The 72089-nt window shown below is 35.8% G+C and overlaps 3 protein-coding genes and 1 pseudogene across 3 annotated transcripts; all 4 read left to right on the top strand.

Annotated features, from left to right (window-relative positions):
- Nucleotides 1-2171: 2171 nt before the first annotated feature.
- Nucleotides 2172-5175, top strand: LOC128226038 (pancreatic secretory granule membrane major glycoprotein GP2-like; annotated as a pseudogene).
- Nucleotides 5176-10943: 5768 nt separating this feature from the next.
- Nucleotides 10944-36709, top strand: LOC128227745 (deleted in malignant brain tumors 1 protein-like). The gene is made up of 25 exons (XM_052938554.1): nt 10944-11050; nt 12047-12206; nt 14350-14507; nt 14763-14901; nt 16299-16444; nt 17289-17436; nt 17794-17939; nt 18281-18440; nt 19263-19399; nt 19689-19727; nt 20231-20384; nt 21290-21450; nt 23068-23133; nt 24345-24495; nt 25034-25206; nt 25905-25961; nt 29027-29249; nt 30283-30434; nt 30883-31030; nt 31985-32151; nt 32414-32503; nt 34127-34329; nt 34749-34884; nt 35154-35421; nt 35751-36709. The coding sequence occupies exons 1-25, from the start codon at nt 10990-10992 to the stop codon at nt 36247-36249; spliced, it is 3942 nt and encodes a 1313-aa protein (XP_052794514.1). The 5' UTR covers nt 10944-10989; the 3' UTR covers nt 36250-36709.
- A 3580-nt stretch (nt 36710-40289) lies between these two features.
- On the top strand, nt 40290-42575 carry LOC128227747 (uncharacterized). The gene is made up of 3 exons (XM_052938556.1): nt 40290-40685; nt 41000-41267; nt 42163-42575. The coding sequence occupies exons 2-3, from the start codon at nt 41101-41103 to the stop codon at nt 42320-42322; spliced, it is 327 nt and encodes a 108-aa protein (XP_052794516.1). The 5' UTR covers nt 40290-40685; nt 41000-41100; the 3' UTR covers nt 42323-42575.
- Nucleotides 42576-50819: 8244 nt separating this feature from the next.
- Nucleotides 50820-70489, top strand: LOC128226037 (deleted in malignant brain tumors 1 protein-like). The gene is made up of 22 exons (XM_052935936.1): nt 50820-50827; nt 51158-51318; nt 51584-51722; nt 52179-52324; nt 52980-53127; nt 53490-53635; nt 54460-54619; nt 55721-55857; nt 56640-56793; nt 57543-57703; nt 59011-59158; nt 59626-59798; nt 60501-60557; nt 63033-63255; nt 63923-64074; nt 64523-64670; nt 65609-65775; nt 66038-66127; nt 67834-68036; nt 68463-68598; nt 68869-69136; nt 69462-70489. The coding sequence occupies exons 1-22, from the start codon at nt 50820-50822 to the stop codon at nt 69994-69996; spliced, it is 3660 nt and encodes a 1219-aa protein (XP_052791896.1). The 3' UTR covers nt 69997-70489.
- The last annotated feature ends 1600 nt before the right edge of the window (nt 70490-72089 follow it).

The following is a 72089-nucleotide window of genomic DNA, read 5'->3' as shown; positions in this document are numbered from 1 at the left end:
GTGTTAATTGCCAGTCAAACAATTTCTGCTTTTAATGAACGATAATCAAATATTGATGCTCTGGTGACATCAAACTGGTCCTGTCTTGAGTCAACTATCCCGCTGTTCTAGTGACTGGTCATGTTCAAAATGCCTGCAATTGCTTCAATATGAAAACGCGAAAGATCCATATACTGCGGACCATGAATACGTTACCGCGACCTTTTGGACAAGCAACTTAATGTTACAAAATCAACAGATAAACATGAACTCCTTCTTTGAATGATGAAGTTCTATTTACGACACAAATGCGTGATCTGGCGGTAATTTAAGACGTTTTATAATATGAAAAGACCAGCATGTGGTCGTCCATCTGTCGAGTTAATAAATTCACGTAGGCACAACCTAAATTAAAATGTTAGAGTTTAATCTAGTGGTATGAACTATTTGACTCCGGGACTACTGCTTCTATCTTCAAACTTAAGATATCGCCCATATACATGTCTGTTATCATAACATATCACAACGAAATAATGTTTGCTTCTGTATTCTAAAGTCTTGTCTCATCTGAACCTTTTGTCATACAATGGGCCGATTGTTCAGAACGTTGTTAAAGTTAACAACGTTGTTAACGTCATCTTTGTTAACTTTCAAATCCATATTGCTCTGTAAGTTTCATAGATACAGTTCTGATCTGCAGTATTCCTTATATGACTTAAGACAACTGTTTCAGCTGTACTTGTTTTGTTTAAGTATATGGACATTGAACAGATCGAGAATTATTGCACCTTTAAACGTAATTTACTTTTTTTTTGACCAAGTGTAAATAAATGCATACACTCACATTACTTTTTGCGCCAAATGTTTGAATCCTCTTCCAAAAGGCAATCATATTTAAAAACGCCATATTTAGATAAATAAAAACTCTCACTTTATTTGTGAAATGGTGAATCTGATTCAAATACATCAAAGAGTGCGTCACACTGAAAAGTTGTTATATTGAGAAAAGTTATTACATGGATGTTTGTGACAAGGTGACGATATATAAACAATATACGCCATGACCTCGGATATTCTATGACCATGAGTTTGCTGCAATTGTAACATTTCTATTTTAGTTTGGCTGCTGTAAAATGTATTGTTTTCCCTTTAAAATGACAACTTCTGACCCTGTCACTCTGTGCAATTAAGTTTGATAACAACGGCGCTTACTTTCCAGCCCACTTATATGAAACTACGACATATTATCCTTCAATGACACATCATCGGATATCTTATCCTTGGTGGCTGCAGACCTCAGAGTACACAACCTACCAGCACTGGTGGATGACAACCTCAGGTAAACTCTCGCTTCCAAACGTGTATAATGCAAATACAATCGCAGTTTACCTGTTTTGTTATAAGAATCTCCGGTTATATACAGTATAACAGAATCTTAAAGTGACACTCTTATTCAAATTCAAAGCATACACATGTATTTGAAACAGAATTTTTTCACTGATAAAACTTCTTACTAAGTAATTCATTTATGGAAAATAAAAATTAACAATAACAAGATTGTAACCGTGTATTTAATAGTTGAGAACGCAATAATTAAATGATTGGTGAATGCTAAATCTTAATCTTGTTTGGGAGTAGAAGTGCATCTTTAATGAAACAAAATCTTTAAATCCATGCAGCATTTCTTGAAACCTTACCAAAACCATGGATTTGGCGAAACATTTCCGATTATTAAGCTGGTAATTACTTGTTCCCCCAACTGCCTTATGTCAAGAATGGACCAATGATTATCTCCCTTATAACACCGCCGAGCGTCTGGCAAGGCGTGCTACCGGTACCGTTTAATTGATTTATTGTGACGCGGTCCTTGGTTGAATACAACTTCCTGCTACCGAAAAGGACGTTCTGTTACTAGGCCCATTTTGAAGCACCATAAAACCACAATTGATATGCTCTAGTGACCTAATGGCGGCCGTTAATTTATTTAATAACGATTATCCGTAATTGACTTTATTAAGATTCATGGTTAGAAATAAATGGAAATTTTAAGGTACACTCAATTTGAGTCATTAAATGGTAATGTAATAAATAAAAACAAAAGAGACATAATTATTGCCTCAAACTTTCGGTCGATACCCACGGTTCTCCTATCTTGCACACAATAACTGAAACAAAGTTTATATTCGTTTAAAATGGCAATTGTTTCAGGCTACACTGTGTACGATGCGATCCGGGTGAACTGTAATGAACAGGGCTGGGACATCCAGGTGGACATGAATCGTCTCCGGATGGCCTCGTCCGGCGCCCTCGCCTCCGACATCTACCTTGGGGATAACTCGTGCACGGGCACAGAGGAGTGGGGCGTCATGCACTTCCGACAGGGCTTACAGCAATGTCTAACATCCGAGACGGTCTGTACACTAACATTGGTTTTCTTGTTTCACGTTCAACCAAATGCTACTTTCCTTTTTCATTAAGACATGATTATTATTATGTTTTTTTTACTTAGAACGTACTTTGTTTTTCTACTCTTACACCGTTAATATTTTAATGAGGGGTTTCTGGTAAATTCTCGTGTTACCTTAAATGTTTGATACCGTGTTCTAAATTTCAAAAGAAAATACATATTGATTTATTGCATACAGAGATGGCCGATAATTGGATCACTTTGGTAATTTTATCACTATGTTTTTGTTGCTTTGTTTTTTGTGTTGTTTGTGGAGTTTTGTGCTGTTGTTCCATGTTTCTTGTTTGTAATTTGTTTTGTGTTCTATGTCTTTGGCGTTTACCCTGTGCCATTAAACGGGGTTTATGTTTAAGTTTTGGCCACTGAGCTCGTTTTTGTAGTTTTTCACATAAGTTGTTTATCTAAAACAAACAATATTCTTAAAATAAATCACAATCTTGTTCTGATTAGATTGTGTCAGAACATACAGATCCACCCACACCCCTTTCATAAGGCAGAAGGGGAATCACCGCTCATGTATCACCCCCCTCGCCCGCTTATACTGGTTTAGCCTCAATGCTTCCCTAGGCCTCCCTATGTTTACTATGATAATATTGAACACTATCACACAGATGAGTAACAATACGTTGGTTTACTCAAACGAGCTGGTGTACGCCGAGCACGACCCCGTCTACAGTTTCATCATCCGCAGTTACAACTAAACGGTCGGGGTGGAGTGTGACATTCAAGGAAACGATACTTCTTCAGGTATTGTGTGTTCAAGCTGGGTCAGATCGACAGCTTATCAGATTTCATTCAGTCTGTTGTACATTTGTTGTTTTGTGAGTTTTGCATTATTTATATACAGGGTTATTCCATGAGAGTGAACTTCCGAAGGTTGTTTAATAAAAGTAACACCATTGTATGTAATAGATCGTTTACAGAATTAAGGTTTCAAAATACTAAATGTAATGTATCAATAATCTGTTTGTCTTAAAATGATATTTACATGCACTTAGGCCTGGAATTAAGTGCATAACTTCTTATTATTTGTACAAACGTATAGTATCCTATTACACTCTCCTCAAGGGCACATCCATCACAACAACGACCAACATACGGTGGTTCCGGTGGAGGACGCCAGGCAGTACGACGTCAACGTGACATTCTATCGCGATGCCAACTTCCAGATGCCGCTGCCCGGAAACACGCTGCACGTGCCCGTCGGCACGTACGTCTTTGTGAAGATGTACACGACGACGAGCGACTGGACCGTGACGATGCGCGTAGATTCATGCTACACGCGCCCCGCCAACAGCTACTTGAACAACCTTCGGTATTTTCTCATTAAAAACGGGTAACGTTGCTCAAATGATCAAGCTGGTCTTCAACTTTAAAATTACAGATGCCATGAGTTGCGTCATTTTTAGCTCACCAGAGCACGAAGTGCTCAAGGTGGGCTATTGTGATCGGTCTTTGTCCGTCGTCCGTTCGACGGTCCGTCCGTCCATCCGTCCCTCCGTCAACAATTGCTTAGAAAACTTCTTCTCCGAAATTACCTGGCCAAATTCAATGAAACTTCACAGGAAGCTTCCTTGGGTGTCCCTCTACAAAAATAAAACAAGGGGTCACGATGTATTAACAACAACAACAACAAAATGGCGGACTTCCTGTTTTGCTTTAAGAAGCTTTACAGGTAGCTTCATTGCATGACCCGTTACAAATATAAAACAAGGCTTCGTCATTAGTAAAGATATGTTTAAATTGCATCATTTTTATTAATGCTTTATCACTGAGTTGTTGCTTAGGTGAGCGTTTTAGGGCCATGATGGCCCTCTTGTTAAACTTTCGTCATCTATTTTATCTTATGTTGACAATGAACGCGGAATATGGTAGTATGGTAATATATGCGTTAATATCGACTTTTACGGAATAGATTACTTTTACTCCTTCAAGTGTGCTTTGATTGATTGAAAATTAAAAGATTGCCTGTTGGCATTTTTGTTGATGCCAAAGTAGTTTCATTTTTCGTTTCATAAGTTTCGGTGGTTTGGAAACCTGTTTCGAAAGTTTTGCTTGAAGTAAGAAACGCATGGTTTTGTGTACAGTTTCAAAAACGCGGTGGACCTATTTTAAACCAAACTAGCTTATTACTAACAAAAACGCCATATATGAATATTTGTATTAGAAATATTAGATATAGCATGTATATACACGTACATTATTAACAAACTAAATTCGTTTCCACAGGTTTGCAATGGATTCAAACACTCATCTGATTTCGCAGTCGGCACACGAGACTCGCTTTGTCTTCAAAGACTTTGATTACACGAACAGCCACGAGGGTATTGACGTCACGTGTGACGCCACGTTCTGCAGTGCCAGTGACGTCTCCCGCCAATGCACATAGACGTGTAACCCGGTAGTCAGGCGGGCGGGACACATGTACCTCCCAAAAGCAACAGCAGAAAGCAATGTCAATACTGACGAGGTCGTCACGACTCAGATTTGTAAATGATGTCACCGCCGAAAGTCACGTCAGCCCTGTCAATGATGTCATCACCGACAGTCACCAAAGCTCGCATGAAAGTTAAATATAAACTGATAATAAGATATCTATCGAAATATAATACTTAGTCTGCATGTGTTCAATTTTGTAAGTTACTTAGTACACGTAATTTTCATGTTCATCAAGCCATATAAATTAAAGATGTAAAACAGCGTTCATATTTTCAATCTCTTTGTTATTAAACAACCCGAATTTTGAACTATATAGCAGCATCAACGGCGCACACTGTAGATAGATGCAATACATGTTCACACCAATGTATGTTTTTATAACTAGTAAATATATATTCATGCAGTCAGATTGAAGCACTTACTGATCTATCGTTTTATGGGCCGAGGCTTGTAGCGACACAGGACGCCGACAATGGTCCGAGGGCGGAAATGAAGAGAATGCATAAAAGGCTTTCCCCTGGCCTCTTTGTGTTCTTATGGCATCTTAAGTCATTTCTTTACTTAAGTCAAACTCTGAAAATTTTCATAGTCAAATAAAAAGAAATAAGTTAGTGTTTTTTTAATAAGGTCAATGTTTATAATGTATTGAGGTAATTCTTGATACATGTATAAACACTTTTCAGTTACTAAAGAAATACTAAAATTAGGAAAGTGACTTACGTAAGAAAATTATTTAAGAAGTTTTTATGAATACCGACCCATTGAAAGCCAAGCACACAAGGCTGGCAATCAGCAGAAACACCGGAAGTACCAGTGGCTGCTGGAAAAGCATGTAGGAAAGGTTGACGTTGTTGGTATTTTTATGGAGGGTGGCAATGATGAAAAAGAGGGCTGCGTAGAGTAGACCTACAATGTGTTGCATAATCACAACAATAAAACAAAGTAAGGCTTGTGTACATTAACATTTCCAGCACGGCTGAATTTACCGGAAAAGCCTATCCGGTGTTGCTAGAATGGATTGTGTGTCGGAATCGATAGCCCTTATTCCACTCCAATGCAATACGGCCATATTCAACTCTTGTGACGTCACGTCATAACAAATATCGTTGCCAGCTTGCGCCTCGTGAAATCCGAATCTGCAAAAATCCACTCGAGTCGAATACGACCTCCCGGATCAAAACGCAGTACTAATAACCCTATTTTATCCCTAAGTGGTATGTCATATTTCTTTAATACATGTATACAATATATGTAGAAAAACGACACTAGATGACGTAAAAGCTTTGATAACAATGAGGAGAAGGATGTGTGAAAGAAATCTAAGGTATCAATACGCCGACTATGACAACAACACAAAACATGATGCATGAAATCAAGACACATGTTTTTACAAAAGGAAGTAATTCTTAGTATACGGACATACCTCTAGGCATAAAATTGTCTGACTGTTTAAACGGATTGCACCCAGTGCAAACGTGTGTTTGACTGATCAACACACTCATATATCCAAAAGTCATGGTCAAATACGCAATATGGAATAGCGCAATTCGTGTCCCCCTTTACCTAGATTGGGCGAGGTCAGCTGTTTGTAGTGGATGTAGATCAGGCCCGCGTTAACGCACGTAAATGCGATGGATAATCCGAACTCCATCAACTTAATCAGGTAGAAAATCTCCTCGAAACTATCAGAGTGTGTTTACCACGTGATAAACTGCGTCATATATGCTCGGAAGTCAACATTTTGCTTAAAAAATAACTTTTCTTTTACAACTCCATTTTAAATGAAACAAAGGGCATTCGATGCCGCTTAAGGAGCCCCGCCTTCTTTTCATTACCGAAGTTTGATAAGGTGACTAGTTTCATCAAAGAATTTGACAAACCGGTTTCCAAAATAATGTTTTGACAGTGCTAAGTCAGACGGCCGTAATGTGAAAAGGTTTGTCGAAGTGTTTTAAGAAACTAAACTCTCAATCAAACTCTGGTAAAGAATCGAAGGCAGGGCTTCGTAGGCGGCGTAGACTGCGCTTTGTTTTCTTTAAAATGGTGAAGAAATAGTGAAGTTATCTTTTTGTAAAGTATTTTATCAATTCAAAATATTGCCTTCCGGCGTAGCATTTATGACGCAATTTATCACGTGGTATACACACACTGACTATGCAATGTCAGAGCCGTTAACATGATATAGACACATTTCACGCCTCCAACATTAATGACGCAACGCGATCGGCCCCGGACTCTATAAACGTTTGTATTTGGTCATGATTCAAAGATATATTAATGTGGTTTTCTTTACATGATGTTCGACATTTTATCCTTATTCTTTTCAACCGATGTCATAAGCGTTAACAAACCTTGTATCCAATAGCTTCTTAATTTGCGCCAATTGTTTTAATCAAGGACATCTAATCATATATTGCATGTACATGTAGGTTATTATTAAAAAAAACTACTGTACGGATTAAAAAGTGTTACTGAAATGGATCACAAAATCATGCAATACTATTATGTCTGTCTTTCGTGCATAGGCCGCCATCATGGTATCAGTAGAGTTGTGATATACTTGTTCAATCTTCACATTAACTCTATAGTCTTCCAGACATTGGTTCATCTGTGTACCGAAATTACACAGCCAAGGTAACTCAAACATCTCCGCAGTTGGCGTGAGACGACAGTTGTCTGTAATATATGTTTCATATTGACACTTACCTGGCTTTCCACTTTAAAACAGCCCCAATTGAAAAACAAGCAAGTGGCTGATGTAGTACAATCACAGACACAAGATTTTACCACAAGAAAACATTACGTTGACCACTTCAGCGTCTCACAGAATTGAGTAAAAATACATGTCCCTGAGGTGAATACGGAATAAGGCTACACACAACCATTTAACAGAGATCCACAGGCAATGATTTTTCGACTATTTACAGTGGAATTTATATTGCAAAACAGTGTCAAATTATGTTCAGTTCTATGCAAAAAGAGCAGAAGCTTCTTCTCTTTCATTCAACTTAAATATTATATTGAAACTTGTACACTCTTTTTTCTGTATAAAAATGCTGATCTTGGTCATCGGGGGTGGGGGGGGGGGATGGCAGATGTGTGTAGTCTTGGGTCATTTTCTGTCTAAACAAACGTGATATATATATATATATATATTAGGAATTTGACACATAAATATTGGAAATGTGGATGCCTTGTGACCGAATGTTATTTTGATAACATGTAGGATATGCAGACAGTATACATAAAACATAAAACAACTTTTGTCAGAACTATCCAGATAGATAAAAAGGCCATTCACCTCTTATTTTAGTCAGTAAGATAAGACACTACACTAAATTTATTTTAAATGTAATTATGGTCATTTATTTCGCATACTTGATAACCATGAAGTAATTAATGTCTTTTAAAAGATACTAAAATCATAATCAGTGAACAAGATTGTATTTTGGAGATTTTTAATACAAATACGAAAGGATATGCATTTTTAATTTAGTTAAAAGTACAGTACACACAATTGTACAGGTATAAATTTAAGTACAGAAACCCGTCTTTCTCTAAGTTTTATCATCTGAGCGGATAGAAAGTGTATTACATGAACAAAGATTCGCTGTAAATTGGATTTTAAATAAACAAAATACCACCACTCAGCAATACTAGTATCATATTGTCGTTTATGTTTTTACCATTTTTATTTCTGAAAGTAAACATATAAGAGATAATTTGGTCAGGTATTTAATGAGAGAAGGCCTGATTTGTAGTATTTTAATCTTAAACAAAATACAAATAAAACTCTTGATCACCAAAGTGTTATCGAAATGTTTCAGTGCTGCTCGTCTTGATACGGAAAACCATGATCGCTACATTTTTTTCAATAACGATGCCAATGTATGAACGATAGAATTGCTGTACAATACCATTAAGAAAACAAAGATCTTATCAAAGTCACAAGGATCAGGCCAAACAAACACTTTCCAAGCGAGATACAAACAAAACGAACATAACAAAAATATTAGAACTAAAATGATAAAACAGACAATGTTTAGCTAATCTGATTTTCTAAAGAAATATCGAGGGGATGTCATAGTCTTGTTAGCTTGGTCGTCATTGTCATCGTTGGGCAAATTGTTTAGCATTGGTCATACTTTTTAAGATGGGCAAATAAAACTGTTAACGTATTGAATACGATAAAAGATATAGTATGCGACAAAGGCCCATAACCCTGACGTAAAAATCAATACTGTAATGTTCCTTGTTTGTCGTAAAAACGAAATAGTTCAAATAGTGTACATTGCAAGAGAAATACTCTCAATTTGGTGATAATTTTATCTATATTATGAAGCAGCCAGAACATTCAGATAAATCATCATAAACGAGCAAAATACATTACTTAAAACTAACCTGCTTTTTTTTGCGATGAAGGACTGTTCATTATTTAAAATCCACAGAGCTAGAAATATTCAATTTCCATAGTCCCAACATCTGACATGATTTCAAATGTTATGTTATGAATGCACGGTTATGGCACAATTATCATTCGGAAAGATTTTTGTTAAAGTCCAAAACAGGACACATTTCTGCACGGTCTTGGAAACATTAGTCAATTTGAAGACATTTAACATCAAGAGTGCGTTTTTTGTCGTTCCTTTGCTCCCTAGTTCCCTACGGGATATGTTTTCCTAAGAAAGATAATTAAATGCATGTGTTGCTTTTTTCTTGAAAAGAAACAACCATAACACAAACGAAAAAAACAACAGTAACTAAGCTTAGTTTTTATATCAACCGATATGTTATATGACAAAAACAAATCCTGTAATTTTGAAAAAGGATAAAATATGTGTTTAGAATTTAACTATATACTTGAATTAGTATGTTATATTATTTTTCTATTGAGAATTATTCATAACTCAACACTTGACAATGTTGTTGGTCAAAGCTCAAGCAACTAGTTACAGAGAGTATGGAAAGCATTCCCTTATTGGATTATTTTTTTCTTATTCTAGTCCTTATCTTCAATATTGGGGATAACAAAGCATTGGAGAAATTGTATTGAATTAAGCTGCCGTCGTCATATCATTCGCATGATGTGAGTAACTGTTTCTTCCCAAAGCAGCTTTTTTAGCATTTGGTCTTCCATGTGTCGAGTTAATACATGCACGTAGTCACAACCTAAATTAAAATGTACGAGTATAATCTAGTGGTATGAGCTATTTGCTTCCGGGACTACTGCTTCTATCATCAAACTTAAGATATCGCCCATATACATGTTTGTTATCATAACATATCATAACGAAATAAGGTTTGCTTCTATATTCTAAAGTCTTGTATCGATGATTTATCCATGTAAATAAGATACACTATCATGACATGATACGACACTGTAAATTCCTGATGATATTTATGACGTACATACATAAACCAAACGGTCATATCTTCGTTCATCCGAGTGAATAGTAAAATAATATTTAATTCCTTTATGTTCCGTATTATAACAAAACCATATGTATTATGTTTTAAAAATGTATTTTCTGTTAACAACTAACCAAACCATTTTAGGAAAGTTATTTTGTGTGTATAGAAATCTTTCTACTTTCAAATACCCATTATTTTTTAGTCTGAACCTAAGACTAAAAACGTAAGGGTTTGTGGGTTTGAGTTCAAGACTGTCTTTAAGATTTCTGCCAGTTTACTGTCATGTAAGGTTGTGAAAGTAGTCGAAGTCTAGTTGAAATAAAAAAAATGGTAACAGACGGAATAGATCCGATGGTTTAACCTTTTTTTATTTTAGTTTCCTTTGTAATGTGTGAAAACTATAGATAAAACTGTATATTCTCTCTCTCATCATATGTTCTAAACATATATTTAAGGATATATATATACAGAACAGACTGAAATCGTATACAAGTGAAATTGAATCAGTGAAAATAGATTAGGTATGGGTATATTTCTCCTTTATTTGCTTGTCCATATCATATGTGAAGTATATTTCCAACTGATAAATCTAACCATATTAAGATACCAGCATATATATTGATAATAGCGTTACATTAATAACATATATAATTATAATTGAATGTGCGTTGAGTACAGTGACTTCGACCACCATGAAAGTTTTGGCTTCATTAATACTTGTGTTTTTGCTTGACTTCTCGCCGTCATATGGGGGTAAGTTATATTTAGATAAATAAATAATAATAATAATAATAATGCAATATTTACTACTCCACTTCCATTCCTTAAATGAACTGCCTTTCGGCAATTGCGGTAATCGCCCGGCTCTGATTTCTCTAAACCTCTTAAGCTTAACAGCCTTAAGTCGCTTATTTCAAATAAACAAAACACATACTTAATTGTGATTTAGGTAAATTAAATATGCTTTATTGTGATGACCGTAGAAGTAATTCCTATTTTAGGTCTTATAACTCCTAATGAAGCTAAAATAACGCGAATAAAATACAAAGAGGAATTGTGAGATTAGCGAAATCCTGTCATAAGGGACTTAAGAAGTTTCGTAAAATTGGGGCCCGTTGAATGCAACATCTTCGGATATGTTCGGATCGCAATTCATCGCATAACGATTAACATGAAAATTGTTCATCTTGTTATCGTTTGTATCGTGTCAGCAGGTGCCGTAAAATATAAATCAACATTTTTGAAAGTGTTATTTTTTATGATTTGTTTAATGTTTTTTTTTGCTTTAAGTGTTTCAATTTTACGTTTAAAAGTGATTTCAAGTGATTGATCTTTTCCCGCGTTATTATGACGTCATTTGATAGAATGTTTCCGGTTACAGTCGGGTTGTTCTATTAAAAAAATGGGTTGGAACGGATTACTGAAAGGCTTTCTAAATGAAAGGAAGTCTTTTTTAAAAATTCTTGAATGAAATAATGAACTTTTGGTGTAAATATAAGTAATGAATTGCAGGATTGATGTCATTATCGGGGATATGAACGCAATTGGGCTGTTCAAAGTACGCATGGAGTCCTTCATGCCTGTAAATAACAATAATAATAATAATAATGATAAATGATGATGGTGATAAAGATGATAAAAGATGATGATGATGATGATGATGATGATGATGATGATGATGATGATGATGATGATGATGGTTTTTGATAATAGTATTTCAATTATATATTCGACAATTCCATGACCCAGAAACAAAGGTGCGTTTGGCGGGAGGAAAAAGTTTCTCCGAGGGCACACTGCAGGTCGATATCAGAGGGGAATGGTTGACAGTTTGCTCTGGGGCATACTACAGCCAACAACCAACTGCCCAGGTTGTGTGCGGGATGCTCAATGCTTCTGCAACCGCTTTGTAAGTGACTATGTGTTTTCGTTGAATGATTTCAGTATATTACTGCTTTTGTTATTCTGAACTTTCAAGAGAATAACAAAGAACAAACTTGTTTTATTATATAAAGTTTTCAGTAATGTATACATCTTTCTCCATGCGTTTATGTTGGAATATCTTACATAGAGCGAATCTCCTGATACCTATATCGGATCACGCTAGACTATTACTTTATCTCCCGAGATTGCCGGAGATGGACGAGTTATTACGATTGCGTAATCAATTCACGTATTTCTTCATTTTAATATTCAAACCTCTCTCCCTCTTACCTTCTTCAAAGTTATTTATCCTAAAATGTTTATTTTTTTATTTTTTGTCGATAACGTCCTTTTCACGATATTTTATGGTTTTGAATTCATAGTTCTTTGTGTTGGAGAAGCTAAAAAATGCGTTGAGTTGTTGATATTGTGTATATGTGAAACTCTGACACCTTGGGCTATTTTTGTGCGAATGTATAGATTAAAATAGCTGCAAAATAAATTGAAATGGATACAAATAAAAACATACAACAGTGAAAAAATAAAAAGAACGGAACAACCAATAGAAACATAAATACATGTATTGTGACATAAAAAATATTAATATTATTTTCAAAATGATATGCTCGGAATCGAATTCACATAAATCTTGACAACTGAATAAGTAAAAACATTGCGATTATCTTTAGCAGTTTGTCCGACGTTGGTTTCAGAACTTTATGAATGAGCTAGATAAAGGCAGATGTTTATTTATTCTTATATCTGCTTTTCTCAGTATCGTGCTACTTCAAATTGATTCCATGTTAAGCGTTATCTAGCTGGTAAGATTTGTGTCTTCGAAACCCAAACAACTACAAAAAAAATAATACAAAAACAACAACAACAACAACAACAACAACAACAACAATAACAGTTTAAAAAAAAATACAAAGAAAACGGCATTTTGATGATAATTTAATAATGGAAACGGGTAAAAAGTATAATATTAGCCACAACAAAGAGTAAACTTTAGTATTCTATCAACTTGAAAGCGTTCTATGTTGTCGTTAAGTATGACATTGCCGGAAAACATTTCTATTCATTATTAGCTTTATTAATATAATTGTTTTTGGTTTTGGTTTTTCTGTCTTAATTTAAACAAATCTTGTCAGGAAGTGAATTTTTAAACTACTAAAAAAGATTGAAACTTTGTAAATGCAAATTTGTGCACATTAATTATAACTTTTGGCAGTTTTTATTTTTGTTCATTTTAAAAGCATATATTTAACCATGGCATTACTCAAGAATTATTCTGAATCAAATCTTTTTCTAAAAACATTTCTACATGACTGTATGAAATCATGCACTGCGCAAAATTATTACACTTGGTCCCATTGTTACAGAAATATCTGTCCTTGATCTTTATATTTATTTAAATAATATGTCCATATCATAACCAAAAAACTAATTAAAGATATTGAATGGAACTTTGAGAATTCATTAATAGATTGGTACACTAATGTACATCGCATTACACCGTACGACGCTTACGGGGCCCCGCCTTCGGTCTTAAACCAGGGTTTGACTGATAGTTCAGTTTCTTAAAACCCTTCGACAAACCTTTCGCAAATCGGCCTTTTTTCGGAGTACTGACAAAACATTAATTTGACACAGGTTTGTCGAAGTGTTTGATGAAACTAATCACCTTTTCAAACTTCGGTAAAAAAACGAATGCGCGGCTCTTTAAGCGGCATAGACTGCATTTTTGTATCATTTAAAATGGTGCAGTAAAAGAAAAGTTATCTTTGTTTTAAGTCTTCATTTTAAGCAAAATGTTGCCTTCCGATGTAGCATATATGACGTAATTTACCACGTGGTATCCACACAGAACTACAACTGTAAAGAAGGAACTTAATGGATGTTTGTATCTCGTTTTTCTTTACTTTCATTCAGCGCTTCGTTTTAATTTGTTTTTAGTTTCTTTTGTAATGTTTTAATATAGCAGTTAGATATATTAGCAGATTAACGTGTAAGAGCTGTACGATTAATGTCGCAGAAACAAAAAAAACATTATCATTTCATAAATAAATAATGTCAAAACATTTAGGTATTATTGTTAAAAAAGTTTATGACTATATTTGTTAATAAAGCAACGGCTCAGCAAGGTCGGAAACCTTAAATGCTCCAAATGAGGGGGTCTGGATAAATAACCTTCACTGTGACGGCTCGGAGGAAGACCTCTTGTTCTGCAAGTCTAACCGTTGGCTAGGACATGAATGCTATGGATACACTTTTCGTATTGAATGCAGTAAGTGCCGCGATACAGAAAAGAAATAAGAACTTATATCATAGTGGTGATTTTCTTTTCAAATTAGTTATAATTTACTTGTATTCAGCAAAAGGATATATTCATGTTATATACTATTATTTAAGCTGTAAACTACTATATCAGTTATCGGCACATATCAGTTTTTATGGTATACCCATTTCAAACGAGGGTTTATTGTACATAAGTCATAATTATCTTATAAATACATGAACATGTTTAACGTAATTTGTACAGACACTCCTGTTGACTTTTACAACACAAGGATAGGAAATTACGCTGTCGGAGGTACTGGGACCTACGAGTACATGTGTGACCAAGGGTTTGGTCCTGAGGAGGCTAAAGTATATTGCAGAACAGCATATCGTCCAACATGGTAAATATTATTGTACAAGTAACATTTTATTATTTAAAATTATTGTGATAACCTTATTTTTGAAAGAAAACACATAACGGTACATCAATATCTTGTTTACAATGTGGTCTTTTACTACAACAAAATATTAATCCTTCAATGTATAAAAAATATAATAATAAATCATAAACACATAAACACAGAATGGAATATAATTTCGTAAATGCAAAGTAAGAAAACGATATATTACTAGTGTTCGTTTGATGAAAGATATTTGATATATTGAGCCAATGCACAAACCGATAGATGATAACACCGAGGGAGGTAGAAGATGTTTAAGTATAAATATATTGTAGTTTTATATTTATATTTTATGTGAATATTTATGTGGATGATTAAGTGGTTTGTGGTTTTATGCATCTGTTCCATATTGTACAACAAAGGTTCAGCGTACATAAAACATAAACGTTTTAAACTAACTTCCTCATGTCATAGTTTAAAAGATAGAATTTAGTTTACCACAGACCGAGAATTGTCGCGAATTGTCGCGAGAGTAACATTGACTATATGCATAACATTTATACTTGTTTAGTCATATGTTTTATTTTCAATATAAATACTTAATGTTAGTATTGTATACAACTAAAATTGTTAAAGATTGTGTATGCAACTCTTATAAAGGTTTATTCACTTCATGTACTATATTTTCACATGTTAAATATTTACTATACGGCATTGCTCCGCTAAAGTTTACATAATGGATTAGAACCGCCGGTGTGTTGTAACGGTGCCTTTGCTCTGCCGGAGACTGCTCCGTTGAAACGGGATATCATGCAACTCGGAATTCTCGTGCATTTCAAGCTCTTGTACTAAGTATATAAAGCCGTGCGATTTATATTCGCCAGAGATAAATTAACGTTGGATCATTCTGGACTTACATTATATAAGTTTATTTGGGACATGTGTGAACCATCTTTATTTAATATAAAACGAAATTGGATTATTGCTTACTTTTTGGATTTGTGAATAAATTAAAATCATACATTTGTGGTAACTTTGTGTTAATAAAAGAAATATATAAAAGTTTGAAGAAAAGTATGTCTTTGTATCTCTCAACTCCAGTGTGGCAAGTTTGGGGCCAAATGAATAACTAAAAAGAAACTTCGCCACAAGAATCGTATGGCTAGTGACTTATTTGAGCATGGTATAATTTATTAAAAATAGTTCTCAGTGAGCTAACAACCGCTCGTTGATCAGTGGGACTTTTATTTAGTTTCAATATAGTCACAGATAAATTAAGATTTCAGAATTATATTGTATCTGATAATTTTGTGATAAAATAAAACATTTTGCATTCTTATCAAAGTGTAAAGAGGACGGCGTTTTCATTGTGACTTTACTTAACGAAATTCTTACAGGAATGCATTAATACTGCATGGCCACTACACCGGATACTCTCAACAGATTCACGCGAACTGCAATGGATATGAAACTGACATATCAGAGTGTAATCTCTACAAGTCATACTGTAGTCAATACAGAAGTGCCAGAGTGGAATGTTTAGGTAACAAGTAGTTTTTTGTTTGTTTCTGTTTTAGGGGGTGTTGTTAGAAACATATTCGATCTACTAGAATATAATATGTGGTGAAATTGTTTCCTACACGATGGAAAACTTTATTTATTCTCACATTATAGACATCTTAGTCTTATCTTTGTGATTTAACAAACAATAACCACAGTAAGATTTGAAATTTTTGGTTGTGTACTGCCCCAGCTTCTATCAAAATAAAGACATGTCAAAGCAACAACCATTAATGGCTGATAGCTAATTTACGATTAATCGTACGGCGAATTTGAAAATACTGCTCAATTCTTCATATTGCTCAAACTTTTATTTCGAAATAAAAATTATTAGTATAATACTGGTCGTCGTAATTAAGTATTTTTAAATTTAGCTAATTCAGTATAAAATTATATTAATAACGAATATGATTAAAATACATGTGTAGCGAGACGTACATAAAAGTTCAGAGCGTTTCTAAACCAATTAAGACAAACAGCTTCAAAGAATTTGGTATTGAATGCTTCCATTGAAATAAAATCCATGGCAAGCAAAACATAATAATCATTACATGATAATGCCTGAACAAGCAATAATGTAAATATGACTTATTTCCAAATGCTAAGTTTCTGTTAGTTCCCAAGTTTTGTGCCTCGAGACAAGCAGGGTCTTGGTTTAAATGTATGATAACTTGCAGCTTAGACCAAGCGGTCACACAATTACTTACCCCTACGTTAAACAAGTACAACAGTTAACATACAATCATCATCTGAGATAGCATGAACATTTATCCTTCAGTATTGTCTATTATTGCCTACAGTTGTATCAATCTGTTTTCACCACACAGAAACAGACATTGAGCTGATGGGAGGCCATAACAATCTGACCGGAACTGTCTTTGTGAATGTGACTGATACATGGCGATACATCTGCGCTGATGACTTTGGGCCCAATGAGGCTAGGGTCGTGTGCAAAACTCTTAATGGAACTGACGTGTAAGAATATAACCAGAAGCGAGACAAAGCATGAAGCTTCAAGGCTTCTCAATTCTGTCTTCAATATTGTTTGCATAATTTACATGTTTTCTTTCAATGCAAAACATATTTGTTTTTGTATATATTCATTATACGCAAAATTTGTCGAACTGATTTAAACATAAATGGTTTATAGAAGTAGATAGTGTTTAAACCAATAAAATCATTGTAAGATTAACACTTTTATAAATTTGATATTGGTTTGTAAATGCTTCTGTTTGGATATTTTGTCCATGACCAATCAGGATGACGATATGTTTGTATGATTGGCCTTGTTTGTATTATACATAATTACTGTGTTACATTCCTTTTTATAAGCCCTGGCCAGATATCCCGCGAATATGTTGGCCATTACGGACTGGTGTCTGACTTACAATGTACGGGCAGCGAGGATGACGTGTCTTTGTGTACCTCAAACATTGGAGAATACTGTAGTAGTGGATACGCTGCCGCTGTGGACTGTAGTACGTAACTCTTGATATAGGTCATTATAATTGTAAAGGTACAATGAATCGATTATAAATGTGAGGTAACATTATGTTTTCGGATATTTAGACATAACTATCTTTGGATTTGTCAAAAACATATGTGTGAATAAATAATATATCAATGTTGGCCTCTTAAACTCAGAAATAAAGTCGTAAGTTTACATGTAACAATACATGCTTTAGTGGAGATACAAAGTTAGAAAGGAAGTTCTATTTCCCATCTAGATATGGTATAGTAATACAAAAACATGTTATAACTCTTACAGACTAATACTCGAAATTATAGACTCATACAGTCATCAATGGTTATTTTTTAGACACGGTTCGTCTTGTTGGTGGATCTCATTATGATAACGGTCGTGTAGAAGTATATGACAGTTTCAACAAGACTTGGGAGAACGTATGTTACGATTATTTCAGCTACAACGACGCACAAGTTATTTGCAGACAACTGGAATTATATAATGGAACACTTTGGTATTATATATAGGTTATTGTTTGTTTGTTTTTTTACTGACAATGCACGTCCAATTAGATCGAACTTGTACGTTTAAGAAACCGAAATAAAATAAACAGAAGCCGAAATAAATTGTCAATGGAATATTTTGGATTAAGTATTACTCTACTGCATTTACTTTAATAGAAAAATGAGTGTTTGCATTTAATTAAGTGTTATCAAAGTATGCACAATCATTGTAGGACAATAACTCGCGTACTTCTTTAATAATTATTATAGAATAAATAAATTATGACGCTTTCGTTACAAAATAAGCAGACAAACCACTTTGTTTCAACGGCATATAAACGGCACGTTAAACGTCGATCAATATGAAATTTAACAATATGTAAGTAATATACTTTGACAAACACACAATGACATTTCATTCGTTGAAAATGAATTAAGACATTCTTTGGATTTAATATAGTATTGTCTTGTTTCTCCACGTACGTGTTTAACTTAAAGGAACACTTTCATGTATTTTAAATTCAAACAACGGAACAATATGCACAAAATGCTTGTAACAATGATTAAAAACCGTCAAAAGTTTAAATGAACAACTCTTTTGTTAATAATGATCTAAAATTATGAATATTCTGTTCAAATGAGTTCGGCCTGTTGCAGTTTGGACTTTGTTTATAAAGGTAAGTAAAATACCGAATCTGAACAAATAAAAGATATATTGCCCCACATCAATTCTGTGAAAGAGATCCTTTAAAGTACAAAAAGCATTCAATACGATATTTGGATCATTTTGCATTAGCATATGTCGACTGTGTACGTTCATTTTACATTAATAGGTACTCATCGTTTGGGTACAATTTAAGACCATCAATATACAGTTTGAATTGTCATGGCTATGAGGATGACATATCACAGTGTGCAATCGACAGAGAAAACGGTCACTGTAGTGTTCATGCTGAAGTGGATTGCAACGGTATGTCACCTTATTGGCTTTTTAAAAAGCTTAAAGACTATGCACATCTGAAAACTATTTGTCCGGGAACAACATTTGGGAGTTTTTCATATAGTTACGAACTGAGTATTTATTGTTTAGTTATTGCAACCTAAAAATGTATATGAAACAATACCCTTTGTCGAAAGTTTAAACAAAAACCCATTTCAATGGCACAGGGTCAACGCCAATGACACAGAATACAAGTCAGCCATTTTCTATATTTGTTATTTACTATTCTGCAGTAAAATCTTAAATTCAAATGTTATAGGTCAAGATGGTCTAACACCTCCTCCAACCGCGTCGTATTGTAAGTATTTTGTTTTCTTACAACTTGATTTTGCTGATGTACTTTAGTGTCATTATTCTTTTTTTTCTGATTTTAACTAATAGTTTGATTTCATTCTTTGAAAATTATTAATGGTGAAAATGATATTATTTTTGTACTTAATTTCAACATGTTTTTGTTCAGTTAACTTACTGATTTTACATCAATTGTGAGACAAGTTATTTCAACACAATGTTACGCGTTGTGTTTTGAGCGAAACCGCAGTACTCGAAGGAAACCCACTTATCCGGCTTAGTGACCACAAACCAAACTAACATGCGCACAGGCCGGGAATCGATCCTGGGTCGCCTGTTCACTACCCCTGAGCTAATTCGACAACTGGACATAGTTCGATAAGAGAAATGAATTCCTCGTGCGTAATACGTGCGAGATTCCGAATGTTCGTTATGTTTGGACTAACCAACACTATGATAAGCTTACTTATTGGCCTCAGATTCATATTTGTATATGACATTGAAATAAAGTTGTGCAAGCGCGCCTGGTTGACGGTGACCACTACCATTCTGGGCGGGTGGAAGTTTATTACGAGAACCAGTGGGGGACTGTATGTCGACAAAACTTCGACCATATAGATCTGATAGTTTTATGCAGGACATTGGGCTACTATCGTGGCTCAGGGTATTATATTTTATTTTATTTTAATATATGTTCGTAAGAAACAAGACCGTTTTAATATTAACAATATAATGGCATTTATTGTATACACTTACGTGTTCACTAATACAAATTGAATAGCATTCTAATTTCCCCTATTAATATTCAATGTAATGCTCACTTGGTGGCAATGCTAGTAGAACACAGTCTCGATGCTTCTAAACATTACAGAGCTTTTTTTGGTATTTTGCTAAAATATAAACGAATCCATATAAAATAATCGTCTTGCGACAGATACATTTAAACATTCTCTTTGGTCCGAAAACAATTGCACTGACTTAATATGATAGAGTGCATATATATATATATAGCTAACGTTTAAACATATCTCGTGCCTGTACCAGTATTTGATTATTGATATTTCTACAATCGGGTGCTACATCCACTGCAAAACGGTAGACAACTATTTCCTTTGGGTTTATTCTCAGAATTTGTGATTGTCAACATTTCCTCAACACAACATGTTTGATAGGTTGATTTTAGGTTTTTTTAATAAATCGGCGCTTTCCGCTATGAGAAGGCTATTAAGAAGCGTTTAAGAGGCCTTATGCAACCAGCAATATATTTATTTATTCGTAAATGTCGACTCATATACAAGGACCAAAGCAAAGAGTGGGCCTTAGATACTTAAATGCTGTACTGTTTTTATTATAAAAAGAAATTGAACTCGAGCATGTGTTTGATCCATGATTGTATGGTTCCTTTTCTAGTCCCCGTTTGTTTAGTCTACATGTATGTTTCATGGCTTCTGAAGAGGACTTCTTCGAGCATCAATATACTTATTAAATACATGTGATCATTTATATTGAGAAAAGTGCGACCGTTCCATTTGAGATGTATTGTAAACCTTGATCTTTTGTTTCTCTCAGATATGGAAAGATATACGAAGGGGTATCAGCTTCCGGAGGAAACGTGGTTATTGAAGACTTACAATGTTACGGAGGTGAATCGAACGTCAAACAGTGTGCATCCAAGGTCTGGCTGTCAAATACTTGTGACCACTCTCAGGATGTCAGTATTGACTGTTATTGTAAGTTTGTTTCGCTGGATACCTTTACAAAACTTACTTATAATTATTATCGATAGCTTGGTAAAAATCACGTTCCTGACCACATCAGAAGTAATTTAATTTTTTGAGTTCCTAAGAAATGTATAATCAATCAAGCAGAACGAACAATGAAGCAATTTAATTTGTTCGTAACAAAACATTGCGTGGTCTTGTAAGCGGATAATTTCGCATTTATGTTTTATCGCAACACTTTTATACAGTTTGTTAATCATAACCAAGAAATAAATCATTTGCAAAAAACTCCATTAAGTATGTCGAGAGTATACACTCATTTAAAGAAGTGAATAATAAGCAAATTGATATCCATTTAATATGTTCTTATATTTAGTGTGCATGTTTCTTTTAAGTATGCTGAAAAGTAACACATTTGATTCAAGAAGAGAATTAAATAAGTTCAAATATATCACAACATTTATGTGAAAAGCTACAGGAACAAGCTCAGTAGCAAAAAGTTTAAACATAAACCCGTTTTAATGGCACTGGGTAAACACCAAAGACAAATAACATAAGAGCACAAACAAGAAACATAGAAGAACAGCACAAAACTCCACTAGCAGCACAGTGCATACATACTATATATAAAAAAACTAGGTATGTTTATTAAGGATTGTTAGGTACCGCCTTGGAAGGTGAGTAAAATGTTAATTTACTGGGGGATTAAACCAGTTTGTGTGTACAACCTCACTCTTATCCCAACAATCCTGAATAAAGTAAAAACGTAAAAGGTAAATCTGATCAAAATTGGCATAAACTTGAGGAAACATAAAATCCGTGTAATTGCACATGGTAAACGCCAAAGACAAAGAACACTATAGCAAGTTATCACAAACCCGAAACATTGACCAACAGCACACAACTGCACAAACAACTCAGTAGATATATACTCGGGGTGTTTATCAAGGATTGTTAGGTACCACCTTGGAACGGTCAGTAAAATGTAAATTTACTGGGGGCTTAAACCAGTCTAAGTGCACAAACCTCACTCTTATCCCAACAATCATAAATAAAGATAAAACGCAAAAGGTTAATCTTATCAAAGTATGCATTAACTTGAGGAAACTTAACAATGAAACAAATAATAATAAACTTATAGGTAAACCCCAAGTTCTTCTATGATTAGAGATCGCAACTCTACCTGCAGACGAATGAATACAATTCAGAACACCTAATGCAAAAACTTTTCAAAGAAACGATGCAGTCATTGTTTGAAACTATGAACATCACATACAGTCTGCCTGTAAAATAAAATGTTTAAAACTTTGTGATCATATAGTTTCATAATAAAAAGCATCATTGTACTAAAACTGGGAACAAATAAAGAAAACATTATTAAAAATAAAAGCGACAACTCCATTTTTCATATAACGAAGGTTGTAACAATCGGATATGTTATTCTTTGTCTAAAATTAATAAAAGAAATCCGGTTTTTCGACCTACCCCTATTTGGCACCTGACCCCAATTGTGCTAATGCCAGCAGACAAAAGTGTTTAAACTGTTATTTATTTCTCCTTTCTACCACTTGTAAGACGCGTACATGCGTGAAATCGTACAGTAACATTGTACACGTACATTTGCAGCCTATGGAGAAACATCAACATCAATGCCATATGGATCGGTTCATAATTACACTGGCAGGCCTGAAGGTGAGTTAATGCGCAGATAGATGGATGAATGAATGGATGGATGGATGGATGGATGGATGGATGGATGGATGGATGGATGGATGGATGGATGGATGGATGGATGGATGGATGGATGGATGGATGGATGGATGGATGGATGGATGGATGGATTGGACGGATGGATGATTGGATGATTGGATGGATGGATGGATGGATGGATGGATGGATGGATGGATGGATGGATGGATGGATGGATGGATGGATGGATGGATGGATGGATGGATGGATGGATGGATGGATGGATGGATGGATGGATGGATGGATGGATGGATGGATGGATAAATGGATGGATAAATGGATGGATGGATGGATGGATGGATGGATGGATGGATGGATGGATGGATGGATGGATGGATGGATGGATGGATGGATGGATGGATGGATGGATGGATGGATGGATGGATGGATGGATGGATGGATGGATGGATGGATGGACGGACGGATGATTGGATGGATGGATGGATGGATGGATGGATGGATGGATGGATGGATGGATGGATGGATGGATGGATGGATGGATGGATGGATGGATGGATGGATGGATGGATGGATGGATGGATGGATGGATGGATGGAAGGTCGGACTGACGAAGATAACAGGCACTCATTCAGACTTAAGAAATACGTCGTATCATCACATATAAATTTACTTATTTATGTCACGTATATGTATATAATAATTGCGAGATATAGCTCAAACTTTGTAAATTAACAAAACAATATTACCATTTAGAGTGAATGAAATATTTTACATTGTTTATTGCGGTGTTTTAACAAAACCTACAAATATAACATTGAGGGATACTGTCAATTTAGGAAGTCCGATCAACAATTATTTAGCTTGTTATTTTATAGATCTATTGGTTTGAATGATAAATTTTAATGCCCGACTGGTGAGGCCATATAATTTTGGTATCATATCATCTGAAAGGACCTTGGTTGTTGATCACTGCACCTCAGTTATTTATGAAGTCATTGCAGTTTCTATTTCTTTTCAACTATAATGAACTTTTTAGCAATCTTTAAAGGCCAACATTTTGGTTAAAAGTTTGAGTTTTATTTTGTACAAACAAAAGTTGGACTCACAAGGCATTCAAATTTTGCATTATTGTACATCGGTTCTTAGTATTACATAATGTGGGTATAATTGGTTTGGGTAATTTATACCATCAGATGGAGACATTCGACTTGTTGGTGGTGGTGGCTATGGCAGTGCTAGTGGGCGACTCGAGGTCTTTTACAGCGGACAGTGGGGAACTGTTTGTAGTAGAAGTTTTGACATCCGGGATGCACAGACAGTGTGTTATATCCTCGGTTACTATGGGTAAGAATTAGTTACGGCTAATACTAGAAGTGGAGTTAATGCGCTACTACCCCATTCTCCGCATTTAATATAAAAATGAGCATATTCATTGTGAGCTCTGAAGTGTTTGAGTTTCCGGGACGAACTTAAGAAACGTTCATAAAGTTCTTGATAAGTATCAATGAGTACATTCCTGACTTTTACACGTTTCTGTCAGACTGTTTTAGGTACCCATTGTGACAACATTTCAGAACACAATTCCCGTACACCACTCAGACCTGTTGTACATGAGTATAGAATACCATACTGAATCCGTATGCAACTTGTTCTATTCTTCTTGCTGGTATTCAAATGGTCTTGATTCAGAAAAAAATCACTTTTGATCAGAGAAACGAAGATTATTTATCTATCATATATTTGTTATCTATGTTGGGGCAGGTAAAGACAGAACAAAAACCATCTCGTTCTGATCAATTTTAATGTGACTAAATTTATAAAAAAAAAAACGATACTTTCTTATCAAGAGTTCATAAAGTGTGCGCGTTTCATCCCCACATAGGTCACCGACCTATTACCGCTCGTATTATATTGAGGGACAAGGCTATGGGGCAATCATGATAGAGGACCTCCAGTGTCGAGGTGGAGAGTGGAGTCTAGCTCAGTGTGATTCCGGGCCTTGGTTGTCGAATAATTACTGTAGTCATTACGATGATGTTGGCGTGGATTGTTCAGGTAAGTTTCAATAATATACATTTTGTTTCATTCTTTTGTATTTTAAGCCGTCATAAGTGTATGAAGGAATAAATGATGGAATATCCATGAAAGAAATATGAACGTACTGTCATATTACATCCAACATACGAATGATATTTTAAGTGATAGAAACCTATTAAAGGGACTATTTCATGGATTGTAACATGCACTTTTACGGAATTGTTTTTCGCTACGAAATTCTTTTTGTTAAATCACCAGAAGTGTTTAAAATCAAACAAAACTAACAGCTGAATGCTTTCAATTACTTTTGATATATGCTCAAATATTGTCTCTGAAGTCCACGATTTTAGCACCGTTAGTAACACGATTCGGCAAAAGGCTTAAGCTTTATTTGCATTATCACGTGATGTTTTTAATGTGTTCAACAATGGTTAAAATATCCATCTCGTTATGTATGAGTCTTTGTGGCCGAGTGGATATCATTTTATTTTTTTCGTGATGGTATCAGCCTGGGCTCGCTTCTCACTAAACCAGATTTTCTTTTTAAACTTGAAGTATTTGTTTTCGGCCATTTTACTATCTAACATTAAACTTATTTTTTTTTATAAACTAAGTGTTTGCAGGTGCATTATCGAGCAAACTATTTTTTGTTCTAAAACAAGAGCAAATCGATTCAATGACAAACAAGGTTTTTTATATATCGATTTTGAATTTAGGGCAAATATCGGCAATGACAACAGAAGCTCCTTCGACTTGGTCTCCAGATACTTCTTGTAAGTATTAAATAAGAAAATATAAATAATAAAACAACATGACCGCCCCGGTAACTCAGTGGTAGAGCGTAAGCTTCGGATGTGCAAGGTCGTTGGCTCATACCCCAGCCGCGTCAAACCGAAAGGCGTTTAAATATGACACCAGTAGCTTCCTTGCCTAGCGCTCGGCATTTAAAGGGTAGAACTGAGGAAATGGTGTACTCAGTACTGGTTCAACCAAAGAAAGTTAGTCCATTCATTTAACCATGCTGGAAATTCTTATCTTGCCCACGGGCGAAGATAAAATGCCCGGATGGAACTTCTTTTAATGGTCACCACAGTGTAATTACCTCCCTTGTTGAAGACTGTCGTCTGTAGCGCATCACGGAAACCTTGTCTAGTGGCAATATTTAGAACGCTAGTTAATTATTTCTCGCTTCAAATGTCACCAGAAAACAGTTTTCACCCACCTTTCAAGAAATAATGCTTCACCCTTCTTAGAACTATTTAAAGACCGATCAGACCATTTACATACTCTGAATCACTGCGCGAATATCAATGACAACCACGAATTATCGCATATCCGTACGCAATTATTTTCACTAAGCACAAAAGAGTTCCAGCCAAAAAAAAATACATTTTCACTTAATTCTGTTTAACTGAGATGGGAGAAAAAGCATTTACCATAGCCGCTCGAGTAAGATATGTTCATCCCGACCCTCGCGTAGGTAAACCTCGTTTCCGCAAATCACCCTACGCTCGGGTCGGAATGAACCTATCTTACACTCTCGGCCATGAAAGATACTTATAATCTCGAGCACGTTGAAGAGCCAAGAGGTGATTTCGCAAAGAGCTAGGGTATCGCTCTCGGATCTCTTGTATCTCACTCTGTTTCTTCAAGTTTTGCAATTTCAGGATTTGACTGCGATTGCAGTCACTTCTATTTCATGCCACTAATGACATTTAAAACACAATTTAAGTCGTGATGGCGTCACGGCGGGGTCAAGCAATATAATGCAGTCAATGGTCGCGGGCACATCTTGATAAACTCATATAAACAACAACACATCACCAAAACGTATCATATTATATTTTGTATCATATTCACTTCACAATTCCACCTGCTTTTACCGAATACTGTTTCACGTTATTGTGTTCATAATGGTTGTTTTGAGCCGTCGGTCTTTATCAAATAAGAAATCTAATTTTCAAGTGTTCATTTCAAAGTATCAATTCTCATCTAGTTTGTTCTAAGCTAACACATACATTATACTTCATATTTATCTAATAACTAGAGTTGTGCTTTTACTTGTCCTTGATAGCTATTAATGTCATAGGATCAACTTATTTTAATTTATCTAATTATACTCTTTATCCTACAATCGTATCTCGGAAGCAATAGATGTTTATTAGTATCGCTGTGAGTGCAAAGGTCTGAAGAATGTGTAATTAGGTGTACATTTTGTGTCGTGTTTGTCTACATGAGTCTTTGAGCTACAGCCATGAACATTTATAAGAACGTTAATCAGCACTTCGGGTTCTGTTTGTTGTTAAGCCCAGAAAAAAAACTTTATCTTGGGGCTTTACTTAGTCAAAATTATTATAAAGAGGAGTCGATTTTGTGTTGCACATATATTAATGAATAACAATAAATTGTGTATTCAGATAAAATAAATTTAATTATGCCTATTGAATAATATTTGTGACTCTATTTGAATTACAACAAAACTGTGCGTGTCAGAGTAATTACATCACAGGCGAACTTACGGACGAACGGACAAGAGCAAATATATATGTCCCGATAAGTAGTGGCATGAAAATATGACGAGGTTGTCTTAGGTGTTCTTAAGAGGGTGCATTTGACGTAAAAATCGACAACGGTATTCTTTTTATAAAATGTTTTGCAAATTATCAACGAAATACCGCATTTAGATTTGTATATTGCGAATGTATGTACATCCAAACTCAACGATATGCTAGAAAAAATAATCTCCCACCTCAGATTAGTAGAATAAAAAGTTTGGCCGTGCTGGAAATTCTTATCTTGCCCACGGGCAAAGATAAAACAAGTACCCGTATGTAACTCATCACACAGTTACCTCCCTTGTTTAAGACCGTCGTCTGTAGCATCATGGAAACCTTTTCTTGTGGCAATATTTAAGATCCAAATTAATTAATTCTCGCTTCAAATGGCATCATAAAAAAATTCGCGCATCATTCAGGAAATAATGCTGCCCTCTGTTCAGAATTATTTGAAGAACGATTTGCTCATTTACATAATATGAATAACTGCGAGCATATTCTTGACAACCACAAATTATCACTTATCTATCGCACATTATTTTCACTACGCACAAAAGAGTTCCAGCGAAAAAAAGACATTTTTTTTTAATTTATTTTATTTTGTGGGAGAAAAAGCATCTACAATAGCCGCTCGTGTAAGATAGGTTCATCCCAACCCTCGCGTAGAGTGTTCTGCGTAAACTCGAAACTTCGTTTTCACAAAACACCCTATGCTTGGGTTCGGATGAACCTATCGTACATTCACGGCCACGAAAGATACTTGTAGTCCACGTTATGAACGTGTTTATATTTGTTTACAGCCAAGTTAATATTGAATATCAGTTTCATTGTGTGTGTTATAAGGAAGAAGTACATAAAACGTTTTTATGATGTACGCCCCTCTGTATTTAAAAACTACCAACTATTGAACTCGGTTAATTAATGTGAGTTTATTAAGCTCTGCAACTATGCTAAAAACCACTATGTAATTATTCGAAACACGGTTTGTGCTTTGTAACTATACTGCTTCTAATACTGCAATGTTATTGTGTCATAAACGTACAAATATTTGATGTATCAAGCAACACAACTGTAATTTATATCTTGCTGATGTAACACAAAATGTATGCTTAATATCTCAATCATCATGTGTCAATACTATGTACTAACGGATGAGTCTTAATAAACGTCTGTTCAGTTCTGTTCCGTTCTGTTCTGATTGAGCTTGGGACGCTTCTAACGACTTGTTGATCAATTGTTAAACTCGAGATAAACAGTAACATGATTAACTGCCAACATTTCAGCAAATTCACCCAATTGTGGAGGGTATTTCAACGGTTGGTCGGGCTATATAGCCTCACCAAACTATCCTTACCAATACGACAACAACTTACGGTGTACGTACCACATAAGCGTTCCAAGCGGTCACGTGGTGTGTCTCTATATTAAGGACATGTTCATTGAGAGCTGCTGTGACCATCTTCTGCTTTATGATGGCCCTTATTCGTCGTATCAATTAATAAGCAGGTATTAACATGCATTTTTCCTTAAAGCTGCACTCTCACAGATTGAAAGTTTTGACATTTTTTTTTTTGTTGTCTTGGAACGAGCCAATTTTTGCGAAAATCCATGGAAACCAGTTATATAAGACTGCTAACAAAAAATTGGATCGCAGATGATGTTTTATGCAATTTTCCATAAAACATTAATTTTCGAACGGAAAAATGAAAATCTACGATCTGATTTTTTGTCAGCAATCTTATATCATTGGTTTGCAGATATTTAAGCAAAAAATTGCTCTTTCCAAGAAAAAAGTTGTAAAATTGGTATATCTGTGAGAGTGCAACTTTAAAGTATTTGTGAGATATTGAATCATAATAATGGTATCTTGACAGAGACATGTTGATGTACGTTACTTACATCTCGTTATTGTTAACATTGTGTGCCGTATTCAAAAAGTAAAAGGGACACCACACAACCATAATAATAATAATAATAATAATAATAATAATAATAATAATAATAATAATAATAATGAAAATAATAATAAAAAAAGTAAACAAAATTAATAATAATAATTATAATAAAGCAGGTATATATCGTATACATTTGTGACTTCCTTATGTTACGTTTAATTTTTTAACAAAAGTAACTAATTTTATTTCTTGTTTTATAATAATATCGTCATTGGTGGTCCGAAATTTGATACATATAAATTGTACTGACCAAAATACACGTATAAAGACTTTTATAACTCTATTTTCTTTAGGTACATAATGTTATTGTGATCGATTGAAATCTGATCACACTGTATAAAGTACAAAGCAACGAAACAAACTCGCATTAAAGGAGTAATCATGAGGTTGTTCACTGCTTCATTGCATAGAAATATAGGTGTATCTCAATTTCCTAGAATTATGTCATTCTTTGTACAACCTTTGTGATAATGCGGGTTACCTTGTTGTTTTGAATTTGAACTGCAGAACATCTTTTTTGGGTAGGTTTATCACTATAGTTTCATTTGAATTAGATCCATTTGATTATTATTTTTTCTTTAAAGCGTAACTTCAACAGCTGCTCCTGGAATAAGCTGGAACGATACGGAGATTTGCTCTACCGGGCCCACAATGACTGCAGTGTTAACCACGGACGGGTCTGTCGCATCGGCAGGGTTTAACGCTACTTATTCTGCCTTTCCTCCAAATTTAAAAGGTAGATTTAGAAAGTATTTCCATTTAAAAAAGGAAACACGGTTTTAAAGCCAAAATCAGTGATGCTTATTCTAAAACTTTCAAAAAAGATATAAGCATAAAATATTTGAGCTGATATTAACATCGCTTCGAAGTCATGAACGAAATCTACCATAACTTCATTTCACAGAAAATATGACTTTTCTATTATCCCGGGAAAAGATAAAAATATTTGGAAAGGCCGCACACTCAAACTTGCTGTTTCTCATGGCAACCGATATTTGGAGGTCTATCACAATTGCTAGTAGAGCGGTCTGTGATATCACTTGAATAATATGGTACTATCCCCGACAGGTATCAGTCTTATGAACGGTCACTGCTCATACTTTGGTTGGGTGTATATCTACAATAACGGCCGTTTAGGCAAGGCATGTAATCAAACTTACAACATTATGATTTATCCTCGCTAGGTATCCGCCTTGTCAACGGTCCCAACTATTACTCCGGTCGGGTGGAGATCTACCACAACGGGCGGTGGGGCACGGTATGTGACGACAGCTTTGATCATAGAGACGTCATGGTCATCTGTAGGATGCTTGGATATTACCAGGGGGAACAGTAATTATAACATTCGATGATTTTACTTAAACTCTTGAACTGTTAAAGTGTATTTGGTTGATTTGGGCAAGGACGCAGACCGGATACATTTTGGCTGGTACCGGGATACATTCATAGTACCCAATTCCCGACTGATACAGTACTTTCATCCTATGTTTGGTGCTTTTTATGTGTTTTGCTTGTCGCTTGCTATATGTCAAAGGTACTTTCCATAGAAATTCCCCCATCTTGGTGACTGAGCTCACACGAACAGAGAAATAGTTTCGCCCTTTCATTTGACAAACAATAAAACAAACTTTAAAACTTAAGTTGAGTTTGTTTCATACTTCAATGTTACGTCGCGGTGGTGCTTAGGATTAGGATATAACCGTTGTATAAGCGTGTCTATGTCATGTATATTCTGTGATGAAAATGTAAATACTGGTACCCGGGTTATTGACATCATTTGGATCGCAGTGCTCTGTTAATGTCCCCTTAGAACTAGTAAAGTCGGAATGGCCACATCATCAATATATGTGATATATGATTCCATTTTCCATTGAAACGTTTTATCACTTAATGATTATTCTATATTACAAATTTCATGGATCTGCATATATGTGTTTTTTTTCCATTAACATATAAAACATTTGTTTAGTTCCGTAGCGATATATACATTTATGATGTATTTTGATGTTTTATTTATAAATGCACTTATCCTTAAAAGACAACCACATTAGTATATTGAACTGCTTTCTACAGAAGAAGATGATCTTTATAAGCTTTTAGCTTTCGATCAAAAACTTAAATATTTAGAATGTAATATATGTTGTCACTTGTATATGTTCATGAAATAAGTAAGTTTAAACCAAACGTTTAAAAATGTGTAGCACTATAACAATATTATAACGATGCATATGCTAGAAGGTTGTATTTCATAAAAGCATGTTCCTACCTTTTTCATGTGATTCTTAGATACGGTCGCCCATACGGAAGTGCCCACTTTGGAAGTGGATCGGGAACTATTTGGCTTGACAATCTCGGTTGCAACGGGTACGAGTCCGATGTCCGGGACTGTTATCATCCGGGTTGGGGCCGCCATGACTGTAGTAGGAGCGAGGATGCCGGTGTCGACTGTTATGGTACTGTGTTCATTGTATACGAATGTACCAAGTTATAGTGCATGTAGGGAATTATTTAACATGGAATGATATACATGTATGACAAATCGGTATTCTTGAATTATTTACATATGTTGTAGATACTTGCATGTAAATATGACCTACAGGTTTAGTTATCGATACTTTTCTGATTTGTGTGTTTTTCTTGTACTTTTCACTGACATTATGACAACGCCTGTTCTTTTCAATTCCTTGATAATGTGCGAGAACAATTATATTCCAGCCTACAACCCGGAATACACGACCTCTGATCCTTGGTGGTATCATACCTCAGAGTACACAACCTATCAGCCCTGGTGGATGACAACCTCAGGTAAACTCTCACCTATATTCACATATGAAGGGTCTTTCCTTTCTAAGTTAATGCTGCAATTTCCGTAACAAAATCAGCCATGTTGGCGATAATATGTTCCCAAATAGTCATCAAATATCCCATAAAAATGCAAATGTATACTGTCATGTTTCTAGTACATGATAAAGAATCCTTATTACTTGGAATACAAATAACAGACAATAATAGCTGTATTGTATGACAATCATGGTATCCACAAACGGATACCCGTATTCCTTATCACCAAATATTACTAATTGGAAAATGCCGAGCGCCCGGCAGACGGTAATCGATATCATTTTAACCTCTTGAGGGGTAAAGCGCAGCCTGTGATGGATCCCGCGACCCCCCATCTACGGAGCAGGACCCTTGCCACAAAGCTTTATTCAAGACTCATTTGTATCAAACCTATTACCAAAATGGATATTCTCTTTTGAGTCAATGGTCGTAAAATCTCAACTTTAAAGCGATGGCCAGTATTTCAGTTTACAAAATACGTTGGATTCTAAGTAACAAAGTTGCAAATAAATAAAAAAGTATATGGCCCATTACATGATTTATGTGATAAATATATATATACACAAAAGGGACTTGTGATATCTCAATTTCGGTATATTCCCACGATTCTTATTCAAGTAATACTACATGTCATCCTTGGCACTCTAGCGTATCATAACCATATGATACCCTGGGAAATTGGCTAGGGAAACTTCGTAAATCTTGAATATTCATAAGCATTTTCCGACCGATGAAATAGCCGATAACAAAAAGGAAAAAAATCTACTTTCTGAAACATATTCAACAATATCCTGCCCAAAACGATTTTTAAGCCGTGATCTCATTGGATTATTTCGAATCGAGATTACATCAAAAACTTCTCGGCCTTTACCGCACCGCATGAGGTGTGTCTCATGCGACCATTCAAGCGGCTGGATTTCACCTTATTAATTATTCATGAGTACGAGATTTGTACAGCTGATTTGCCCAGGGTATAGGTTATGATACGCTGAGGTGCCGAGGATGACTACATGTAAGCATTGACGCTAGGCGTTAACAATTCGCTTATGATTGTACACGCATTTACCATCACTACACCAGTCAAGTGAGCAGCGAGGAAAACAATACGACAATGTTGTGGTTTGCTAAATTTAGGTTTAGTAGGTCTCCCTTTACTGTCAATGATTAACCGTCATTACATCCATGTCGTGAGGAATGGTAGAGGGCAAATAAACGACAATGTAGGGGTCGCTGAATATAGGGTAAGTTGGTCTCTCTTTACTGTCAATGATTAACCGTCATTACACTAATGTCGTGAGGAATGGTAGAGGGAAAGTAAACGACAATGTAGGAGTCTCTGAATATAGGGTAAGTTGGTCTCTGTTTACTATCAATGATTTACCGTCAATATACCAATGTCGTCAGCAATGGTAGAGGGCAAATAAACGAAAATGTAGGGGTCGCTGAATATAGGGTCAGTTGGTCTCTGTTTACTATCAATGATATACCGTCATTATACCAATGTCGTCAGCAATGGTAGAGGGCAAATAAACGAAAATGTAATGGTCGCAGGATTTAGATTAAGTGTGTCATTGTTCACTTTTACAGGCTACACTGTGTACGATGCGATTCGTGTGAGCTGTAACGAGCAGGGCTGGGACATCCAGGTGGACATGAATCGCCTACGGTTGGCTGCCCCCGGTGCCCTCGCCTCCGACATTTACCTGGGAGAGAACTCGTGCACAGGCACAGAGGAATGGGGCATCCTGCACTTCCGCCAGGGACTCCGTCAATGCCTTACTTCGGAGACGGTCTTTACACTCTTTTGGACTTTTATTTGTTCCCATTGTAAAAAATAGTACCCTCCTACGTTTCATTCATGTTAATGTTTGTTTTTCACGCATGAACGTGAAAGCACGTAATTATTTTTTTATTGAACTAATATTGTTTGTGGCATGAATAATGTTTACCGGTTCACATTGGCAATGGCTCACGCAGGCTTAAATGATTGGTTTGATTCTTTGTTTTCAATTTGAAACATGGGTGGGCGATAATTTGATAAGTAAGTTGTTGTTTTTGTTAAGTTCATTTTTTAAAAAAACACAGAGGTTATTCTTGAAATAAATCACAATGGACTTCCTCCATCATCAACCTTCAATACTGGTTGCGCCTCAATATATTTTCTACGAAAGACCTGAAAACTACATTGTTACTAATCTCTTTAACACAGCAACGTTACAACGCGTTGGTTTACACCAACGAGCTAGTGTACGCCGAGCACGACCCCGTCTACAGTTTCATCATCCGCAATTACAACTGGACGGTTGGGGTGGAGTGTGACGTCCAAAGAAACGAGACTTCTTCGGGTATTGCTTGTTTTAGCATTATATATAGCACTTTTCTATAAATGATAAAATAAAAGTCCTTATTAAAGTAGCATTACTATCATATTAAATAGTTCTCTTTTACAGTCAACGTTTCAATGTACTGCTTTTGTTGTTTCAATATTCTGTATGTCTTTAAATAAGATTTATATGTATTTAGAACTACTACTTAAACCAAAATGTACAGAATAATTTTGCCTCTCTTCTTGATATTTTTAAAACCAATAATTCCCCATTTTTCCCTCCAAAAGGGCACATCCATCACGACAACAACCAACATACGGTGGTTCCGGTCACGGGCGCAAGTCACTACGGCGTCAACATGACATTCTATCGCGACGCCAACTTCCGGATGCCGCTCCCCGGAAATCCGCTGCACGTGCCTGTCGGCACGGACGTGTATGTAAAGGTGTTCACCACGACGAGCGACTGGACCGTGAAGATGCGCGTGCACTCCTGCTTCACGCGCCCCGCCAACAGCGCCTCAAACAACCTTGAGTACTTCCTCATTAAAAATGGGTACTGTTGTTATAATGTTTTAGCTGGTAATTACAATTTGAATAATAGGAGCCATGAGCTGCTCCATTTTTAAACTATCGTTAACACGAAAGACGGTGATATAAATATGATAAATTACGCATGACGTTGACGGTTAACCGTATAACGTTAATTCCGATGATTACACAAACGTAAATCTCCTCACTCAAGTGTGTTTGATTGATGTATTTCAAAGAAAAAATGATGACATGTTTATATTTGCACCAGAAATATATTTATAATCAGTTATTAGATATAGCGTACATGTACACTTTCACTGTTAACCAACACGTCTTAAATCATTTTCACAGGTGTGAGATGGATTCAAATACTCATCTTATCTCGCAGTCAGCACACGAGACTCGCTTCGTCTTCAAAGACTTTGAGTACACGAGCAGCCACGAGGGTATTGACGTTGAGTGTGACACCACGTTCTGCAGTTCCCATGACTACTCCCGCCAATGCACACAAACATGTAACCCAGTGATAAGGCGGTCGGGGCACGTGCATATTCAAAATGCAACAACAGATAGTGACTATGACGTCACAACTGATGGTCATGTCAGCATTGTAAATGATGTCACTGTCGATAGTCACGTCAGTCCTGTCAATGATATCACAACAGATAGTCACGTCAGCCTTGTGAATGACGTTACAAATGAGATTAGCGTTAAGCTAGTGAGTGATGTCATAGCTGATACTGGTGAAAGTCATGTCAGCTTTATGAATGACGTCACAACAGATAGCCATGTTAGCCCCATTGCGGATGTCCTGATGACCACTTCCGTTGAGTCGTCTGATGAAAATTAACCAGCAGTTGTTGTTGTTTTTTCCAGTGATTGCTATAAATGCTATTTCGAATAGTACTATAGTCGAGATATTGCAATTGTTTATATACAAACAAACATGAATAATATATCCGATAAGTTAAATTTGTTACTAGATTTTTGTTCATAAATCAGCAGAGAGTTTGTAGGACGTACATACAAATCATACATGTTGCAGGTTTTCTGTACACGAACCTAAAATAAAAATTCATGAGTTAATGTTACCTTTCGAATTCAATAATTGGTCTGCAAATATTCACTTTTCAAAGTTACTTAGTACTACTAATGCTTTACGTTCATGCAGCCATACAAGAAAGATTATGAAAAAGCAGCGAATATTTTGTTTTATCCTTTGGGTATTAAACAAACGGCATAAACTGTATCTTTATAACAGTATTAAACATATTTTTAATATTGAAAAATGCAGCACTATATGGAGAAATCTGAAATATCAATTCATGTTATTACCAATGCATGTCTTTATAACTAATAAAAATATAATCATACAATCAGTTGGTGGCTCTAACTGGTCCATCGCGTTATGGGCATGGGTTTGTTGCACAAAATGACACCACGACTTACGATGGTCGTCGGATGGCAATGAGGAGTTATGATAACAATCTTTCCCCTGACTTCTAGTACACTGTTCGGGCCAGTATCAAGGCTGGCAACCAGCAGGAACACCGGAAGCACCAGTGGAAGCTGGAAAACATGTAGTAAAGGACTGACGCTGTTGTAGGCATTTTAATAATGACTGAAATAATGAAACAAACAAGATTGTCGAGGTTAGAACCATACCGCATGTCTATTATTAATCAGTCAAAGAACGAGGCATAACGACAACGATAAAAGACGACGTGTAGGATTAAACGGTCCTAAGCCCGAAGAGCGTTGGAATAAGTCAGCTCTGAGATAAGTGCTGTTTCAGCAGTAGTATGCTGTTTAGCTCCTGAGTGAATATTTTCCTGACAAACTCAAGTATCGGGTTTGGCGCAGCTATGGCTCATTTTGTAAGTTTCCTGAATGTGTCCATCAGGAAGCGAGTAAGGGCATCACAAATATTATTGAGAGTCTCAGGTACATGGCTAGCTTTAACGATTGTGTTTAAATGTCGAGGGGTGAACGCGAAAAGGTTCTATCTTCTTCTTTATTTAATGTCACTTAGAACCTATTTGCATTCATCCCTAGATATGAGTGTAAGTTCTCGTACTAGTCCAATCAGTTTGACAGACTTAGAAGTGAGTTTATTTTAGATATGAACCACAGCAAAATAGTCACAATTGAATCGATTATCTGATTGGCTAGACAAGTCACCCAAAACAAGTGCTATTACAATGGGAAAACGTTCGATGACAATGATGTCAGACAATATGCCAAGTGTTGCCATGTGAAATCAGCATCTCGTGACCCAATAGGTTTACTCAAAACCCAATTTTTCCAACCATGCACTGTCTTTGAACTATAAGACGCGGTCGTTGGAACCCAAAACGATTAGTAAATTCCTATATATCATTTTGACATTTAAGATCTGTTATATCCAATCAAAATCTCTTGTACCTTACATGTAAGTCTGCAATGTCGATAGGGTTTTGACAAGACGCATGTTTTGTCAATTAAGCGCCTTCAGAACGGCCTATACATTGGTATCGCGCGGCAACAAATTTTCAGGGAGCAGATTTAGGATTGCATGTCCATAAGAGTAATTATGTCTTTCAACAGCGTGGTTTGAATTTGTCCCAACTCTGTTAAAGTTTTGCTAAAGGTAAACGACCTCTCGACTTATGGCTGTCAAGCTAGAGGCCTGAGAAGACTTAAACCTCCGAAGTGCCTGCATTTATTTCATATGCTATATGAACACCGAGTTCTGGTGATACGCCTCTACAATCCTGCATGTTTTAACACATGCTGTGGTACTTGCAGTTGCCCCCAGGTTATCATCTCAATATTAAATACGGTTAAAGGATATGAAATGCTATTTGACAAAAAAAGGATAAAATTTAAAATACGTTCCAATATGGAGCAGCTTATGGATGCCCCGAAGACTAAAGCGTTATCAAAATAATACTTGTTTACTGTACTACCCTACATACCCTACAATAGAAGTCTGAAGAATTAACCTGAATGATTCGAAATACCTATTTAAAGTAAATCTGAAACAATTTTGGTCATTTTATTATCATGGCAATAGCCTCATCAAAATGTGTGTATTGTACAGATTATATTGGTGGGTTTCTGAAACCATTAACCGACCCTCCTTCTAAATATGAGAGGAAGTGTATCAGCATGAATTCCCGTGGGGTTTGTTAAACCAAGAGGGGACACTAGGTAAGTAAATGGTTTATCACTGAAATGGCAAGTTACTCTGTCTGTCTATCCATCAATTTCTGAATAAACCGGACTTTATATTTGCACTCATTTGGCTGGCATTTAATGGAGCCATACGCAGCCCCTGCAAATGTCATATAGTTCGATGGCCAACCTAATCATGTCTATAGTAGAGGCAACTCGCATTGAAAAATGTTTTGCAAGGTATGTGTTGGGTAATGTTTTCAAAATCAGTTACGACCTTCTGATATTTTGGGTGCCTGTGGTTCTGAAGCATGGATTGCCTCTAAAATGTCTAGTGTGGCTTTACGTTTCCTCCCACATGTGACTGAAAAATTTACAGATTAGATGGTAGTTTTTGCGGGTTTTTTATTTGTTTGGTACTAATGTTTTAAGAAGGCGCCAGAAGGTGAGATCCGATATGGACGGGTTAATCGTCAATGTCGCTAAAGAAAGATTTGATATTATGAGAACCAGTCCGATGTCAAATAAAACGAAGAAGATCATATCAAATACACTAATACCAATTTGTATGTGTATTTGGGGTGATAATGTAGTTTCCCGTTGAGAAGGCAATTAACTTATCCAGGATAATTGCTTCATATACCCGCACGTGCTTTAGATACAAAATAATCTCATTTGATACCTTTGTCCTTAACATAAACAAGAAATAAACATGCAATACGTTTTAATTATGTATTACTTAAAGTTGACGAGCTTTTAACAAAACATCATTCAAAAGTTTCTTTGTAGAAACTAAGCGTATTAAATGTTGCACTCTCTGAATGATTGTCAAATCATCTTAAAGTGACACTCTTATTTAAAATCAATACATATACATGTATAACAAACATAACATTTAAGTGATAACTTAAACCTTTCACTACTTACTTAAAAATGCATTAAGAGTGACCTTGTTCTTATTAGCTGAAACGCACAAACATTAAATGTGGCGAGTGCTAACAGATTTAAAGTGGTCAATTATTGTCTCATAAGACGGCATATGTCATAAGAACCATTGTTTGTGATATTTATTCACCCTTTTCAGTAAAATTAAATTATATTAATTCTATATTCGTTTAAAATGGCAATTGTTTCAGGCTACACTGTGTACGATGCGATCCGGGTGAACTGTAATGAACAGGGCTGGGACATCCAGGTGGACATGAATCGTCTCCGGATGGCCTCGTCCGGCGCCCTCGCCTCCGACATCTACCTTGGGGATAACTCGTGTACGGGCACAGAGGAGTGGGGCGTCCTGCACTTCCGACAGGGCTTACAGCAATGTCTAACATCCGAGACGGTCTGTACACTAACATTGGTTTTCTTGTTTCACGTTCAACCAAATGCTACTTTCCTTTGTTTCATTAAGACATGATTATTATTATATTTTTTTTTACTTAGAACGTACTTCGTTTTTCTTCTCTTACACCGTTAATATTGTAATGAGGGTTACCTTAAATGTTTGATACCGTGTTCTAAATTTCAAAAGAGAATACATATTGATTTATTGCATACAGAGATGGCCGATAATTGGATCACGTTGGTAATTTTATCACTATGTTTTTGTTGCTTTGTTTTTTGTGTTGTTTGTGGAGTTTTGTGCTGTTAATCCATGTTTCTTGTTTGTAATTTGTTTTGTATTCTATGTCTTTGGCGTTAACCCTGTGCCATTAAACGGGGTTTATGTTTAAGTTTTGGCCACTGAGCTCGTTTCTGTAGTTTTTCACATAAGTTGTTTATCTAAAACAAACAATATTCTTGAAATAAATCACAATCTTGTTCTGATTAGATCGTGTCAGAACATACAGATCCACCCACACCCCTTTCATAAGGCAGAAAGGGAATCACCGCTCATGTATCACCCCCCCCCCCTCGCCCGCTTATACTGGTTAAGCCTCAATGCTTCCCTAGGCCTCCCTTTGTTTACTATGATAATATTGAGCACTATCACGCAGATGAGAAACAATACGTTGGTTTACTCTAACGAGCTGGTGTACGCCGAGCACGACCCCGTCTACAGTTTCATCATCCGCAGTTACAACTAAACGGTCGGGGTGGAGTGTGACATTCAAGGAAACGATACTTCTTCAGGTATTGTGTGTTCAAGCTGGGTCAGATCGACAGCTTATCAGATTTCATTCAGTCTGTTGTATATTAGTTGTTTTGTGAGTTTTGCATTATTTATATACAGGGTTATTCCATGAGAGTGAACTTCCGAAGGTTGTTTAATAAAAGTAACACCATTTTATGTAATAGATCGTTTACAGAATTAAGGTTTCAAAATGTAATGTATCAATAATCTGTTTGTCTTAAAATGATATTTACATGCACTTAGGCCTGGAATTAAGTGCATAACTTCTTATTATTTGTACAAACGTATAGTATCCTATTACACTCTCCTCAAGGGCACATCCATCACAACAACGACCAACATACGGTGGTTCCGGTGGAGGACGCCAGGCAGTACGACGTCAACGTGACATTCTATCGCGATGCCAACTTCCAGATGCCGCTGCCCGGAAACCAGCTGCACGTGCCCGTCGGCACGTACGTGTTTGTGAAGATGTACACGACGACGAGCGACTGGACCGTGACGATACGCCTAGATTCATGCTACACGCGCCTCGCCAACAGCTCCTTGAACAACCTTCAGTATTTTCTCATTAAAAACGGGTAACGTTTCTCAAATGATCTAGCTGGTCTTCAACTTTAAAATTACAGATGCCATGAGTTGCGTCATTTTTAGCTCACCAGAGCACGAAGTGCTCAAGGTGGGCTATTGTGATCGGTCTTTGTCCGTCGTCCGTTCGACGGTCCGTCCGTCCATCCGTCCCTCCGTCAACAATTGCTTAGAAAACTTCTCCTCCGAAATTACCTGGCCAAATTCAATGAAACTTCACAGGAAGCTTCCTTGGGTGTCCCTCTACAAAAATAAAACAAGGGGTCACGATGTATTAACAACAACAACAACAACAAAATGGCGGACTTCCTGTTTTGCTTTAAAAAGCTTTACAGGTAGCTTCATTGTATGACCCGTTACAAATATAAAACAAGGCTTCGTCATTAGTAAAGATATGTTTAAATTGCATCATTTTTATTAATGCTTTATCACTGAGTTGTTGCTTAGATGAGCGTTTTAGGGCCATGATGGCCCTCTTGTTAAACTTTCGTCATCTATTTTATCTTATGTTGACAAGGAACGCTGAATATGGTAGTATGGTGATATATGCGTTAATATCGACTTTTTACGGAATAGATTACTTTAACTCCTTCAAGTGTGCTTTGATTGATTGAAAATTAAAGATTGCCTGTTGGCATTTTTGTTGATGCCAAAGTAGTTTCATTTTTCGTTTCATAAGTTTCGGTGGTTTGGAAACCTGTTTCGAAAGTTTTGCTTGAAGTAAGAAACGCATGGCTTTGTGTACAGTTCCAAAACACGGTGGACCTATTTTAAACCAAACTAGCTTATTACTAACAAAAACGCCATATATGAATATTTGTATTAGAAATATTAGATATAGCATGTATATACACGTACATTATTAACAAACTAAATTCGTTTCCACAGGTGTGCAATGGATTCAAACACTCATCTGATTTCGCAGTCGGCACACGAGACTCGCTTTGTCTTCAAAGACTTTGATTACACGAACAGCCACGAGGGTATTGACGTCACGTGTGACGCCACGTTCTGCAGTGCCAGTGACGTCTCCCGCCAATGCACATAGACGTGTAACCCGGTAGTCAGGCGGGCGGGACACATGTACCTCCCAAAAGCAACAGCAGAAAGCAATGTCAATACTGACGAGGTCGTCACGACTCAGATTTGTAAATGATGTCACCGCCGAAAGTCACGTCAGCCCTGTCAATGATGTCATCACCGACAGTCACCAAAGCTCGCATGAAAGTTAAATATAAACTGATAATAAGATATCTATCGAAATATAATACTTAGTCTGCATGTGTTCAATTTTGTAAGTTACTTAGTACACGTAATTTTCATGTTTATCAAGCCATATAAATTAAAGATGTAAAACAGCGTTCATATTTTCAATCTCTTTGTTATTAAACAACCCGAATTTTGAACTATATAGCAGCATCAACGGCGCACACTGTAGATAGATGCAATACATGTTCACACCAATGTATGTTTTTATAACTAATAAATATATATTCATGCAGTCAGATTGAAGCACTTACTGATCTATCGTTTTATGGGCCGAGGCTTGTAGCGACACAGGACGCCGACAATGGTCCGAGGGCGGAAATGAAGAGAATGCATAAAAGGCTTTCCCCTGGCCTCTTTGTGTTCTTATGGCATCTTAAGTCATTTCTTTACTTAAGTCAAATTCTGAAAATTTTCATAGTCAAATAAAAAGAAATGAGTTAGTGTTTTTTTGTATAAGGTCAATGGAAATAATGTATTGAGGTAATTCTTGATATAAACACTTTTCAATTACTAAAGAAATACTAAAATTAGGAAAGTGACTTACGTAAGAAAATGATTAAAGAAGTTTTTATGAATACCGACCCATTGAGAGCCAATCACACAAGGCTGGCAATCAGCAGAAACACAGGAAGTACCAGTGGCTGCCGGAAAAGCATGTAGGAAAGGTTGACGTTGTTGGCATTTTTATGGAGGGTGGCAATGATGACGCTGCATAGAGTAGACCTACAATGTGTTGCATAATCACAACAATAAAACCAAGTAAGGCTTGTGTACATTAACATTTCCAGCACGGCTGAATTTACCGGAAAAGCCTATCCGGTGTGCTAGAATGGATTGTGTGTCGGAATCGATAGCCCTTATTCCACTCCAGTGCAATACGGCCGTATTCAACTCTTGTGACGTCACGTCATAACAAATATCGTTGCCAGCTTGCGCCTTGTGAACTCCGAATCTGCAAAAATCCACTCGAGTCGAATACGACCTCCCGGATCAAAACGCAGTACTAATAACCCTATTTTATCCCTAAGTGGTGTGTAATATTTCTTTAATACATGTATACAATATATGTAGAAAAACGGCACTAGATGACGTAAAAGCTTTGATAACAATGAGGAGAAGGATGTGTGAAAGAAATCTAAGGTATCGATACGCCGACTATGACAACAACACAAAACATGATGCATGAGATCAAGACACATGTTTTTACAAAAGGAAGTAATTCTTAGTATACGGACATACCTCTAGGCATAAAATTGTCTGACTGTTTAAACGGATTGCACCCAGTGCAAACGTGTGTTTGACTGATCAACACACTCATATATCCAAAAGTCATGGTCAAATACGCAATATGGAATAGCGCAATTTGTGTCCCCCTTTACCTAGATTGGGCGAGGTCAGCTGTTTGTAGTGGATGTAGATCAGGCCCGCGTTAACGCACGTAAATACGATGGAGAATCCGAACTCCATCAACTTAATCAGGTAGAAAATCTCCTCGAAACTATCAGTGTGTGTTTACCACGTGATAAACTGCGTCATATATGCTCGGAAGTCAACATTTTGCTTAAAAAATAACTTTTCTTTTACAACTCCATTTTAAATGAAACAAAGGGCATTATATGCCGCTTAAGGAGCCCCGCCTTCTTTTCATTACCGAAGTTTGATAAGGTGACTAGTTTCATCAAAGAATTTGACAAACCGGTTTCCAAAATAATGTTTTGACAGTGCTAAGTCAGACGGCCGTAATGTGAAAAGGTTTGTCGAAGTGTTTTAAGAAACTAAACTCTCAATCAAACTCTGGTAAAGAATCGAAGGCAGGGCTTCGTAGGCGGCGTAGACTGCGCTTTGTTTTCTTTAAAATGGTGAAGAAATAGTGAAGTTATCTTTGTGTAAAGTATTTTATCAATTCAAAATATTGCCTTCCGGCGTAGCATTTATGACGCAATTTATCACGTGGTATACACACACTGACTATGCATGTCAGCGCCGTTAACATGATATAGACACATTTCACGCCTCCAACATAAATGACGCAACGCGATCGGCCCCGGACTCTATAAACGTTTGTATTTGGTCATGATTCAAAGATATATTAATGTGGTTTTCTTTACATGATGTTCGACATTTTATCCTTATTCTTTTCAACCGATGTCATAAGCGTTAACAAACCTTGTATCCAATAGCTTCTTAATTTGCGCCAATTGTTTTAATCAAGGACATCAAATCATATATTGCATGTACATGTAGGTTATTATTAAAAAAAACTACTGTACGGATTAAAAAGTGTTACTGAAATGGATCACAAAATCATGCAATACTATTATGTCTGTCTTTCGTGCATAGGCCGCCATCATGGTATCAGTAGAGTTGTGATATACTTGTTCAATCTTCACATTAACTCTATAGTCTTCCAGACATTGGTTCATCTGTGTACCGAAATTACACAGCCAAGGTGACTCAAACATCTCCGCAGTTGGCGTGAGACGACAGTTGTCTGTAATATATGTTTCATATTGACACTTACCTGGCTTTCCACTTTAAAACAGCCCCAATTGAAAAACAAGCAAGTGGCTGCTGTAGTACAATCACAGACACAAGATTTTACCACAAGAAAACATTACGTTGACCACTTCAGCGTCTCACAGAATTGAGTAAAAATACATGTCCCTGAGGTGAATACGGAATAAGGCTACACACAACCATTTAACAGAGATCCACAGGCAATTATTTTTCGACTATTTACAGTGGAAAGTTAATTTATATTGCAAAACAGTGTCAAATTATGTTCAGTTCTATGCAAAAAGAGCAGTAGCTTCTTCTCTTTCATTCAACTTAAATATAATATTGAAACTTGTAACTAGCACTCTTTTTTCTGTATAAAAATGCTGATCTTGGTCATCGGGGTTTGGGGGGGGGGGGGGTGGACAGATGTGTGTAGTCTTGGGTCATTTTCTGTCTAAACAAACGTGATATATATATATTAGGAATCTGACACATAAATATTGGAAATGTGGATGCCTTGTGACCGCATGTTATTTTGATAACATGTAGGATATGCAGACAGTATACATAAAACATAAAACAACTTTTGTCAGAACAATCCAGATAGAAAAATAGGCCATTCACCTCTAATTTAGTCAGTAAGAAAAGACACTACACTAAATTTGTTTTAAATGTAATTATGGTCATTTATTTCGCATACTTGATAACCATGAAGTAATTAATGTCTTTTAAAAGATACTAAAAGCATTATCAGTGAACAAGATTGTATTTTGGAGATTTTAAATACAAATACGAATGGATATGCATTTTAAATTTAGTTAAAAGTACAGTACACACAATTGTACAGGTATAAATTTAAGTACAGAAACCCGTCTTTCTCTAAGTTTTATCATCTGAGCGGATAGAAAGTGTATTACATGAACAAAGAGTCGCTGTAAATTGGATTTAAAATAAACAAAATAACACTTGGTGATAATTTTATCTACATTATGAAGCAGCCAGAACATTCAGATAAATCATCATAAACGAGCGAAATACATTACTTAAAACTAACCTGCTTTTTTAAGTTTGCGATGAAGGACTGTTCATTATTTAAAATCCACAGAGCTAGAAATATTCAATTTCCATAGTCCCAACATCTGACATGATTTCAAATGTTATGTTATGAATGCACGGTTATGGCACAATTATCATTCGGAAAGATTTTTGTTAAAGTCCAAATACGGACACATTTCTGCACGGTCTTGGAAACATTAGTCAATTTGAAGACATTTAACATCAAGAGTGCGTTTTTTTGTCGTTCCTTTTCTCCCTAGTTCCCTACGGGATATGTTTTCCTAAGAAAGATAATTAAATGCATGTGTTGCTTTTTTCTTGAAAAGAAACAACATAATTTTTATTCCGCGTTCGATTAAAACCAAAACACAAACGAAAAAAACAACAACAGTAACTAAGCTTAGTTTTTATATCAATCGATATGTTATATGACAAAACCAAATCCTGTAATTTTGAAAAAGGATAAAATATTAGGGACATGTGTTTAGAATTTAACTATATACTTGAATTAGTATGTTATATTATTTTTCTATTGAGAATTATTCATAACTCAACACTTGACAATGTTGTTGGTCAAAGCTCAAGCAACTAGTTACAGAGAGTATGGAAAGCATTCCCTTATTGGATTATTTTTTTCTTATTCTAGTCCTTATCTTCAATATTGGGGGTAACAAAGCATTGGAGAAATTGTATTGAATTAAGCTGCCGTCGTCATATCATTCGCATGATGTGTGTAACTGTTTCTTCTCAAAGCAGCTTTTTTAGCGTTTGGTCGTCCATGTGTCGAGTTAATACATGCACGTAGTCACAACCTAGATTAAAATGTACGAGTTTAATCTAGTGGTATGAACTATTTGCTTCCGGGACTACTGCTTCTATCATCAAACTTAAGATATCGCCCATATACATGTCTGTTATCATAACATATCATAACGAAATAAGGTTTGCTTCTATATTCTAAAGTCTTGTATCCATGTAAATAAGATACACTATCATGACATGATACGACACTGTAAATTTCTGATGATATTTATGACGTACATACATAAACCAAACGGTCATATTTTCGTTCATCCGAGTGAATAGAAAAATAATATTTAATTCCTTTATGTTCCGTATTATAACAAAACCATATGTATTATGTTTTAAAAATGTATTTTCTGTTAACAACTAACCAAACCATTTTAGGAAAGTTATTTTGTGTGTATAGAAATCTTTCTACTTTCAAATACCCATTATTTTTTTAGTCTGAACCTAAGACTAAAAACGTAAGGGTTTGTGGGTTTGAGTTCAAGACTGTCTTTAAGATTTCTGCCAGTTTACTGTCATGTAAGGTTGTGAAAGTAGTCGAAGTCTAGTTGAAATAAAAAAAATGGAAACAGACGGAATAGATCCGATGGTTTAACCTTTTTTTTAATTTTAGTTTCCTTTGTAATGTGTGAAAACTATAGATACAACTGTATATTCTCTCTCTCATCATATGTTCTAAACATATATTTAAGGATATATATAAATATACAGAACAGACTGAAATCGTATACAAGTGAAATTGAATCAGTGAAAATAGATTAGGTATGGGTATATTTCTCCTTTATTTGCTTGTCCATATCATATGTGAAGTATATTTCCAACTGATAAATCTAACCATATTAAGATACCAGCATATATATTGATAATAGCGTTACATTAATAACATATATAATTATAATTGAATGTGCGTTGAGTACAGTGACTTGGACCACCATGAAAGTTTTGGCGTCATTAATACTTGTGTTTTTGCTTGACTTCTCGCCGTCATATGGGGGTAAGTTATATTTAGATAAATAAATAATAATAATAATAATAATGCAATATTTACTACTCCACTTCCATTCCTTAAATGAAATGCCTTTCGGCAATTGCGGTAATCACCCGGCTCTGATTTCTCGAAACCTCTTAAGCTTAACAGCCTTAAGTCGCTTATTTCAAATAGACAAAACACATACTTAATTGTGATTTAGGTAAATTAAATATGCTTTATTGTGATGACCGTAGAAGTAATTCCTATTTTAGGTCTTATAACTCCTAATGAAGCTAAAATAACGCGAATAAAATACAAAGAAGAATTGTAAGATTAGCGAAATCCTGTCATAAGGGACTTAAGAAGTTTCGTAAAATTGGGGCCCGTTGAATGCAACATCTTCGGATATGTTCGGATCGCAATTCATCGCATAACAATTAACATGAAAATTGTTCATCTTGTTATTGTTTGTATCGTGTCAGCAGGTGCCGTAAAATATAAATCAACATTTTTGAAAGTGTTATTTTTTATGATTTGTTTAAAAAAAAATTGCCTTAAGTGTTTCAATTTTACGTTTAAAAGTGATTTCAAGTGATTGATCTTTTCCCGCGTTATTATGACGTCATTTGATAGAATGTTTCCGGTTACAGTCGGGTTGTTCTATTAAAAGAATGGGTTGGAACGAATTACTGAAAGGCTTTCTAAATGAAAGGAAGTCTTTTTTAAATATTCTTGAATGAAATAATGAACTTTTGGTGTAAATATAAGTAATGAATTGCGGGATTGATGCCATTATCGGGGATATGAACGCAATTGGGCTGTTCAAAGTACGCATGGAGTCCTTCATGCCTGTAAATAACAATAATAATAATGATAAATGATGATGGAGATAAAGATGATAAAAGATGATGATGATGATGATGATGATGATGATGATGATGATGATGATGATGATGGTTTTTGATAATAGTATTTCAATTATATATTCGACAATTCCATGACCCAGAAACAAAGGTGCGTTTGGCGGGAGGAAAAAGTTTCTCCGAGGGCACACTGCAGGTCGATATCAGAGGGGAATGGTTGACAGTTTGCTCTGGGACATACTACAGCCAACAACTAATTGCCCAGGTTGTGTGCGGGATGCTCAATGCTTCTGCAACCGCTTTGTAAGTGAATATGTGTTTTCGTTGAATGATTTCAGTATATCACTGCTTTTGTTATTCTGAACTTTCAAGAGAATAACAAAGAACAAACTTGTTTTATTATATAAAGTTTTCAGTAATGTATACATCTTTCTACATGCGTTTATGTTGGAATATCTTGCATAGAGCGAATCTCCTGATACCTATATCGGATCACGCTAGACTATTACTTTATCTCCCGAGATTGCCGGAGATGGACGAGTTATTACGATTGCGTAATCAGTTCACGTATTTCTTCATTTTAATATTCAAACCTCTCTCCCTCTTACCTTCTTCAAAGTTATTTATCCTAAAATGTTTTTATTTTTTATTTTTTGTCGATAACGTCCTTTTCACGATATTTGATGGTTTTGAATTCATAGTTCTTTGTGTTGGAGAAGCTAAATAATGCGTTGAGTTGTTGATATTGTGAATATGTGAAACTCTGACACCTTGGGCTATTTTTGTGCGAATGTATAGATTAAAATAGCTGCAAAATAAATTGAAATGGATACAAATAAAAACATACAACAGTGAAAAAATAAAAAGAACGGAACAACCAATAGAAACATAAATACATGTATTGTGACATAAAAAATATTAATATTATTTTCAAAATGATATGCTCGGAATTGAATTCACATAAATCTTGACAACTGAATAAGTAAAACTATTACGATTACCTTTAGCAGTTTGTACGACGTTGGTTTCAGAACTTTATGAATGAGCTAGATAAAGGCAGATGTTTATTTATTCTTATATCTGCTTTTCTCAGTATCGTGCTACTTCAAATTGATTCCATGTTAAGCGTTATCTAGCTGGTAAGATTTGTGTCTTCGAAACCCAAACAACTACAAAAAAAATAATACAAAAACAACAACAAGAACAGCAACAACAACAATAACAGTTTTTAAAAAAAAACTTTTGCAAAGAAAACGGCATTTTGATGATAATTTAATAATGGAAATGGGTAAGAAGTATAATATTAGCCACAACAAAGAGTAAATTTTAGTATTCTATCAACTTGAAAGCGTTTTATGTTGTCGTTAAGTATGACATTGCCGGAAAACATTTCTATTCATTATTAGCTTTATTAATATAATTGTTTTTGGTTTTGGTTTTTCTGTCTTAATGTAAACAAATCTTGTCAAGAAGTAAATTCGGAAACTACTTCAAAAATGATTGAAACTTTGTAAATGCAAAATTTGTGCACTTTAATTATAACTTTTGGCCGTTTTTATTTTTGTTTATTTTAAAAGCAAATATTTTACCATGGCATTACTCAAGAATTATTCTGAATCAAATCTTTTTCTAAAAACATTTCTACATGACTGTATGAAATCATTCACTGCGCCAAATTATTACACTTGGTCCCATTGTTACAGAAATATCTGTCCTTGATCGTTATATTTATTAAAATAATATGTCCAAATCATAACTAAAAAACTACTTAAAGTTATTGAATGGAACTTTGAGAATTCATTAATAGATTGGTACACTATTGTACGTCGCATTACACGATACGACGCTTACGGGGCCCCGCCTTCGGTCTTAAACCAGGGTTTGACTGAAAGTTTATTCTCTTAAAACACTTCGACAAACCTTTCACAAATCGGCCGTTTTCCGGAGTACTGACAAAACATAATTTTGAAACAGGTTTGTCGAAGTCTTTGATGAAACTAATCACCTTTTCAAACCTCGGTAATAAAACGAAGACTGGGCTCTTGAAGCGGCATTTTCTGCCCTTTGTATCATTTAAAATGGTGTAGTAAGAGAAAAGTTATCTTTGTTTTAAGTCATCATTTAAAGCAAAATGTTGCCTTCCGGCATAGCATATATGACGTTTTATCACGTGGTATACACACAGAACTACAACTGTTTGGATATATTTAATGGAATATTGTATAAGTTTGCGTCATTGTATCACCGTTTTTCATTACTTTAAAACAGCGCTTCGAAGACGCTTCGTTTGTTTTGTAGTTACTTTGGTTTTTACTTTGATATTGCAGTTTAATAAATATATAATGTCAAAGCATTTATTATGATTTAGTATTAATTGTCAAAATATGTTAGTATATGCAAATATTTATTAATATAGCAACGGCTCAGCAAGTTGGGAGTATTTAAGTACTCCAAATGAGGGGATCTCGATGAATTACCTACACTGTGACGGCTCGGAGGAAGACCTCTTGTTCTGCAAGTCTGACCCTTGGCTATCACACACATGCCATGTGCCATACGCTATTCGAATTGAATGTAGTAAGTGCCGTGGTATAGAAAAAACTTAAGACCATATATCATAGTGGTGATGTATTTTTCTCAAATAAGTTTCCTTTTACTTGTATTGCGAAAAGAATATGCTCTTGTACTATACTATTATTTAAGCCGTAAACTTCTTTATGCACACACATCAGTTTCATGGAGCTCCCATTTCACAAAGGATTTGTTGTACATAAGTCCTACTATCTAATAAATACAACAGGCTTTTTAACTTATTTCACACACATTAAACCGCTGTTAACAGATACTCCTGTTGACATTTATCGCACAAGGATAACTGATCACGCCGTCGGAGGTGCTGGGAGCTACAGGTACATGTGTGACCAAGGGTTTGGTCCCGAGGAGGCGTACGTGTATTGCAGAACAGCATATCGTCCAACATGGTAAATGTTATAGTATATTTAAAGGCACATATTATTATTATTATTTAAAATAATAGAGTTAACCTTATTTTAAAAAGAAAACACATTACGGTACATCAATATCTTTTATACAATGTGGTCTTTTACTACGACAAAATATTGATACTTCAATACATAAAATTATAATAATAAATCATACACACACATAAACACAAAATGGAATATAATTTCGTAAATGCAAAGTAAGAAAACGATATATTACCAGTGTTCGTTTGAAGAAAGATAACTGAAATATTGAGCCAATGCATACACCAATAGATGATAACACCAAGGGAGGTAGAAGATATTTGTGTATTATTGTAGTTTTCAAAATTATATTGTATCTGAATATTGTTGTGTTAAAATAAAACATTTTGCATTCTAATCCAAGCGTAAAGAGGACGGCATTTTCATTGAGGCTTTACGAAATTCTTACAGGAATGCATTAATACGGCATGGTCAGTACGCCGGATCCTCTCAACTGATTCACGCGAACTGCAATGGATATGAAACTGACATATCGGAGTGTTATCTCTACAATTCATACTGTGGACAATATAGCAGTGTCAGAGTGGATTGTTTAGGTAAAAAGTAGTTTTTATCTTTGCCTCTGTTTAAGGGGGTTGTGTTAGAAACAATTTCGATCTACTAGAACATAATATGTGGTGAAATAGTTTCCTACACGATTGAAATTTTTACTTATATTCTAATAATATACATTTTTGTCTTACCTTTATAATTAGACGAAAAATAACCACAGTAAGGTTTGAAATTATTGGTTGTTTACTGTCAGTGCTCTTGTTAAAATAAAGACATGTAAAAGCAACAACCATTGATGGTTAATAGCTAATTTACGAAGTATCGTTCGGCAAATACCTTCAGAGCGTTTTTGGAACAATTAAGACAAACAGTTAGAAAGGTTTTATGAAATATAATCCAGTGCTAGCAAACATAATATTCATTACATAACAATGCCTTAACAAGCAATAATGTAAATATGATTTATATGAGTTTACTAAGTTTCTGTTAGCTCCCAAGTTCTGTGCCTCGAGACAAACAGCCTTGGTTTAAATTTATAATAACATGCGGCTAAGACCGAGCGGTCACACAATTACTTTCCCCTACGTTAATCAAGTTCAACAGATAAAATATAAGCATCATCTGAGATAGCATGAACATTTATCTTTCAGTACTGTCTAGTATATCCTACATTTATATCAATCCGTTTTCACCACACAGAAACAGACATCGAGCTGATTGGAGGCCATAACAATCTGACCGGAACTATCTTTGTGAATGTGACTGATACATGGCGATACATCTGCGCTGATGACTTTGGGCCAAATGAGGCCAGGGTCGTGTGCAAAACTCTTAATGGAACTGACGTGTAAGAATATAACCAGACGCGAGACGTAACATAAGCTTCAAGGCATTCTTCTTAATTTAGTCTTCAATATTGTGTGCATAATTTACATGTTTTCTTTCAACGCATGGCACATTTGGTCTTTGTTTATCATTAATAAACTAATATTTTTCGAACTTAATCAATTATATATGTTATATCAAAATAAATATTGTTTAAACCATTTTTACCATTGTTAGATTAACACTTTTTTCTATTTATTATCGGTTTGTTAATGCCTCTGTTATGATATTTTGACCATGACCAATCAGGACGACGATATGTTTGTATGATTGAACATGTTTGTATAAAATAATATCACTGTGTTTCGTTCTTCTCTGTATCAGCCCTGGCCAGATATCCCGCGAATATGTTGGCCATTACGGATTGGTGTCAGACTTACAATGTACGGGCAGCGAGAATGACGTGTCTTTGTGTACCTCAAACGTCGGAGATTACTGCAACAGCGGATACGCCGCCGCTGTGGATTGTAGTATGTACAACTATTCTCTAAAGGAATTTAAACTACTCATACATTGATTTTGTATCATTGTGTTTAATTAGGTTCGTACATTTAATCTATTGCAAATGTAAGGTTACTTTTTGTTTTCATATATTCAGATATTGCTATTGTTGGTTTAGTTAATACTTAAGTGTAAATATCAGTGATATGATAAGTGCCTTCTTAAACTTAGAAAAATACATGCTCTGGTGGAGTTACAACTTCAAAAAAGAAGTCTTTGTTTCAACGTTAATATACATACAACCTTTCCGGTATGGTACAAATAAACACAAGCTGGGTGGAGTTATTAGTTGCAAGTTGTAAAAACTAGTTTCATGTTCAATATCTTGTTAGTGGTAGTCAACAGGGGTGTGTTCTGTATAAACAATCAGGCATGATTAGAAAATGTGCAAGCAAAATAGTAAACACTTGACACCCAAAAATTAGTAAAGAAAGATCAAAATCAAAAATGGAGGAAACCGACCTATCAGAACAAAATAAATAACTGAGCGAAGAAATCCTACAAAGCAACGGATACGAGTCAATAAAACATCTATGTTTCATTTGAACAAACGTTATATGTTCCAAATTATTAAATAGATGCATTTGATTTAAATTACCATCCAAGCAAACTGTTGTTTGAAGTAAGTTAAACGGGAACCGGAAGTACAATTCAGGATTACACCGCACTATATGTACATCAAGTCAAAACGGCAGAAGTACCGTATGGTAAGATATACTTAGTACTAGGCTAGGTGCTTAACACAAAACCATGTTATAACTCACACATATAGTTATTGATGGTTTAATTTTAGACACGGTTCGTCTTGTTGGTGGAACTGATTATACGAACGGTCGTGTAGAAGTATATGACACCTTCAACCAGACGTGGGAAAACGTATGCTACGATCATTTCAGCTACAACGACGCAAAAGTTATTTGCCGACAACTAGAATTCTACACTGGAGCATTTAGGTATTAATTTGTTGGTTTTCAATGAGTTGTGATATTTATTGACAATATATGTCCGTTGAAATCTAACTTGTTTTCGCTTCTGCTAAAATATGTGTTTAAGGAACTGAAACAACCAAAACTGAAACTGAAATAAATTGTCATTAAAATGTTTGGATTAAAAATTTAAGAGTATGTTGTTGTTGTAGTTGTTTGTTTGTTTATTTCTTTTTCGTTTGTTTGTTGTTGTTTTTCTTCAGCAATATTTTACAAGGACGTGACTTGACAAACTAGATGGCATTGATGTCGCCTTATAAGGGTTATGTTAATAAAAACATTTCAAGACTTTAACTCTAATTCAATACGAATCTAAATACGAACAATAACATCTCCGCCGTTTTGTGATAAATTATCTGGCAAAAATAATGTGTGCTCCTTGGTCGTCTTCATCGACACGCAAAGCTTTTTATAATTAGGCAGATATTCATGCATAAGTTTATAAGTCAGTTTAAAAATAAAACAATTGTTTGCATTTTAAAATAGTGTTTAATCCAAAACAACCACAGTAGGGCAGCACCTTGCGTACTTCTTACAGCAATGTTATGACGCTTTCGTCATGAAATAATCAGACAAAACATTTAGTTTCAATTCAAGTGGGAATGGCAAATATACTGACAATTCAACCAATAAATTCGGCACGTAAATTGTCGATCAATATGAAATTTAACATTGGAATATTAATGAAATAAACTCGCATATTATTGGTTGAAAAATGGTTTCAGCCATTATTTGAATTAATTACATTATTGGCCTGCTACTCCTCGTACGTATTTTCATTTTTAACTTAATGGGACATTCATGATTTTTTAAACTTAGACATCGCAAACATTTGCACCAAATGCTTGTAACAATTATTAAACATCATCAAAATGTTAAATAATGTCAGCTCTATTATTAACAAGGATCTATTGCAAATGTAAGGTTGGGCTTTATTTATAAAAGTAAGTAAAATTACCGAATATGAACAAAGGAAACATATTGCCAACATTAAATCATTGAAAGAGTTCCTTTAAATCACAACAACACATTTAAAACAATGGTTATATCATTTTGCATTTTCAGTAGGTACCGATTATATAGAGCTTTTCCAAGACCATCGATATACAGAATGAATTGCCATGGTTATGAGGATGACCTATCACAGTGTGCAATCGACTGGAATAATGGACACTGCAGTTATGATGCTGAAGTGGATTGCAGAGGTATTTCAACATATTGGCTTTTAAATAGCTCTGTAACAATATTTGTTCACCATAAAGTCCTCGCTAACAGACTTTGAACATCTGAAAACATCTCGTTTGTAAACTGTAAACGCTTTTAGGTAGTTTTTCATATTTTTCACTGATTAATAAGATCTTGCAACCTCATAATTGATATGAAACAATTCTCGTAGTCGAAACAATCTTGAATTCAAAAGTTTTTTGTTATAGGTCAACACCCGACAACAGCATATCCAACTACGTCGATTTGTAAGTGTTTCTGTTTTCTTACAAATTGAACTTTATGATGGACTCAAGCTACCTTATTGATTATTTATGATTCCAACAAATTGCTCGATTTCATTCTTTAAAAATTATTGACAGTGAAAATGATATATCCTTTTGTACATAATTAGAACATATTTAAGTTTTGTTTAAACTAATTTATTTTACCAAGATTTTGAAGCAAGTTATTACAACACATTGATTTGCTAAAGTATAACCTAGTGTTATGATGATAACTGGAGTACTTGGTGAAAACCCATTGTTCCGGCTTGGTAAGCTGAAAACCAAAATCACATGCGCCCAGGTCGGGAATCGATCCCGGTTCGCCTAGGTTGGGTGAGTGTGCTAATCACTGCACTTATCGGACAACCAAAGATTTTGATAAAAGTAATTTCTCGTGTTTAGTTCGTATGAGCAAGTGAGCGAATGGTCGTTATGTTTGAACAAACTAACATGAATATTAACTAACGTTCTTATCTGTGTATGACATTGATAAAAAGCTGCACAAGTGCGCCTGGTTGACGGTGATCACTACCATTCTGGGCGGGTTGAGGTTTACTACCAGAGCCAATGGGGGACTGTGTGTCGACAAAACTTCGACCATAATGATCTGATGGTTGTGTGCAGGACACTGGGTTACTATCGTGGATACGGGTACTATTTATATCTTATATTAGTTTTTGTTCGTAAGAAACTAGACAGATTCCTATTTTACCAATGTTTATATTCAATATAAAGCTCACTTGCTGGCTATGTTTGTAGAACAGGGTCTCGGTGAACATTGCAGAACGTGAGCTGCACATCGACGTTCGTTTGCTATTATGTTATAGAATAAACAAATCCTTTTTAACCGAATCTTGTTGTGACAGATGCATTGCAAACAAAGCATTCTTATAGATCCAAAAATGATTGCATCGACTAAATATGAGAATATGTATAAATAGCTAACGTTTCAATGAAAATAGAAGGTTTTGATTTGGACTGCAACCACACTTCGGGCTATTCGTCTTTTATACATATACAATTATATACGTGGACATTTTTCTCCGAGGTATTTATGTTGTATCTTTCTATAAGTTTTTGTAACACACACAAATACACAACATTTGTGATTGTCAACATTTCCTCAACACACTATGTTTGATAGGTTGATTGCACATACTATTAAATCGGCGCATTCCAATATCCGACAAAAAATTAGAACTCGAGCATGTGTTTTATCCATGCTTGTATGGTACATTTTTTAGTCCCCGTTTGTTTAGTCTATGCCTTATGGCTTCTGAAGGGTTACTTTTTCGTGCATTATTATACTTATTATATACATGTGATCACTTATATATAGGAAATCTTGCAACCGTTTCATTTGAGATGTATTGTAAACCTTGATAGTTTGTTTCTCTCAGACGTGGAAAGATATACGAAGGGGTACCAGCTACCGGAGGAAACGTGGTTATTGAAGACTTACAATGTTTCGGAGGTGAATCAAACGTAAAACATTGTAAATCCAAGGTCTGGCTGTCAAATACGTGTGACCACTCCCAGGATGTCAGTATTGATTGCAATTGTAAGTTCATTTCGCTGGATACATTTATAAAACTGACTGATAAAAAGTATCGATAGTTTGCACAAACTGGGGAAAAGTCACTTTCTTGACCACATCAAAAGTTATTTATTTTGGGTTACTACACTTGAAACGATAGTAAAAATGTGAAATCAATCAAACAGAATAGAGCAAATAATGAAGCAATTTAAATTGTTATCTTGTATGCGGATAATTTCGCATTAGGTTTTATTGCAACGCATTTATACAGTTTGTAAATCATAACCAAGAAATAAATCATTTGCAAAAACCTCCATTAAGTATGTCTGATATACACTCTACAAAGAAGTGAATAATAAGCAAATTGATTTTTTTTTTAATTTGTTCTCAGATTGAGTGTGCATATTTCTTTTAAGTATGCTGAAAAGTAACACATTTGATTTAAGAAGAGAATTAAGTAAGTTTAAATATATCACAACTTCATTTTGCTTATAACGAAGGTTGCAACAATCAGCAAAAATTAATGAAAGAAATCCGGTTTCCCGACTTACCCCTTTTTGGCACCTGACCCAGTGCTAGTGCCAGCAGACCAAAGTGTTTAAACTGTTATTTATTTCTCCTTTCTACCACTGGTAAGACGCGTGTATCCGTGAAATCGGACAGTAACTTTGTAACCGTACATTTGCAGCATATGGAGAAACATCAACCTCAATGCCATATGGATCGATTCATAATTACACTGGCAGGCCTGTAGGTGAGTTAATGCGCATTGATTGATGGGAGGTTGGAAGGATGGGTGGATGGGTAGATGGAAGGATGGATTGATGGATGTGGATGGATGGATGGATGGATGGATGGATGGATGGATGGATGGATGATGGATGGATGGATGATGGATGGATGAATGGATGGACGAATGGACGGACGGTCGGACTGACGAACATAACAGGCGTTCATTCAGACTTAAGATATTACGTCGTCTCAACACATATAAATTGGTTGAAAAATGGTTTCAGCCATTATAATACTTTTTTATGTCAAGTGTATGTATATAATAATTGCGAGATATAGCTAAAACTTAAAAATGTAACTTAACAAAACAATATTACCATTTAGAGTGAATGCAATATTTAACATTGTTTCTTGCGGTGTTTTAACAAAACTTACACTTATATCAGTGAAGGATACTGTTGATTTAGGGATTCTGATCAACAATTTCGCTTGTTATTTTATAAAGCCATTGGTTTGAATGTTCAGTTTGTTCAATTATACATCGGTTCTTAGTATTACATGATGTGGGTATAATGGCTTACGGTAATTTATACCATCAGATGGAGACATTCGACTTGTTGATGGTGGCTATGGCAGTGTCAGTGGACGACTCGAAGTGTTCTACAGCGGACAGTGGGGAACTGTTTGTAGTAGAGGTTTTGACATCCGGGACGCACAGACAGTGTGTTATATCCTCGGTTACTATGGGTAAGAAGTAGTTAAGGCTTATACCGGAAGTGAAATTAAAGCCCTACCCAATTCTCCGCATTTAAGTGTTTGAGTTTCCGAGACGAACTCAAGAAACGTTCATAAGTTCTTGGGAAGTGTCAAGGAGTACATTTCTGACTTTAACACGTTTCTGTCAGACTGTTTTAGTTGCCCCTTGTGACAACATTTCAGAACACAATTCCCGTACACCACTCAGACCTGTTCTACATGAGTACAAAATACCATACTGAATCCGTATGCAACTTGTTCTATTCTTCTTTCTGGTATTCCAATGGTTTTATTTATTTGTCATCTATGTGTTTTCTATCTTGGGGCAGGTAAAGGCAGAACAAAAACCATCTCGTTCTGATCTATTAAAATAGATCTATTAAAATGTGACTTAATTTATAAAAAAGATGCTTTCTTATCATGAGTTCATAAAGTCTGCGCGTGTTATCCACACATAGATCAACGACCTATTACCGCTCGTATTATATTGAGGGACGAGGCTATGGAGCAATTATGATAGAGGACCTCCAATGTCGAGGTCGAGAGTGGAGTCTAGCTCAGTGTGATTCCGGGCCTTGGTTGTCGAATAATTACTGTAGTCATTACGATGATGTTGGCGTAGATTGTTCAGGTAAGTTTCAATAATATACGTTTTGTTTCATTCTTTTGTATTTTAAGCCGCCATAAGTGTATGAAGGAAGTAATTATCGAATATCCATGAAAGAAATATTAAGGTACTGTCATATTTCATCCAACATACGAATGCTATTTTAAGTGATAGAAACCTATTTAAGGGACTATTTCATGGATTGTAACATGCACTTTTACGAATTTGTTTTTCGCTACGAAATTCTTTTTGTTAAATCACCAGGAGTGTTAAAAATCAAAAAATAACAGCTGAATGTTTTCAATTACTTTTGATATAGGCTCAAATATTGTCTCTGAAGTCCACGATTTTTAGAACCATTAGTAACACGATTCGGCAAAAGGCTTTAGCTTTATTTGCATTATCACGTATTGTTTTAATGTGTTCAACAATGGTTAAAATATCCATCTCGTTATGTATGAGTTTTTGTGGCCGAGTTGATATCATTCTTCTATTTTTTTCGTGATGGAACCAGCGTGGGCTCGCTTCTCACTAAAACAGATTTTCTTTTTAAACTTGAAGTGTTTGTTTTCTGCCATTTCACTATCTAACATTAAATTTATTATCTTATTATAAACTACGTGTTTTCAGGTGCATTTCCGAGTTAACTATTTTTTGTCTCAAAACAAGAGCAAATCGATTTAATGACAAACGATGTTTTTATACTTCGATTTTTTTTGAATTTAGGGCAAATATCGGCAATGACAACAGAAGCTACTTCCACTTGGTCTCCAGATACTTCTTGTAAGTATTAAATAAGAAACTATAAATAATAACACAACATGACCGCCCCGAAATCTCAGTGGTAGAGCGTAAGCTTCGGGTGTGGAAGATCGCTTGCTCAAACCCCAGCCGCGTCAATTCGTAAGACGTTTAAATATGACACCAGTAGTTTCCTTGCCTAGCGCTCGGCATTTAAAGGGTAATACTTAGAGGTGGTGTACTAAGTACTGGTTAAACCAAAGAAAGTTGTATCTCGAGCACGTTAAAGAACCAAAACGTCTTTTCGCAAAGAGCTAGGGTATCGCTCCCGGATCTCTTGTACCTCACTCCAATTTCCGGATTTGACTTCGAATTGCTGTCACTTCTATTTCATGTCACTAATGACATTTAAAACACAATTTAAGTGATGATGGCGTCAAGCTATTATGCAGTCAATGGTCGCGGGCACATCTTAATCAACTCATATAAACAAATAGCACAATAACAAAACGTATTATATTATATTTTATATTATATTCACTTCACAATTCCATTCGCTTTTACCTTATACTAATCTTATTATCTAATTATACTCCTTATCCTTTGGAAGTACTAGATGTTTATTTGTATCACTGTGAGTGCAAATGTCTTAAGAATGTGTAATAGGTGTACTTTTTGTGTCGTGATTGTCTACATAAGTCTTTGAGCTACAGCCATGAACAAAATTGATCAGCACTTCGGTATCTGTTTGTTTTTAAGCCCAGACAAAAGCATTATCTTGGGCCTTTACTTAGTCCAAATTATTCTAAAGAAGGGTCGATTTTGTGTTAGGGTTTGGCAGGCTTTTCTCCCTTGATAATATGTAATTTAGATATTGAAATACGCTTACCAAAATCAGTTATTTATTCGTTTATGGTATCTTTAAACACATGTATTGCATTCTAATCGTTGTGTTATCATCGTTGATAGATTTTCGAAGAACGAATAACTGACAATATAGATCTTATAGTTCTCAAAAGGTATCGGAATAAGTCCGAATGTATGTACGGATTAATAAGTACTGGGTGAAATTAGACAATGATATATTGCTGAGAGTTGTATGTTAACAAGTACTAGCTGGTAGTCATAATGAATATTTTAAATGGGTTTATAATGGTACAAAACTCCTAAATGATTATGGTATTGCAAAAATAGTAATTGCTTTTGATTAAAAATTCGAATGTAGGAGTAAACATACATTTAAACAGGAACGGAAATGACCATTAAGTAATAGTCTATTTTCGATATGCAAATGAGTTTTATAAAATGTCCCAGTATGAGGAATACTTAAATGAATTATCAACGAAATAAGGCATTTAGATTTGTATATTGCGAATGTATGTACATCCAAACTGAACGATAGTCTAGAAATAATATTCTCCCAACTCAGATTAGTAGATTAAAAAGTTGGGCCGTGCTGGAAATTCTTATCTTGCCTACGGGCAAAGATAAAACAAGTACCCGTATGTAACTCGTTTTTTAATTGTCATAACACAGTTACCTCCCTTGTTTAAGACCGTCGTCTGTAGCATCATGGAAACCATTTATTGTGGCAATATTTAAAATCCATGGCACCATAAAAAAATTCGCGCATCATTCAGGAAATAATGCTGCCCTCTGTTCAGAACTATTTTAAGAACGATTTGATCATTTACATAATATGAATAACTGCGAGCATGTTCATGACAACCACGAATTATCACATATCTATCGCACATTATTTTCACTACGCACAAAAAAGTTCCAGCGAAAAAAACAACATTTTTTTTAAAATTTATTTTGTTTAACTGAGGTGGGAGAAAAAGCATCTACAATAGCCGCTCGTGTAAGATAGGTTCATCCCAACCCTCGCGCAGGGTGTTCTGCAGAAACTCGAAACTTCGTTTCCACAAAACACCCTACGCTTGGGTTCGGATGAACCTATCTTACACGAGCGGCCATGGACGATACTTGTAGTCCACGTTATAAACGTGTTTATATTTGTTACAGCCAAGTTAATATTGAATGTCAGTTTCATTTTGTGTGTTATAAGAAGAAGTACATAAAACGTTTTTATAATGTATGCCCCTCTGTATTTAAAAACTACCAACTATTGAACTCGGTAAATTAATGTGAGTTTATTAAGCTCTGCAACTATGCTAAAAATCACTATGTAATTATTCGTAACACGGTTTGTGCATTGTAACTAGATGTTTACTGCTTCCAAAACTGCAATGTTATTGAGTTATAAACGTACATATATTTAATGTGTCAAGCATTACAACTTTTACTTATATCTTATTGAAGTAACACATAATGTATGCTTAATATCAGACTCATCATGTATCAACACTATGTACTTACGCATGCGTCCCAATAAACGTCTTTTCAGTTCTACTCCGTTCTGTTCTTATTGATCATGGGACGTTTCTAACGACGTGTTAATCTCGTCGATTACAATTTTTTAAATTCGAGATCAACAGAAACATGATATTTCAGCAAATTCACCCAATTGTGGAGGGTATTTCAACGGTTGGTCGGGCTATATAGCCTCACCAAACTATCCTTACCATTACGACAACAACTTACGGTGTACGTACCATCTAAGTGTTCCAAGCGGTCACCGTGTGTGTCTCTATATTGAGGACATGAACCTTGAGACCTGTTGTGACCATCTTCGGCTTTATGATGGGCCTTCTTCGTCGTATCAGTTAATAAGCAGGTATGAACATGATTTTTTTCCTTAAAGTATTTGTGAGATATTATATCATAATAATCGTACCTTGACAGAGATGTATGTTTTTTTTTACATTTCGTTATTGTTACCATTGTGTGCCGTATTCCAAAAAAAATGAAAGGGAGACCAAACACTAATGATAATAATTATAAGCAGGTATATATCGCATAGTTTTGTGGCTTGCTTGTGTTTTGAATCGCCAAATGTTTATCTTTTTAACAAAGATTTTCATTTTATTTCAAATATCAGCTTTGTTAACTATCTAGTCATATCGTCATTGGTGATCCGAAAGTTCATACAGATATATTGTATGGACCAAAATACTCGTATAAAGACTTTTATAAGACTGTTGGTCACAATGTTATTTTGAACGATTGATATTTGATTACACTGTATACAGAAGAAAAAACAAACGAAAAACGTCGCATTACAGGAGTCATCATGAGGCTGTTCACTGCTTCATTGCTCAGAAATATAGTGGTGCCTCAGTTTTCTAAAATTGTGTTCTTCTTTGTACAACCTCAATGATAATGTGGGTTATTTTGTTGCTTTGAAATTGAACTGAAGAAAATCTTTTTAGGTAGGTTTAGTTTGTCTATCACTATTGTTTCATTTGAATTAGATCTATTTGTTTTGTTTTTTATCTTTAAAGCGTTACTTCAACAGCTGCTCCTGGAATAAGCTGGAACGACACGGAGATTTGCTCCACCGGACCTACAATGACTGCAGTGTTCACTACGGACGGCTCTGTCACACCGACAGGGTTTAACGCTACTTATTCTGCCTTTCTTCCTAATTCAAAAGGTAGGTTTAGAAATGATTTCCCTTTGAAAAAGAAAACACGGTTTTTAAACCAAAATCAGTGATGATATTCTAAAACTTGCAATAAAGACATAAGTGTAGAATATTTGAGCTGATATTTACATCCCTTCGAAGTAATGAACAAAATCTACCATAACTTCATTTCACAGAAGATATGACTTTTCTATTATCCTGGGTAAAGATAAAAGATATTTGGAAAGGCCGCGCACTCAAACTTGCTGTTTTTCATGACAACCGATATTTAGAGGTCTACCACAGTTGCCAGTAGAGCGGTCTGTGATATCACTTGAATAATATGGTACTATCCCCGACAGGTATCAGTCTTATGAACGGTCACTGCTCATACTTTGGTCGGGTGTATATCTACAATAACGGCCGTTTAGGCAAGGCATGTAATCACACTTACAACATTATGATTTATCCTCGCTAGGTATCCGCCTTGTCAACGGTCCCAACTATTACTCCGGTCGGGTGGAGATCTACCACAACGGGCGGTGGGGCACGGTATGCGACGACAGATTTGATCATAGAGACGTCATGGTCATCTGTAGGATGCTTGGATATTACCAGGGGGAACAGTAATTATAAAATTCGATGATTTTACTTAAACTCTTGAACAGTTAAAGTGTACTGTGGATTTGGGCAAGGACGCAGACCGGATACATTTTTTGCGGGTACCGGGGTACATTAATAGTAACCAATTCCCGACTGATACAGTACTTTCAGCTTATGTTCGGTGCTTTTTATGTGTTTTGCTTGTCGCTTGCTATATGTCAAAGGTACTCTCCATAGAAATCCCCCCATCTTGGTGTCTGAGCTCACTCGGACAGAGAAATAATTTCGCCCTTTCATTTGACAAACAATAAAACAAACTTTTAAACTTAAGTTGAGTTTGTTTCATACTTCAATGTTACGTCGCGGTGGTTTAGTTATGGTAAAACCGGAATATTAGCGTGTCTATTTCGTGCTTATTCTGTGACGAAATGTAAATACTGATACCCAGGTTATTGACATAATTTGGATCGTAGTGGTCTGTTAATGTCCCCTTAGAACTAGTAAAGTCGGAATGGCTACATCATCAATATATGTGATGTATGTTTCCATTTTCCATTGAAACGTTTTATCACTTAATGATTATTCTATATTACAAATTTCATGGATCTGCATATATGTTTTTCCATTAACATATAAAACATTTGTTTAGTTCCATAGCGATATATACATTTATGATATATTTTGATGTTTTATTTATAAATGCACTTATCCTTAAAAGACAACCACATTAGTATATTGAACTGCTTTCTACAGAAGAAGATGATCTTTATAAGCTTTTAGCTTTCGATCAAAAACTTAAATATTTAGAATGTAATATATGTTGTCACTTGTGTATTTTCATGAAATAAGTAGGTTTAAACCAAACGTTTAAAACTGTGTAGCACTATAAACAATATTATAACGATGCATATGCTAGAAGTTATATTTCATGAAAGCATGTTTCTACCTTTTTCGTATTTAGATACGGTCGCCCATACGGAAATGCCCGCTTTGGAAGTGGATCGGGAACTATTTGGCTTGACGAACTCGGTTGCAACGGGTACGAGTCCGATGTCCGGGACTGTTATCACCAGGGTTGGGGCCTCCATGACTGTAGTAGGAGCGAGGATGCCGGTGTCGACTGTTATGGTACTGTGTTCATTTTATACGAATGTACAAAGTTATAGTGCATGTAGTGAACTATTTAACATGGAATGATATACATGTATGACAAATCGGTATTCTTGAATTATTTACATATGTTGTAGATACTTGCATGTAAATATGACCTACAGGTTTAGTTATCGATACTTTTCTGATTTGTGTGTTTTTCTTGTTCTTTTCACTGACCTTATGACAACGCCTGTTCTTTTCCATTCTTTGATAATGTGCGAGAACAATTACATTCCAGCCTACAACCCGGAATACACGACCTCTGATCCTTGGTGGTATCATACCTCAGAGTACACAACCTATCAGCCCTGGTGGATGACAACCTCAGGTATCCTCTCACCTACGAACATATCATATAATGACACTCAAAGTAGACCTACTTATGTTCAGGCTCTTTTCTAAGCATCTCCGGTGATATTCAAAATCATGGGTCTTTCCTTTCTAAGTTAATGCTGCAATTTCCGTAACGAAATCAGCCATGTTGGCGATAATATGTCCCTAAATTTGTTCCCGAATAGTCATTAAATATCCCATAAAAATGCAACGTATCTGTCGTGTTTCTAGTACATGATAAAGAATCCTTATTACGTGGCATACAAAAAACAGACAATAATATCTGTATTGTATGACAATCATGGTATCCACTAACGGATACCCGTATTCCTTATCACCAAGTATTACTAATTGGAAAATGCCGAGCGCCTGGCAGACGGTAATCGATATCATTTTAACCTCTTGAGGGGTAAACGCAGCCTGGGATGGAACCCGCGACCCCCCTTCTGCGGAGCAGGACCCTTGCCACAAAGTTTTATTCAAGACTCATTTCTATCAAACCTTTTACCACAATGGATATTCTCTTTTGAGTCAATGGTCGTAAAATCTCAACTTTAAAGCGATGGCCAGTATTTCAGTTTACAAAATACGTTAGATTCTAAGTAACAAAGTTGCAAATAAATAAAAAAGTATATGGCCCATTACATGATTTATGTGATAAATATATGTATACACAAAAGGGACTTGTGATATCTCAATTTCGGTATATTCCCACGATTCTTATTCAAGTAATACTACATGTCATCCTTGGCACTCTAGCGTATCATAACCATATGATACCCTGGGAAATTGGCTAGGGAAACTTCGTAAATCTTGAATATTCACAAGCATTTTCCGACCGATGAAATAGCCGATAACAAAAAGGAAAAAAAATCTGCTTTCTGAAGCATATTCAACAATATCCTGCCCAAAACGATTTTTAAGCCGTGATCTCATTGGATTATTTCGAATCGAGATTACATCAAAACCTTCTCGGCCTTTACCGCACCGCATGAGGTGTGTCTCATGCGACCATTCAAGCGGCTGGATTTCACCTTATTAATTATTCATGAGTACGAGATTTTTAAAGCTGATTTGCCCAGGGTATAGGTTATGATACGCTGAGGTGCCGAGGATGACTACATGTAAGCATTGACGCTAGGCGTTAACACTTCGCATATATGATTGTACACGCATTTACCATCACTACACCAGTCAAGTGAGCAGCGAGGAAAACAATACTACAATGTTGTGGTTTGCTAAATTTAGGTTTAGTAGGTCTCCCTTTACTGTCAATGATTAACCGTCATTACATCCATGTCGTGGGGAATGGTAGAGGGCAAATAAACGACAATGTAGGGGTCGCTGAATATAGGGTAAGTTTGTCTCTCTTTACTGTCAATGATTAACCGTCATTACACTAATGTCGTGAGGAATAGTAGAGGGAAAGTAAACGACAATGTAGAAGTCGCTGAATATAGGGTAAGTTGGTCTCTGTTTACTATAAATGATTTACCGTCAATATACCAATGTCGTCAGCAAGAGTAGAGGGCAAATAAACGAAAATGTAGGGGTCGCTGAATATAGGGTCAGTTGGTCTCTGTTTACTATCAATGATTTACCGTCGTTATACAAATGTCGTCAGCAATAGTAGAGGGCAAATAAACGAAAATGTAATGGTCGCAGGATTTAGATTAAGTGTGTCATTGTTCACTTTTTCAGGCTACACTGTGTACGATGCGATTCGTGTGAGCTGTAACGAGCAGGGCTGGGACATCCAGGTGGACATGAATCGCCTACGGTTGGCTGCCCCCGGTGCCCTCTCCTCCGACATTTACCTGGGAGAGAACTCATGCACAGGCACAGAGGAATGGGGCATCCTGCACTTCCGCCAGGGACTCCGTCAATGCCTTACTTCGGAGACGGTCTTTACACTCTTTTGGACTTTTATTTGTTCCCATTGTAAAAAATACTACCCTCCTACGTTTCATTCATGTTAATGTTTGTTTTTCACGCATGAACGTGAAAGCACGTAATTATTTTTTTATTGAACTAATATTGTTTGTGGCATGAATAATGTTTACTTGTTCACATTGGCAATGGCTCACGCAGGCTTGAATGATTGGTTTGATTCTTTGTTCTCAATTTGAAAACATGGGTGTGCGATAATTTGATAGGTATGTTGTTGTTTTTGTTTTTGTAAAGTTCTTTTTTTTTAAAACACAGAGATTATTCTTGAAATAAATCACAATGGACTTCCTCTATCATCAACCTTCAATACTGGTTGCGCCTCAATATTTTTTTCAACGAAAGACCTGAAAACTACATTGTTACTAATCTCTTTAACACAGCAACGTTACAACGCGTTGGTTTACGCCAACGAGCTAGTGTACGCCGAGCACGACCCCGTCTACAGTTACATTATCCGCAATTACAACTGGACGGTTGGGGTGGAGTGTGACGTCCAAAGAAACGAGACTTCTTCAGGTATTGCTTGTTTTAGCATTATATATAGCACTTTTCTATAAAAGATAAAATTCGAAGTCCTTATTAAAGTAGCATTACTATCATTATAAATAGAATATTTTTACAGTCAACGTTTCAATGTACTGCTTTTGTTGTTTCAATATTCTGTATGTCTTTAAATGAGATTTATATGTATTTAGAACTACTACTTAAACCAAAATGTACAGAATAATTTTGCCTCTCTTCTTGATATTTTTAAAACCAATAATTCCCCATTTTTCCCTCCAAAAGGGCACATCCATCACGACAACAACCAACACACGGTGGTTCCGGTCACGGGTGCAAGTCACTACGGCGTCAACATGACATTCTATCGCGACGCCAACTTCCGGATGCCGCTCCCCGGAAATCCGCTGCACGTGCCTGTCGGCACGGACGTGTATGTAAAGGTGTTCACGACGACGAGCGACTGGACCGTGAAGATGCGCGTGCACTCCTGCTTCACGCGCCCCGCCAACAGCGCCTCAAACAACCTTGAATACTTCCTCATCAAAAATGGGTACTGTTGCTATAATGTTTTAGCTGGTAATTACAATTTGAAAATTAGGAGCCATGAGCTGCTCCATTTTTAAACTATCGTTAACACATAAGACGGTGATATAAATGTGATAAATTACGCATGACGTTGACGGTTAACCGTAGAACGTTAATTCCGATGATTACACAAATGTAAATCTCCTCATTCAAGTGTGTTTGATGTATTTCAAAGAAAAAATGATGACATGTTTATATTTGCACCAGAAATATATTTATAATCAGTTATTAGATATAGCGTACATGTACACTTTCACTGTTAACCAACACGTCTTAAATCATTTTCACAGGTGTGAGATGGATTCAAACACTCATCTTATCTCGCAGTCAGCACACGAGACTCGCTTCGTCTTCAAAGACTTTGAGTACACGAGCAGCCACGAGGGTATTGACGTTGAGTGTGACACCACGTTTTGCAGTTCCCATGACTACTCCCGCCAATGCACACAGACGTGTAACCCAGTGATAAGGCGGTCGGGGCACTTGCATATTCAAAAGGCAACAACAAATAGTGACTATGACATCACAACTGATGGTCATGTCAGCATTGTAAACGATGACACTGTCGATAGTCACGTCAGTCCTGTCAATGATGTCACCGCCGATATCCACGCAAGCCCTGTAAATGATGTCACAACAGATAGTCACGACAGCCTTGTGAATGACGTCACAAATGAGATTAGCATTAAGCTAGTGAGTGACATCATAACTGATACTGGTGAAAGTCATGTCAGCTTTATGAATGACGTCACAACAGATAGCCATGTTAGCCCCATTGCGGATGTCCTGATGACCCCTTCCGTTGAGTCGTCTGATGAAAATTAACCAGCAGTTGTTGTTGTTTTTTCCAGTGATTGCTATAAATGCTATTTCGAATAGTACTATAGTCGAGATATTGCAATTGTTTATATACAAACAAACGAACATGAATAATATATCCGATAAGTTTAATTTGTTACTAGATTTTTGTTCATAAATCAGCAGAGAGTTTGTCGGACGGACATACAAATCATACATTTTGCAGGTTTTCTGTACACGAACCTGAAATGAAAATTCATGAGTTAATGTTACCTTTCGAATATCAATAATTGGTCTGCAAATGTTCACTTTTCAAAGTTACTTAGTACTACTAATGCTTTACGTTTATGCAGCCATACAAGAAAGATTATGAAAAAGCAGCGACTATATTGTTTTATCCTTTGGGTAATAAACAAACGGCAGAAACTGTATCTTTATAACAGTATTAAACATATTTTTAATATTGAAAAATCCAGCACTATATGGTGAAATCTGAAATATTAATTCATGTTATTACCAATGCATGTCTTTATAACTAATAAATATATAATCATACAATCAGTTGGTGGCTCTAACTGGTCCATCGCGTTATGGGCATGGGTTTGTTGCACAAAATGACACCACGACGTACGATGGTCGTCCGATGGCAATGAGGAGTTATGATAACAATATTTCCCCTGACTTCTAATACACTGTTAGCGCCAGTATCAAGGCTGGCAACCAGCAGAAATACCGGAAGCACCCGTGGAAGCTGGAAAAACATGTAGTTAAGGACTGACGCTGTTGTAGGCATTTCAATAATGATTGAAATAATGAAACAAACATAAGTGTCGAGGATAGAACCATACCGCATGTCTACTATTAATCAGTCAAAGAACGAGGCATAACGACAACGATAAAACGTGTAGGATTAAACGGTCCTAAGCTCGAAGAGCGGTGGCAGAAGTCAGCTCTGAGATAAGTGCTGTTTCAGCATTAGTATGCTGTTTAGCTCCTGGGTGAATATTTTCCTGACAAAACTCAGGTATCGGGTTTGGCGCAGCATTGGCTCATGTTGTACGTTTCCTGAATGTGTCCATCAGGAAGCGAGTTAGGGCATCACAAATATTATTGAGAGTCTCAGGTACCTTGCTAGCTTTAACGATTGTGTTTAAATGAAGACATGTCGAAGGGTGAACGCGAAAAGGTTCTATCTTCTTCTTTATTTAATGTCACTTAGAACCTATTCGCATTCACCCCTCGATGTGAGTGTAAGTTCCAGTACCAGCCCAATCAGTTTGACAGACTTAGAAGTGAGTTTATTTAAGATATGAACCACAGCAAAATTGTCACAATTGAATCGATTGTTCTGATGGGCTAGACAAGTCACCAAAAACAGAAAGTGCTATTACAATGGGAAAACGTTTGATGACAATGATGTCAGACAATATGCCAAGTGTTGCCCAATGTGACATCAGCACCTCTTGACAGTTACTCAAAACACAATTTTTCTAACCATGCACTGTCATCGAACTATTAGACGCGGTCGTTGGAACCCAAAACGATCAGTAAATACCGATATACCATTTTGACATTTAAAGATCTGTTATCACCAATCAAAATCTCTTTTACCTTACAGGTAAGTCTTCAATGCCGGTAGGGTTTTGACAAGACGCATGTTTTGTCAATTAAGCGCCTGCAGAATGACTCATACATTGGTATCGCGCGGCAACAGATTTTCAGGGAGCCGATTTAGGATTGCATGTCTTTAAGAGTTATTCTGTCTTTCAACAGCGTGGCCTGAATTTTGTCCCAAACCTGGTAAAGCTTTGCTAACGGTAAACGACCTTCCGACTTATGGCTGTCAAGTTAGAGACCTGAGAAGACTAAAACCTCCGAAGGCCCTGCATTTATTTCATCTGCTATGTGAACACCGAGTTCTGGTGATACGCCTCTACAATCCTGCATGTTTTAACACATGATGTGGTACTTGCAGTTGCCCCCAGGTTATCATCTCAATATTAAATACGGTTAAAGGATACAAAATGCTTTATGACAAAAAAAAAGATAATATTTGAAAAAAGTTCAAATATGGTGCAGCTTATGGATGCCCCGAAGACTGAAGTGTTATCAAAATAATA

The sequence above is a fragment of the Mya arenaria genome, chromosome 3 (assembly GCF_026914265.1).
Source record: "Mya arenaria isolate MELC-2E11 chromosome 3, ASM2691426v1".
In the NCBI taxonomy this organism is placed as follows: domain Eukaryota; kingdom Metazoa; phylum Mollusca; class Bivalvia; order Myida; family Myidae; genus Mya; species Mya arenaria.
This window is presented reverse-complemented; position numbering and strand designations above follow the sequence as displayed.

Bases quoted from the DNA above. Each gene is read 5' to 3' on its own strand.
- LOC128227747 (XM_052938556.1), top strand. From the start codon at position 41,101: ATGCCGCTGCCCGGAAACCAGCTGCACGTGCCCGTCGGCACGTACGTG. The intron at 41,268-42,162 runs GTAACGTTTCTC...TCGTTTCCACAG, and splicing joins TATTTTCTCATTAAAAACGG to GTGTGCAATGGATTCAAACA.
- LOC128227745 (XM_052938554.1), top strand. From the start codon at position 10,990: ATGAAAGTTTTGGCTTCATTAATACTTGTGTTTTTGCTTGACTTCTCG. The intron at 17,437-17,793 runs GTAAGAATATAA...CCTTTTTATAAG, and splicing joins ACTCTTAATGGAACTGACGT to CCCTGGCCAGATATCCCGCG. The intron at 19,400-19,688 runs GTATGTCACCTT...CAAATGTTATAG, and splicing joins TGCTGAAGTGGATTGCAACG to GTCAAGATGGTCTAACACCT.
- LOC128226037 (XM_052935936.1), top strand. The intron at 59,799-60,500 runs GTAAGTTTCAAT...TTTTGAATTTAG, and splicing joins TGTTGGCGTAGATTGTTCAG to GGCAAATATCGGCAATGACA. The intron at 64,671-65,608 runs GTAATTATAAAA...TTTCGTATTTAG, and splicing joins GGATATTACCAGGGGGAACA to ATACGGTCGCCCATACGGAA.